The following is a 72,089-nucleotide window of genomic DNA, read 5'->3' as shown; positions in this document are numbered from 1 at the left end:
GGCATGCGGTAGCTAAGACATCCAGATACATTTCATAAGAAGACACAAACATCGAAATCCAAAGCAATTCCAGTCAAAACAGACGATTACAAGCACAGTACGCACATTCTGATCAACCCAGAACAGCAACAGTAAAATTGACATATCTCATTCTACACTACTCCAAATGACCTGAACTTTTACAGGCACCTCAAACACATCAATACCTACAACTTTAATGTTTTAAGAAAAGGCCAATTCGGCCTCTAACCATATGATCCAAAACCGGACAGAAAAGGGGGTTATGAAACCCTAACTTCCTCAAATTCCTTCCAAACCCAAAATTGGTTGCAATTTCCTATCATTTACATCCACTAGAGTCATAACCCCTCATTACCAACCATCATAAATAACCACAACATCATGATCACATTAAACCAGAAAATTCCTCAATAAAATAAAAACTTCACCAATTCATCTCAAACCAAGAAACAAACCACAAATTTCAACACTTTAGCCACCACTAGGCACAAATTAAACATCATTAAGTGTAGGAGGAAGTGTAAGCATCACTTACCAAGTAAACAAGAGAGAGGGAGTTGTAGAACACCTTAGCTTCCTTAAAAACTTCACCAAACAACTTACTAGCACCTAATGGAAAGATTTTATGGAGTAGAAACTAGTTTATGTGATTGTTTTTGGAAGATTGAGCTAAATGGAAGCTAAAATGGTGAAGAGTTTCTTCCTTCTTTGCTCAAGAGAGATCCGGCCACCAAGGAGTAAGAAATTGGTCAAAAGGTCAAAAAAAAGAATAGTAAGTCATAAGTCACCACCAATCTCATAGTGACACATGTCACCACTTTAAATGCAATCCTATCCTTCTTTCCCCCTCTCACATCAATCACTTCACATTCTCTACTTATCTCTTAACACCCGATAAATTTTACACAGTATCCGAAACTTAACCTTATTGGCCGAATTTTTCCGAACTTTTCGCACTAGTGGGGCCCACGTCCATAATCTATCCGTAATTTTTCAAAAACTACCCAATGCTAGAAAAAATCATCTAAAAACTATAATTACTCATAAAATCCACCAAGAAATTTTTCCTAAGCCAGAAAATGCAGAAAACATGCAATTAAAGGGGAAAAACCCTAGGAAAATTATTAGGGAAAGTACGGGTTCTCACATTTGTACAATTAGAATATCATTGGAACTTTGTTTAGTGAAAAGAGCGGTATCCACAATACCACTTTTAAAACCATTCTCAACCAAAAAACCACTTAAACGTTCATACCATGCTCTTGGAACTTGTTTTAATCCGTACAAAGCTTTTGAAAGTTTAAACACGTGATTTGGATATGTCTCATTTTCAAAACTGGGAGGTTGGTCAACATAAACCTCTTGATCAATAAAACCATTTAAGAAAGCACTTTTAACATCCATTTGAAACAATTTAAAATCCTTGAAACATGCAAATGCCAAAAACATCCTAATTGATTCTAGTCTAGCTACAGGAGCAAATGTTTCATCAAGTCAATTCCTTCTTCTTGAGCATACCCTTTGGCCACAAGTCTAGCCTTATTTCACACAACTTCACCTTTATCATTCATTTTATTTCTAAAAACCCATTTTGTGCCAATAATAGGATGATTTTGAGGCCTTTCAACTAGTGTCCAAACCTTGTTTCTTTCAAATTGATTTAGTTCCTCTTCCATGGCTAAAATCCAGTTTTCATCTCTCAAGGCATCAACTGTGACGACCCTACCTCCTCCTAAGGCCAACCAAAGGGTTCGGCGGACCGCCTGCCCAACTCTCGCCGGGACTCACTTCAATCTTCAAATGAAAGACGAATCAATTCCAATGATTTCATCTAAATATGTCAAAATAATAACACGACTATAATATTTCATTGCACAAGTACATCCGTGGATATAAATCTCAGTCAACTAAATCAAGTTCCAAATCTCACAATTTCCCCAAAGATCAGTTACAACATACCAAACTACACAAAAGACTAGCCTTCATTAGTCTCTTCCAATCATTTCCTTCATGTCACTTTCCTGTTAAGGAATAACAAATGGAATGGGATGAACTAATGCTCAGTGAGACCAAGAAAACATGCAAAACACATAGTTCAGGTAGTGATAGCATTTAAGCAAGAATTAAAGCTGTAACATTCAAGCAATTCACAATTTTCAATTAAACACATTCAATAAGGATACAGGAGCTCTCAAGAGCTAATTTCCAATTGCTTTGCCCAGTTCGATCCAATGCCTCCACGTGGTGACATTCCGTCAACCGGGTAGGTATTTAATTCTGTAGAACTTCACTTACTCTATTTATGGTTTTGAATCGACATGAAAGGTACCTCCCACTCGAATCGGTGTGGTACATGCTACCGCTTAGAGAAATGAGTGGTCAATGAGACATCGTTCCAATCGACTTATACTTTGATTATGGTTCTGAGTCAACATGAGAGGTACCTCCCACCCGAATTGGTGTGGTACATACTATCGCTCAGTGGTCGATGAGACATCGCTCCAATCGACTTGTACTTTGTTTATGGCTCTGAATCAACATGAGAGGTACCTCCCACCCAAATTGGTGTGGAACATGCTATCGCTCAGGGAAACGATTTTAGCACTGAGATGGTATGAGAGGCACCTCCCACTCAAATCGGTGTGGTACATGCATCCGCTCAGGGCTCACGAGTTAAATATATTCATATACAATTTCCAAACATATGTATTCATGTAACAAATATCACGTAATTAAAAGAGAGAGAGAGAGAGGACGAGGGCAATAAAGTACACCCTTGCCTCGACGAGTTTACGTATCATGTATCACACTTGTACAATTAACATTTCAATCACATAAGTATTTAACATGCACTTGACACTCACCAAATCAAAATAAGGGAGTAAGTGCAAAAGGCCTTTAGTAGTCGGCTCCGAGATTCACTTCAAGATTCTCTTAAGCGCCTGAGAAAATAACAATTAAAAATCACTCATAAATACCTACAAACTCCCTACCAAACAAGGAAGAATATACGTTCATTTTCAAACTAATACAACGTTTCGAAAAGCCTCAATATCTCAAAAATCGAGATTCAAAAGTGAGGGTTTAATAATACAAGAGAAATTGATTTCCTCCATGAAATCAAGTTTAAAATAGTCAATCAATATCAAAGGATAGGGAAGAGTTTCCAAAAACTCGTTTCCCAACAAGTTGGAAAAATTTAGTTTTGCATGTCAAAGTTAGAAAAATCAGAACTTGCACTCAGTAGATCCAAAATTGGAAACCTTTACACCATTGGAATCTTGGTTCAAAGTACTAAAAGTTCTTAGAAGACACTTTTCCAAAATTCTAAATGGAAGAAAATTCAATTTTTAGCCCAAAGTGGCTGACCTGAACAAGCGAGACAGTTTCAGTCATGTTTTTCGGCAAACTTTGGAAATTTGGCAAAAATTCACAGAAAATGAACTAGCCTCTGAAATTTGTAACACAATAAGAGTTCCTAACAAAGTTTCAAACAGGACAAATAGAACTAAATTCAGAGTTTTGAGCATCGAGATACATTAGTCCAAAGTCAGCTGGAATTTGAACACTAATCAAGAATTTTCCAGATTTGAAAAGCAAATTTTGGGACATCATTTGGGTATCAAAATGGTTTTAGAATAACACCAAATTTGGTATAATTCAACTTTCATATGAGAACTACTTCTCTATCAAATTTCACGGAAAAACTCGTACGGGAAGGTAGTTAACAAAACTACCAAAGTTTAGGAAATTCTTAAAGCAAATCTGTCTTCTTGCTTTCTTTTCCTTTTCAAACATTTTGCCAAATGAAATCAATCCCATTTTGGTTCATTTGTGAGACCAAGGTCCAAGAAAAATTTCATAAGCAATTGATAGTTGGTTGACATCAAAATTTCAAAATAAAACATCTCACAAATCAAACCTATCCATTCGGTTAGTAAGAAAAGGAAGATTTCCAGATTTCCAACTCTGTCACAGTTCGGGAATTGAACCATATCTCACTCAATACAACTTGAAATTGAGAATGGTCGATGGAATTGAAAACTAGATTCAAAAATCTACATTTCATCAGAACAAGTCATTTTCAAAATCAGTTTATAAGTAAGAAAAAATAGAGCCACAAATTGCAGTTTCTACCTTCTCTCGGATAGACCATCAGAACAGGACATCAAACTTTGCCGAATCAGTACTGCTCAGTCATTTCGAATTAGTGGGTGATTTTATACCGTTGGAAAGCTACAAATATCTAGTTTCAAATGCCATAAACGGAACTCAATTTTGACTTTTGTACAAAGAGATATGTCGATCAAAGGGGCACTGTTCAGACTTCCAGAACACATTTTCCAGTTTTCTTCAAATTTCGAGATTTCAAGTTTTGCTCAACCAATTCAAATGATTTTTGGTAGAAACTTTCTACACACAATACACAACATATATAAACCAATTTCACAGTCCAATAACCAATAAATTTTCAAAATTCAAGCAAGACAAGTACAGGACAGATTCTGCCAGTTTCATGCACCAACTTTCCTTCGATTTTCTCTTCATTTCTAACCATATTCTTTTCATCTAAACACATAACAATCAAAAGCAAGCAATTTACACCTCAAGCCAGCTACCAATAGGCCACCTCAAGACCTCTACCTAAAGATTAAAGCAAGAATTTAAACTCCTCAAGTCCGCTACCTAGATTCATGCATAGGGTTCAAACCCTTGCCATTAAAGCTCCAACTTTGAAGAAAAATGGAAAGATTCAAGGTGGATGAAGGCTACCTCTTAGCTCTTGAAGAAACTAGAAATTTTTCACCACTAAAGCTCCCAAGAAAATTGCAAGAAAGTGTCCTCCTCCAAGCTAAAGTTGCTCTCCAAGTGATATGTGAGTTGTATGAGAAATTTAAGGTGAAATGGTAGCAAAAATTTGGAGTAAAAATGGTGAGCTTTCTTCCTTCTTCCCTTGCTGTTTTTGGCTGGCCAAGATGAGAGAGAAAAGAGAGGTTTGTTGTGTGAATCTTCCTTTGGAAGATTGAGGGATTTGTGGCCAAAATTTGTGCAAAAGTCAACTCGCAATAGTGTCGCGCGCGGATATCGTACCACCATTTTCTCTCTCGTTTGTTATACTAGTGCACTAATCCTCCAATGTAGTTCCTTTAACACTATAATTATTCACTCTTAGTAGTCCAGTATAAGTTTTTTAAATCTCCACTTAACCGTTCTGGCTCGATTTACGTGAACTTCCGATTCGCGCGCGATAAAGCGAAACTTAAGGGTAATTCACGCCACTAAAATATAATTAACTAACCCTAGGGTAGATAACGTATAAAATGACTGAATTAAGAATGAAAACATGAGTCCTCAAATCTCTGAGATCATTGCACTCTCGGATCGAATATTGCTTCGAAAAACGTGTATTTGCTATTTCTCGCTAAACGAGCTGTAGAAAAATTAAATTCGCGAACGGAACGTTTTAAAAATATAAAAGAGACATTTTTGCATACAAATGGGTTTTAAAATGAATGAAATAAATTATTCGGAGTAAACGGGTGAATAAATAATTAATTAAGCCATTAAAATAATATAAAAGTAAGAAAATAAAAATCCGGGTCCTCACATCAACAACATTTTTAGGTTCAAAATGCGAGACTAAGGCAAAATTATCCATCAATTGTTTAGAGGAGGAACGAGTTCTTACCTTTTCGGATGGATCACCAATAATAAGCTCCTTGGGATGATTTTGAACAAACTTCCAAACTCTTGGAAGATCCCTAGGTGTACCAACATCCTTGTCATTTTCTTCTAATGCTTGATTCTCTTGAAGATCATCTTCCTTTGAATTTTCTTCTAATGGAGCATTGTCTTGATCATGAATTATGAGTTTCTTAAATCCTTCATGAACACCTACATCATCTTCCTCACAACAACTCTTAGAAACATCATCATTAGATTCATCAAATGTAACATGTATGGCTTCTTCTATAACAAGAGTCCTTCTATTATAGACTCTAAATCCTCTTTTGTTTTCACAATAACCCAAGAAAATACCTTCATCGAATTTCTTATCAAATTTTTCAAGATGTTTCTTGATATTTAAAATAAAACATTTGCAACCAAAAATTTTGAAATATCCAACAATTGACTTTTTACCAAAAATTAACTCATATGAGGTTTTGTTCAAAATTGGTCTCCAGAGAACTCTATTAATTGCATAACAAGCCGTATTTATGGCTTCGGGACAAAAATATTTTTGCAAGTTGCATTCACTTAACATAGTTCTTGCGGCTTCTTGATGAGTTATATTCTTTCTTTCAACAACACCATTTTGTTGAGAAATTCTTGCAATTGAAAATTCATGTGTAATTCCATTGTGATCACAAAATTTTGAAAAATCACAAAATTTAAATTCAGAACCATTATCACTTCTAATCTTAACAATTTTCAACCCAATCAGATTTTGTACTTTTGCAAATAGGGAAACAAAATTTTTGAAAGTATCATCCTTGTGAGCAAGAAACATTACCCAAGTGTATCTAGAATAATCATCAACAATGACTAAACAATATCTCTTACCACCCAAGCTAGCAATTTGTGTAGGACCAAACAAATCAAGATGTAAAAGCTCCAACGGTCTTGAAGTAGAAACACATTTTTTGGGTTTAAAAGAAACTTTGACTTGTTTTTCAAATTGACAAGCATCACAAATTTTGTCTTTTTCAAACTTAATTTTTGGCAAACCTCTAATAAGATCCTTTTTGAAAATTTCTTTTAACAAATCCATGTTGAAATGACAAAGACTTCTATGCCACAACCAAGGGTCTTCATTTGAAACTTTAAGGCATTTAAAGTTAGAGGAATCAACATTTTCAAGAATAACTACATAGATGTCATTTATTCTTTTTCCTTTGAAAATGATATTAAACTTTGAGTCAAGAATAAGGCACTCGTGCTTTTTGAACAAAACAAACAAATTTCTATCGCATAATTGACTAACACTTAGCAAGTTATAACTCAAATTATCAACTAAAAGAACATTGTGAACAAAAGTTTGGTCATTCTTACCAACATCTCTAACTCCAATTGTTTTGGCTTTGTTATCATCTCCAAATGTCTCTTCTTCACCGGTCATGTGCCTTGAACATCCACTATTTATGAACCATTTTGATTCCTTAATGATATTCACCAAGTTCACCTATACAAAAGTTCACAAGATAACATTTGGTACCCTTTACTTTTTAGGTCCTTGAGAATTAGCATTATGTCTAACTATCCACATACATTTCATGTCTTTTCTCATATTCTTCCTCACATAGCAATTACTTTCATATGACCTATTTGACAACAAAAACTACACATAGTCAAAGAGTTACTTGTATGGACAGGTTTAACAAATCTTACTTGTCTTCTCTTATAAATAGTAAACTCATTTGCACTAGAATTTAACTTCTTCTCATGAATGCCACGATGAGGTTTTGTTTCATTCCTTTGAAAACAGTTTTGTTTCTTGTGTTGGAGCAACTCATTTAGATTATCCATTCTTCTTTTCAAATCACCTTGTTTCTTTTTGAACATTTCACAAAGCTTTATCAGTCTCACCCTTTTTAAAGTAGTCATTTTCAGTTTTCAGCTTTTTGTTTTGTTGAAAAAGGTTTGCATTGTCTTGAAGTAGAAAGCTAATTTTCTATTTTAACTCCTTGTTTCTAACATAAGATTCTTTCAAACTATCATGCAGTCTTTCAATGAAGGATTCAATATCATTATCAGATTCATTATCACTATCAAGTTGAGAGTTGCAAGTAGTTACCTCATTATCACCAATGGCCATGAAAGCCATTTGAGCAGATTCCTCTTCCTCTTCAACATCACCATCTGAGTTGCATTCATTCCATGTGATTTGAAAATTGTTGAATTTTGGTTTTCGTTCAGCTTTTCCTTCTTTCTTCTTCTTCATTGGGCACTCACTCATGTAGTGCCCAAGTTGGCCGCATTCATAGCACTTGTCAGCTTATTTTTATTGGCCTCTTGCTTTCCTTTGTTTCTTGCATTGTTGAATTGATTTGGAAATGAATTGCTAGGTCCTCCTTTTCTAAATCTCCTTTTGTTGAAGATTCTCTTGAAACTTCTTGTGATGAGAGCAAGATCATTGTCATCAACTTCCACATCTTCTCCATCCAAGGAAGCCGAGTCATCTTCATCTTGAGATGCTTATAGAGCAATGCTCCTTCTTACCTTTGCATCTTCTTCCTCTTGTACCTTAGTCTTAAGCTTCAACTCATAAGACGTTAGAGAATTAATAAGAGATTCAATAGGCATAGCATTCAAATCTTTAGCCTCTTCAATAGCAGTCACCTTACTTTTCCAATCTTTAGATAAATCATTCAAGATTTTTCTGTTTTTCTCTCCTAAGGAGTATTCCTTTTCCAACACTTCTAAATCCTAATGAGATCATTGAATCTACAATACATTTTATCAATATTTTCATGAGGTTCCATCTTAAATGATTCTTATTTAGTAACTAAGATAGATTTCTTTTGTTCTCTCACATTCTCACTCCTTTCATGAATTTCTTTCAGTTTGTCCCAAATCTCTTTAGCAGACTTACAACCTTTGACGCTAATGGATTCATTTGAGTCTAAAGCACTATATAACACATTCATAGCTTTGGCATTTAAGGTAAGGTGAGCTCTATCTTCAGCAGTCAGTTCAGTTCTTATTTTTGGTCTTACTCTATGAGTAACTTCATCAATTGTAGAGGCATCATATGGACCTTCATTTACAATAAACCACACATCAATATCAATCGATTGTAAGAAGATAATTGTGACGACCCCACCGTACCCAGAGGCGTACCAAAGAGTTTAGCGGATCGTCTGCGTAGCTCGCGCCAGGACTCGATACTTAAAACGAGAAATAGACTTCACGCTAAAAGAAAGTTCTATATATACTATTACATCTTCAAAAGTTGTGTAAACTATTACATCAAGCCATACACACCACTAGTACCAGAAAGTAAACCCCAGAGAAGCTACTAACTCTAACCACCACAACAAATATATACATCTTACTAGTCAACTTATAACTAGTACTAAGATAAAATCAACTATTCTATAAACCAAAAGTCACCTATACTATACACCTTCCCGATCGATCCCCGCGTCGGCCCCTGCTAAGGAAAACAAATGGAATGGGGTAAGCTATATGCTTAGTGAATAATCGGGGGTAAAACGTAAAATCATATCCAAATAAATATATAAACCAAGATATTTCGCATCAATAAACAGAAATGTAACTTCACAATGGTAGGATACAAGTGGCTTCAAAACCAGTTCAATTCCCTGAGCTTGACCACCTGTTGACACTCCGTCAACCAGAATACTCATAGTCCGTAGACTCCACTTACTTTTTCCGTTCACCTTATCAACCCCCGCTGGCTAGTCAACAGCACACAGCCGCTTGAGCAAAAGCAAAATCACTTTGCTTTAACAAAGAACGAAATCCCAAGATTAGCATAGAACTGACTTCGACCAAACCCCGGTCGGCTCGAATAGTCCGTCTACCCTTGAAACCGGGTTAGAACCAAGCTCTGAGATATCCAATCTCACAATAAAGGATATCTCTCATCAAAATACTCAATTCATGAAATCACCCCAACAGCACACAGCACAAGGGGAATACTCAACACAAGGCATGTATTCTCACGTATTAAATCAAGAACAGAGAATGGGCTTAGGTCGAGTGAGATAAAGTACACCCTCGTCTAACTACCCATTTAACATATACAAAGCACTTTGACAATTTATCACATAAACAAACCCAATTACTCACCCAAAATAACTAGCACGCAAATCAAGGCAATTTATACGGGTCCACCGACTCAGTCCGGGTCGTCACTACCTGTGATAGAAGATTGTACTTAACTATTAGTCAAACAACCATTATATTGGAAATAAGGACTAAAACGGCCAAAACGGCAAAGAAATGCATGCGCGTGTGCGTGAAAATGAAAATGGTAAGAAAATGGGTTGCACGGTTTCGACCATAACTGGAGCTGTGGTTATCGGATCAAGGTATATTAGGTAGCGTTTCGAAACTAAGACAAAGGGTTACAACTTTCATGCAGAGAATTCAACCCAGTTCACAGTTGATCTAGGTCAAATTTGCAGATTACAGAACCAGAATTTCATTGTCAGTCTGGTTGTTAGCACTGGATTCAAATGGCAATAACTCAAGCTATAAAAGTCCAATTGTGGCATTTTAATATACGTGGGTAAGCTAAAACATAGAACTAAAATCTTCGTGTTTTGACCAAATGCTGATTTGATACGGATCAAAGTGAAAAACGAAGCCAAAGTTACAGGTTTGACATCTCTTAGTGTTTCGATCACCACTGAAATTACACTTATCGGATTAGGGTACACTTTATACCGTTTTGAAGCTAAAATAGAGAACTACATTTAATATGAATACATCAAGGTCAAAATGTGAAATCTCAAAGAAAACAGAAAACTGTCCGCGAAATAGTGCATTTGGCAGTCAGGGGTATTTTAGTCATTTCACATGTTACAGTACTCCGATTGAGTTGAAATTTTATAGGAAACTGTATAACTCCATTCCCTACAATTTTAATGTTTTGACCTAGGCCTTATTCGGCCTCTAACATGGACGAATTAAACAGGACAGATTTCTCTCTAAAGCTGGAAATTTAATGATTCAATGCTTACTGTGAAGCCCCGAAAGAAGAAGAAAAGGAATTTCTAGTGAACAGTGGGAATCCAGCCGGAAATCCGGCCAGTTCTTGGTCGGATTCTTGGCCGGATTGGCTTGGAGTTTTGAAAATTTTTTATTTCGCCACTGCCTTGAATCTGGCCAGCAATCCGGTCGGATTGTGACGTGTCACCTCCGGCAGCCAACTTTGACTGGTTGTTTTCCTTCATTCTTATCTTTTTTCTTAGCTGCTATTTCCCTCATTTCTTCACTTTCTTGGCCGGCACTTTGAGGAGCAAAAAAAGAGAGAAAGTTCTTCAATTTCTTGCTCAATCTTGAGATTTAGCCAACCACTTTGCAAAATACTCCATAAAAGTGTTATCTAAGTAGGTTTGGAGGATTTGGTGGAGTGATTTTTGGAGAAGAAGCTCTAAGCTATTATCTTTCTTGAGTTTATAAGGTACCTTACTTGAAAATTTTCCTTTTTGTTCTAATAACGGTAAATTAGTGACTTATGGTAGCTAAATATGTGGTTTTGTGGAAGATTTCATGATTTAAAGTAGAGTTTGATAAATTTCTGATTTATTAGTGAATTTTCTGATTTTATATGATAATGGTTGGTTGGCCATGGAATGATAGCTTGATATGGTGTCAAATGGAGCCTTTGTGTGTTAATTGTGGTTGTTTGCGAAAAATTTCAGATTTTTGCAGAAAATTTCAGTTTTAGGGTTTCAAATTTGGGGCTTTCTTACGGTTGGTTATTGAGCTCTTAATTGGTTAAGATTTAAGGGTGTTGCGGCCCGAATTAGGTGTGTTTTATAGGTTATGATTTGTATGTGAAAATGTGGTTGAATTGAGATGGTATTGGTGTTGTTTATAGGATGGAAAATAAGGAAATTAAGGGGAAATGTTGTCCAATCTTTGAGAGCATTTGATAGTTTTGTTATGTGAAATATTGAGGGTATATGTGCTAGTTTCACTTGCCTACGGAAATTCCAGCTTGTGTAGGTCAATATCAATGTTAGGGTTTCGAATTGGGGCTTAATTATGATTGGTTTTGGAGATATCAATTGGCTCATATTGAAGGGGCATTGTGGCCTAATTAGATATGTGGTATATCTTATGATTCGTATATGTACTTGTGGTTACATACAAAGGTTAGTTTAGAAGTGTAATTTCAGTTTTTACCTTGTTTCTGGACTCAACTTGGACTGCAAAATTCTCCATGTTTTAGACCGAACCAGCTTTTGGACAAAACATGAAAGTTGTAGATATATGAGTTAGCTATCTACCTGAAAAATTCAGATCGATTGGAATACTGTAGCTTGTGAATTGACCAAAATACCCTTGACTGCCCTTAAGCCCTGTTTCGCGGATAGTTTCCATTTTTCTCTAAGATTTCGACTTTTGACCATGAAAATGTATAATTTGGCTTTGGAGGTCTTCATAAGAAATGTTGGTATATGTCTTAGCTTCTTAACGCCATAATATTCGTTTCAATCGGATAAGTGTAGCTTTAATTGTGATTAAAATGCCAAAAGGTGATAGGAACTTGATGCTTTTAGAATTCCTTTTGTTTGACATGATAATTGTGATCTAGGGTTTGGACCTGAGCAAGGCAATGTCTGTAATGGATGGTTCCTGAGCTGTGGTTGGTGAGTGATCCCCAAATTATTTCCAAAGTTACTTATGAACTGTTTCTTGCACTGTTTACTCGATTGCATATCATGAGTGCTTGCATGTGTACCATGAAATGTTTTGGGCTCAAATGAGTACTTGGAATTCGTGTGCTTAGAACAAACATCTCTCCACTGTTTATTTGGAGCACCGATGGCTCCCTTGTACTGTTTGACTTACTGGATCTATTTGAGCGTTGGAGTTCTAAGTACGATGATTTCACTGGCTCACAAGAGCAACATACATACATTTGATCACTGAGTCGTGCCATCATCTAAATGCATTACTGTGAAATGTACTTGATTCTTGATTTTTACTGGTCACTCGCTGAGCTTCTAGCTCACCCCAAAAATATATTTTCCCCCTCCACAGGGCTCGAGGCGAAAGAAGTACTTGTAGTACTTATTCGTGTGACTGGATGAAATATCTCTTGTATAATTTGAATTCGAACTCGATTCACTTGTGTTATAGGAATTCATGGAACTTTGGAAGATGTAATATTTGAGCCTGATATTGTAATTGTAATTATTTGAGAACTGAGGACTTTTGTCTTATTCGGGGAATTGTACCACTATTTGAGATTTGTAATGTATGTAAGTATACAGTCTGAACTTGGGCAATGTATTTCGTTTATTATTGAGGATTGTACCCTATGTTATGGGATGTGACTGATGTAATTTAATTGAGAACTGTAGTGAGTGAGTGAGTCTCGGCGAGAGTTGGGCAGGCAGTCCACCGAACCCTTTGGTTCGCCTTAGGGGGAGGTGGGGCTATCACACTTACTAACCACATTCATGTCTTGAATCACTACCCAAGTCCCTATCCAAGCTCCTCCACATCATATACTATGTAAACAACAATATACACACTGAAAATCTCAAACACTAGCTCAACCATCTAACATATCATGCCAAACTAACAAATTAACCATCTCAAGCCAAGAATATAAGATTCTATCCATACTTAAACAAGATTAAGGAAGAGAAAGAGGATAGGCAGCCATAATACCTCACCAAGGATGCTTGCAAGAGAAAATCACAACCTTTCCTTCCAAAACTTTACCACACAAAGCTTCCTAAGTTCCCAAGTGAGAGTTTAATCGGTTTAGATTGGGTGATTTCTCTCAAATGAAGATGATTCAAGGTGAAAGTTGGAGTTTGCTCACTTGTTTTTTTTCTCTCCCTTAAGCTCAGCTGAAATGTGCAGAAATGAAGAAAAAAAGAAGTGAATTTGGTGATAAAAATGAAGAAAATTGGTTGGTCAAACAACCCTTGGATAGTTGCCACTTGTCACTCCAAGATTAAGTCTTCAATTTTTCTTCTTTTTCCTTTCTTTTTGGTCAATAATTTCGGCCCTCTCTCTAGGATAATTAAGGGCTGATATTTCTACAATAATGAGAAGGATCTTAAGGTAATAAAGTGGTGTTCAAGTGGTGCACTCAATCGGTAGTGAACGGTGGTACACATCAGTTCGATCCGTTTTTCCTTATTTCGCACGTACTAGGGTTTTCACTTCTAATTCACTCACTTATTATTATCACTTCTAATCACACACTTTTTCTTATATAAAACTCGCTCTTAACCACTAAATCTAGTACACACCCCTCACCAAGTGATCACACGGCCAAAATACATGAAAACCCTAATTTACCCGAACTATAAAACTAAGGGTAAAACTCTTAAATCTCTTATTCATTACATCTATTGAGGGAGTAAATAAGTAGTAAAGATATGATAAAGGAATAAATGCCAAATAAAAAGGGAATTTTAAGACAAATATAAGGGATTTTACAAGTCCTCACAATAATCATTCTTTCCTTCCAATTAACATAATTTGACCCATTGAACATTGGTGGTCTAGTGACAGATTGTCCTTCAAAAAATATGACATTGTTGGTTGTCATATTTACTCCTAAGCCGCTTGAGCTTAATCTCTAGAAGACCAAACTCTGATACCAATTGTAAGGATCGAAGACAACCTAAGAGGAGGTGAATTAGGTTATTTAAAAACTAATAAAGTTATGAGACACTTTTTTGTTCAATATGAAATTTACCCTCTTTTCTAGGTGACCACTCAATGAAACAATTAGTAAAAAAGCAAGATTCCTTGAGAGTAGAAGAGATAAGCAATTAAGATTCACAAGATAATAAATAATAAGGGAAGAATAGTAAACCAATTTGACTTCCAAGCTCCTCTAGAGCTTGAATATCACTTTATGGAACAAGTTTCTTCAAGTTGATGAAATACAACCAATCTTTGTGTATAAAGGAAGGATCACTTCCTCCTTACCCCAAGTTACACTCGGTCAAGTTAGGAAGTTTTACTATCACTCAGGATAACCCTTACAAAGCTACACTATTGAAGTATTTTTCTCACACAAAAAGAGCTTACACGAATTTTAGACAACTAAGAGTACAAATCTTCTTTGTAGAGTATTTTCTCACTAAAACTACTCTTGATCTTTCGTATTCTCAATGTGCAAAAGTTCTTTTGAAGTTGTTGACCATGCACTATTTATATGAGACCAAAAAATGCCCCATTAATGCTTCCAACAGATAGAAGGCAGCTGAAAAGTCAACTAGCCGTTGGGTGTATCGGACGTCCGGTACTTTTGATACTTGCGTCCGACAGCAGGCAGTGAGTTTGAAGAATCTCTTTCAATTATTTTGGACATCCGGTATCTCTGATGCTTGCGTCCAAAAGCAGATAGTGAATTTGAAAATCTTCTTCCGTCTGGTACCTCTAATGCTTTGCGTCCGAAGTGTTGCATTATTTATCGGACGTCCAGTGCTCTAATACTGTGCGTCCGAAAGCAGACAATGAGCTAGATGGAATGTCTGAATTCTTTCGGACATCCGATGTGGTCTTCTCAAGTGTCCGACAGCTTTCAACTTCCTTCATCTCTTTCAAATGCTCTTGATCTTTGAAACAGATTTGCTTCATAGCTGAAAGTATTCCTTGAAGAGATATTAGTATCATCCAATTGTTTTGTAAACATCAAAAGCTAGGGACCAAGATTAACAACTTTCTTACCCTAATTTCCTTGCTTTTATTTCAGCTAATCACCCCTAAAATATCCCCTAAAGCAGCCAAAAATATTGACCAAGGAAAAGGGAGAAAAGAAAAAATAAGAAATCATCTTGATGCGACAAGTGTCGACCATCCAAATGATGTTTGATCAAGCTAATTTCTTTCCTTCTTATCTTCCATTTTGGCTCATCTTCCTCATTTTTTCTTCATTTTGGCCGAGACTCGAGAGAGGGAAAAGAGAGAAGAAAGCTTGCAACTTCAACCTTGATTCTTTCTTGTTTGAGTTGAAATCACAAAAATCAAACCGATTAAACTTACACCTTGGTGCTTAGGAAGCTTGGAGTGGTGAAAATCTTGGGAGAAAGTTCTTGGTTCCTTACTTTCAAGAACGCTTTTGGAAGGTATAAGTTCATCCATTTCTTGTTTCCACCTTAATCTTGTTAAATATGCTATAGAAGCTTTGAATCTTGGAAAATATTGGATGATACTCTAGTTTGGTGGTGATTCATGAAATTTCAGCTAGGGTTTGATAATTTTTAGCCTTGATTATGTTGTTTAACTAGCAAATGTTGATATTGAGCTTGGATATGGAAATTGTGAAGTGATTAGGTGCATGATTGTGATTTTTAGCCTTAAAGGATGAAATTTCAGCTTTGCTATTGGTTGATTAATTGCTAGAAATGAGGTATATTTGGATGGTTTTTAGCTTAGATGAAGAGCTATATTGATATGCTTACTTGTGGTGGTTGAATTGGGTTTATTTGTGGAAAAAGTGAAGCCTTTCATGGCTGAAAAAAAGAGTAAAAACAAAGGGTATGCATTATTTGTGCTAGGTGATATTAAGTTTGATATTAGGTGATATTCATTATTTGTGCGGTAAAATTTGGAGTTTTAGGGTTAATTAGAAAACCCTGAGTTGGGGTTAGGATTGAAACCCTAGTTTTTGTACTAATCCTAAGTTCGAGTGGTGGTTAAAGTTAGTTATGCTAGTGTGTGTTTTCGTGCGGGTAAGTATAGGATTTGATCCATTTTATATAGGTTCAGTGAGTTTAGAAGTTAGGAAAACCCTAAACTAGAAAATATTTCTAGTGTTATGATTTGTCAGAATTCTAAGTTGGGTTTAAAACCCTAATTTTGCCTATGACAAAAATATTGTTGTTTAGTTGCTTTTATGTGAGTTAAGGTATGATTAAGTATAGGTGATTAAGAAAGGAAAGTGATTAGTGAAGCAATTAAGTGTGATTACATGTTTTGGACTAGATTAAGTTTATAACCTATGGAGTAAATTGAAAGAGTTCCAAATGTTTAAGGGCAAGAGTGGATCAAATGCAAAGTTGAAGGTGTAAGGGCTTGAGAGCAAATTGGGAGCTTTTATGTGATTGGTGGTAGTAGAAAATATCTTCCATAAGTTTTGACTATATTATACCATAGGATTTGTAAGATAATCATAAGGCAAAAAACAAAACAAACCAAAGGAAAAGAAAGAGAGAGAGAGCCGAGAGGGAGAGAAAGAAAAAGAGAGAGAAAAGCTTTTGTTTCTTGCATTTGTGTTCATCAACCTTGAGTTTGGATCTTGGAAGAACAACTTGGGGCTTGAGTTTTGGAGGATCAACCTAAGAAACTTGTAACTAGAAGGTAAGTCATCTCTCTTGGAAGTTAAAGTTTGGTGCTTAAGTCTTGAATCCATGAAAAGGGATGCTTTTGTTATTTTTATGATCTTATATGATATAGATGGTGATTATATAGAGTTTAATGGTTCATCTTGGTGATATTTTGCAACTGAAATTTCGGTCAAACCGAGAGAAATTAGGGCTTCTTGTTGGTTTTCTTAGTTGATTGGGTTGGTGATATAACTTGATAATGGGACTTTTGGTGTGATTATCTCATTTGAATGGTGAATTCTTAATAAAATCAGGTTTGGTTATGAAACCCTAATATAAATGGAAGTTAGTTTAGCTTGGTTAGGGTTTAGTTGGTTAGGGTTTTTGAAGTGAGTGAAAAACTAGTGAAATTGGATTCTAGATTGTGGTTGGTGTTTGGTAATTTTTGTGGTAATTTGGGGAAGAAATTTCGGACCATTGGTAGGTCTTTTAGAATCTGGTATAGGTAGTATTGTTTGGTATGTTTGGCTAGAAAGCTTGTATTAGAACCATAGAAACGGACTGTGCGGTTGCCACATTCAAAACCGGCAAAACTGGAAACAGGGCAGTCCACAAATCTGAACTTGGGTTCTGTTTTTCTTTATGTTGCGTGTGGATTTAGAGGTTTCTCTAAACATGAAAGTTGTAGCTTCTTAAGTCCTTAATGTGCCTGCAAAATTTCAGGTCAAACGGATCAGTGTAGCCCGAGTTATAGCCAAACACTTGCACCTGTTTTGAACACTGGATTGTGTTACGCTTTTGGATTTAGCCTCTGACCATGCTCGGTTCGCATGGATAACGTGCGAACTGGGTGTTGACCCCTTCATAAGAAATGTAGATCTTGGTTTTAGCTTCAAAACAGTATAAAGTGCGTCCAAATCCGAATTCTGTAGCTCCAGTTATAACTAAAACAAGATCGGTTGTCAGAACTGCCTTTGAATTTGGACAGTTCTGACAGGAACTTTGGAACCGTTTTTCACCCTGCTCTGTATTGATTCAGGTTTTGGCCAAAACATAAAAGTTTTAGCATTATGACATAGATTTCTAACGCCTTTGGAATTTCTTGATTCGGATTTGCGAGCTGTGAGTTATGGTCCGACAAACAGACCCTGTCCGTCACCCTAAAGTGCAAACTTCTGGTACTGTTTTCCATAATTTCGACCTACTTCCATTCAGATCTAGATTAAGGTGTCTTCATGAAAATTGTCACCCTTCCTCTTAGCTTCGTAACGGTACCTAATGCACTTTGATCCGACACTCATAGCTTCGATTGTGTTCAAAACAGTTTTTGACACCAAAACAGTTATGCTGCCATTTCCGTTTCCGTTTGCCGATTCCGCACATGCATGTGCCAATTTTGCCGTTTTGCTTGTTTTAGGCATGTTAGTAGCCATTTGTGATATAATGTGATGCAATCTTCTATTTCAGACGGTGGTGAGCTAGACGGAGCTGGTGGGGCCTACTACCTATCCTTCGCGACGCGATTTTCGTACTTTTGCTATCTTTGTTCTTTGTGTAAGTATTCGGGCCATTTTTGTATATGACTTGCTTATGTGTTTTGAGGTGAATGAAAGGGTACCTAGGCGAGGGTGTACTTCATCGCACTCGACCTAAACCCTAATTTACATGCATATTTATACATGACATGTCTAAATGAATTATTTTGGGTTTGAACCCCTTGAGCTTGTAGCTCGGGGTGACGTTTGTAAGTTGGGGTTGATCTTCCGACCTAGATGGACTATTCGAGCCAACCGGGGCTTGGTCGAAGCCAGTCCAACCTAGTCTGAGGTCACCAAGTTTGTGAATCCGGTTCACCGAGAATGTGTGTGAGAACCCGTAACTTTTCCATTTTCTAGGTTTTATTATCTTTCTAGGTTTTCTTATCTTCAATGGCTTGTTTTCTGCACTTTCTGTATCCGAAAAATTTTCTAGATAATTTTTATGAGTAAATATAGTTTTTAGATGATTTTTCTAGTATCGAATAGATTTTGAGAAATTAAGAGTGTATACCGGACGTGGGACCCACTGGTGCGAAAAGTTCGGAAAAATTCGGCCAACTAGGTTAAGTTTCGGATACTGGGTTTAATTTACCGGGTGTTAAGAGATAATTAGAGGAAGCTATTTGGATTGGTGTGAGAGGGAACAAAGTGATAGACTTGCATTAAATAAGTGACAAGTGTCACCATTTGATTGGAGGAACTTGTAAGACCACTATTCATTTTCTTACCATTGACCAAATAAATCAAAAATTCACCAAAAATTTCTCATTTTTATCTTCCTCTTGGCCGAACCTCTTCCTACAAGAAAAGAAAGAAAAGCTTCCAAGTTTCTTGCTCCAATCTTGCCCAATCTCACAAACTAACCGTTTCATCTTGAATTCCTTCCATAAAACCTCTTCAATTAGTGTTAGTGAGTTGATTTGTGGAGTTATTTGGAAAGCTAAGAGGACCTATTGCTCTCTCTCTCTTGTTTCTAAGGTGAGTTGTGAAGAACCACCCTCCTCCCTTAATTGATGCTTAAATCATGATTAGTGGTAGTATGAGATGCAATATTATGGATTATTTCTTGATTTGTGGTTGAAGTGATGAAGTTTTATTATTTTTGGGGATTGTTCTGTTTTAATATAAGCATGATTGTGTGGCTATCTATGATGATTGGAAATGGTATATAATGATTCTAGAAGGTGGAAAAAGTGATTAATTGCAACCAATTTCTGGTTTGGAAGAAATTTCAGAAAATTAGGGTTCTAGTGGGAGCATTTTGCCCGAATTTTTAGCTCCTAGTTAGAGGCCGAATTGGCCTTGTCTTAAAACATGAAAGTTGTAGGGAATGACATTTTAGAGGTACCTACAAAATTTCAGGTCAATCGGAGTAGTGTAGAATGAGAAAAGTCGAAATTACTATTACTGTTCTGGTTTTACCCGAATGTAAGAATTGCGCCTGTAATTGGTTGTTTTGGCTGGAATTGCTTCCGAATTGGTTGTTGAGGCCTTCTGATGAAATGTATCCCTGTTTCTTAGATTTTATCTGGTTTTGGAATTTCTGGATTTGGACTTGGAGAGCCTGAGTTATGATGTTTCCACTAGACTGCGTTCTGTGAATCTGTTTTACGGTTTTGGTGTAGTATCTTGCATTTTTGACCTAGTTGCACTCGAAACTGGGTTGAGTGACCTTCTGTAATGTTGTAGCCCTATTTCTTAGCTTCGAAACGGTGGGTCTTGTACCTTCATCCAATAATTGTAGTGCCTTTGGCATCATTATCGTAAAATGAGGACAAAAACTGTTTTTTTCAGGGCTAAAGCTAAATCATTTCCGGATTTTTCTGGTTTCCTCTATTGTTTGTGTATGCTTAGGGAACCCTGTTTTGGTAGTATGTAGAATTGGTTTATGACTTGTAATCGAGTCTTATTGTGTTTATTTGAATAGTTTAGGGCTTGACTTTCATATCCGGTCATTTCCTAACTAAATTTTGTACTTGAATGCCATTAAGCCTAGTGAACGGCTTTTGGGAATGAGATTATTTTTGTACGAGATGTTGGGACTGATTTGAGGAAATAATGAAGCCATGATGGCTGGAAATTAGGTAAACACAAGGGATATGTTGCCGAAATTTTACTTGAAGGCTAGTTGGATTTACTTGTGATTTGAGCGAAGGACTTTTGGGTTGTTTGAGCCTAGGTCTTCATTTTACCTTTTCGTTTCAAAAAATTCATGTTTTGCACCCTTGCTTTAATCATTATTTGGCGAGGCATACGACTGGTAGTCGAGCCTCACATGTGCATTCTGTATACTCGATTTTGAAAGTGGAACCTTCAATTGTTTTCTTTGGATTATCTTAGGGTTTCTTGGTGATTAAAGCTCTCTTTTGGGAGGTATCTGTACTGACCCCGGTGAGTGTTCCACTACCTGCTACCCGTTATGTGAAATATCTGAATACTTGATTTATGACTGTTGGAGCCAAATACTGTTTTGATAAAAGGGAGGCGAGGGTGTACTTTATCACACTCGTTCTCTGGTCTGTTCATATGCCAATTTTGAACACGTATCTGAATCTGCTATCTGTATCTGTATCTGTATCTGTTATCTGTATCTGGATCTGTATCTGTTCTAACGTCGTTTGGAAGCTTGTGTCCAACGACCTTTCTGTGACCTCTGAGCTCAACACCTGTGGCCAGTTACTCGAGTCGGGCCGGCAAGGGCCTGGTCGATTAGATAACGAACCACGGTAGTCTGTTTTGGGATCTTTGGGTGTTGAGACCCTTGATTCCGGGTATACTCGAGTATTACCATTTCTGATCTGATTGGATTTCGGGCCCGGTGGGGTATGTGAGGTGGAAGGAATCGAAGAAAGTGGAGTCTACGGTATTGGTTACTCCTTTAGCGTTGACGGAGTGTCAACTATTATTTCGATCAAGCTTCGATGATGCTAATGGGAATTTGGCTCCTGAGAGCCACCTGTATCCTTCTGATTTGAATCATTGGTTCCTTTACTTTACATCTGGCATGTGTACCTGATTTGTTAAATGTGAAATGCAATGATTTTACTGCTATATGTCTGGTACCTCATTGAGCGCAAGCTCACCCCTTTCTGTTTCTTTTGTTTTCCTTACAGGAAAATAAATACTTTTGGACTGCAATTGATAAATGGTTGCCGAATTGAGCTAGTTGGACATATTTTTGTATAGCTCATGTATTGAAACCCTAAATGTACTTTTGGGATCGTTTTCCTTTTGATTTGGCAAACCAGACATGTATCCACTTTTGAATACTTTTGTATGCCACTTTGGCTTGTAAATGCTAAGTTTCAAGATGTGAATGTTGCTTGATATTTGGTTGGGTTCTGACGGGTCGGTTACTATTCATAGCCGACTTCGGTTTCATTTTTTTTATTTTAACCTTTTGATTTGTTTACCCGCGTTGGTAAGTTCCGGAATGTATTAGCTCGTTCTATACCGAACCGTTAGTCCTGGCGAGAGCTGGGCAGGCAATTCGCTAACCCCTTTGGTTCGCCTTAGGGGAAGGTGGGGCTGTCACAATGTGAACCAAGTTTGTGAACCGAGCTTGTGAGCCAAGCTCAATTTCGTTCGCTCGAGCAATTTTGTGAGGTGACTGGCCAGTGAGGGTGATAAGGTGTTAAGTGGGTGTACAAGTGGAGTTCTACGGACCTTAAGTGTGGTCAACGGAGGGTCGGCAGGAGGTCGTACCTGGCAATGACGTGGCTTTGGAGCCAACCTGTATCCTTCATTTGTATTGTTACTTTTGCACTTGACTTGACATTTTTGTGAAATAGTTGTTTATCTTAATGTGAAATTTACGCTCCCCCCCCCGTTTACTTACTAAGCATTTAGCTTACCCCTTTTCCTTTGTTTTCCTTAACAGGGGACGACGCGGGGGAACCCTTTTGTACTATCACTAGTGTAGTTAGGTTTGGTTTGTAATGGTTGGACAATTAAGATATTTCTTTTACTTTGGTGATATGTATAAAGAACCCGTCTTCGGGTCTACTTTTGCTCTTGGTTCTGTAGTAGTCTTGATAACTCCTTTTGAGGATGTAATACCCTTTTGGGATTGAATATATTGTGAATAGTACTCTTTTGGTTTATATAGTTTTATTAGCTTTGTGTTTTGAGTCTTGGCGCGAGCCAGGCAGGCGTCCCGCCGATACCCTCGGGTTCGCCCTTGGGAGAAGTGGGGGCGTCACATTTAGACCAAGTCACGAACTTAAAAGTGTTAATCGCTTCTTTATCGAAACCAAATGAGCGAGCATGAATTTTTTAGAGTTTGATAAGTGAAATGAATACTACTTCAATGAGTGTCATTTATTTGCTTTTCTTTAAGTGAAACTCTTATATTTTGAACCCTAATTGTTTTCAAATTGTCCAATTATATTTTATCACAAATTTGGACTCCAACCAAGGAGTTGACCTTGGACGTGATTTTGAAAAGAAATAAATTGTTGGTGAGTGTTTCCAAGTGCATGATTGAACTTGATATTTGAAAGAAATACTCGACTTGTTTGGACGGGCAAGAGTGCACTTTATCACACTTGCCCTAATGTGATTTATTATTGTTTACTGGCTATTATTGACTTGATATACATGTGTACAACTTGAATACCACCTGAGATCTTGTACTTGACTTGTAAGTGCTGAGCGGCAGCATGTACCACATTCAATCCGAGTGGGAGGTGCCTCTCATCCCATCTCAGTACAGGGAAATTGTGACGACCCCACCTCCTTCTAGGGTGTACCCTAAAAGTTAGCGGGTCGTCTACCTGACTCTCACCACGACTCATTAATTTCACATTAACTATAGAGATAACATTTGATAAACTCTCATTAATCTTACATTAACTTCAGAGATAATATTGTGGAATACTAAAACCACACGTTCAAATTTTTTACAATGCCAAGTTTAATACAAAACTTCAGTCGTGGTATGATACTAGATAATTTACAATCACAAAAGACTTCATGTTAACTCCCAAAGCTCCTTGTTCGTTTCTCGACCACCCACTCCTGTAAGGAAAACAAAACTAAAGGGTTGAGCTAAAGCTCAGTGAGGTTTGCTGAGCAAGTAATATTTAATAAACATTTAAATCAGTACAATTAATCAAGTAGTGCACATTTCATTGTACAATCACTCTCAAAAGGATACAAACTCCTCCTGGGAGTCATTTCAATATCTTGTACATTCATTTCAGTGTCGTGAGACATTCATTTCAATATCATTTCACACTGCGCCAATTCACCTCCTTATGTCCTCCAAAACAATAAACAATTCCCTACATTCAATAATCAGTTCAATAATCTCCCAACTTCAGGCTAATACTCAAGTATACCGAAACATTTACCCAAAACTTTCGTCCTATCCGACCAAGCCCTTTTCTGGCTCGAATAGTCCGTTGAACAAAGGGTTTTGGGGCCCAGTTCAATCGATGCAGTAAAGTACACATACGCCTTACATTCATGCACACTTACAGTAACATTTTAGTCAATTATCAACCTTCAATCTCAACTAAGTCGAGCGCGATAAAGTACACTCCTGACTTAGAAGGCGAGGACAATTGAGATACACTTTACAATGAATCACTAGCAATATTCCATAACAAGCACATTTATCACATAATTTCACTTAAATAAACATAAACAGTTAAACACACAAATTCAGAAACACTCACCCTAATCAAAAGTTACACTTCGATCTCGGAATTGCTTTCTTGCACACCGCTATCTCCTAAGACAAGTTATAATTGCCATAATTCTTTAACTACTCATTTGGTGAAGTTCTAAAGTATAATCAACATACGTGTTATATTCTAGCCTCAAGTCACCATTCCACCCGAATTCTAAGTCATTGCTATGTTTAAATGAGGCAACTAGTGCATTTTCTCATACTCACTTGTCATTTCAACTTTTAAATTTTCAAAAGAAAGGAAGTTTAAGTAGCAATTCTAGTAATGTTACTTCAGTACTTTTGTACTGTTAGATTTATCGTACTAAAACTCAACATTAACTTTTAACAAGGTAAGTTTAGAAGTAGTTAACCTCAAAGTACTTTCTTGTCTCATAATTCCATCTTTTATTAACCAAGACCACATGCATAACTAGTTTATTACCTTAAGATGAGTATACAATTTATATAGAGTTTATTAAACCGAGTAATAGTTGAATATCTTCTTATATAGGTTACAAGGCTTCTTTGATTCCTATAGTTGGTATAACAACCTTTCCCTTCCATTTTAACTATTTAGATTTTATTTCCAGCCCCAATCACTCACCAAATTTGGAGTATAGATTACTAGAAACCAGGTTTCAAGATACAAAATTCCAGAAATGTCTCTCACATTCTCCTTAAAATTTATCGAGTTTATTGGCTCAAAACAATGAAGATATACACACACACACACACACCAAATTTAAAGTCCTGTGAGATATTTAAACTAAGATTAAATCATTTTCAACCCAAATTTAAAGATTAAGGCCAGTGAGCTTTTCATTTCTTTCCTTTTAAGCTAAACCAGATTCTAGTTTGCTTGTTGTTTAAATTTGCTCCAATTCACCAGCTTTTCAAGTGTTAAAATCAATAAGATGTACATGAAAACTAGGACAAGATGTTATAAGATGTTTTACTTAAGATTACAGCCAATTATCATGGAATTTTCGAAATTAACATGAGAGTTTCAACCTTTACTCTCTCGGCCCGCAAAACAGATTTTCCAGCAAAGTTACTTCAAAATTTTCAACAAAATTTCCAACTTTTACTCTCTTAAAACACCAAACACACAACATACATTCTATGCAACATGAAATAAAGCAAATAACATGTAACTTTAGCAAATTATTCCACCAAGAAGCCAACATAAATCTGTCATCAACTAAGATATAATCTTCCAGCAATTTGGCAGTTTAAACACAAAACTTTCTCCACAATTTTCTTCATTTTTCACTCCAACTCAATATGCAGAGGCTAGGTATCATGCTACGGTGTATCTTATGCAACAATATGAAATTTATAACCAAAGATTCAAAGGGAAAGTTGGATAAAGTTCCATTTCCCTCTCTCAGCCATGTTGGAAAAGTTTTAGTAGCAATCATCCTTAAGGACAAGGAATTTCTCCAATAATCTCTTCATTTCACACTTAAATCTAACATGCATGTTAAGACCAATGTATCATGCAATGTATTAGAGCTTAATATAAACTTTTGGAATCAAAATTCATAAAGGTAGCGGGAAATTTCTTCATTCCCTCCCCTCGGCTGAAGCTGGGAAGTTCCAGCAGCTTTTCTTCAACATTTCCAGCCCAAACTTCCAACTTTCACAAGTTTTCAGCCAAACATCTTATAACACTTGAGATAAACACATTACATGCATTCCTCACATCATTCTCCAAAGAAAAACTCTAGTAACAAGCTGCAATTCCAGCTTCATCCTCTCGGTTGTCACAGTTTTTTCTTTTCCGCTCTTAGTTTGTCACCAAACAGAATTTTCCTCAGCTAAAACTCATTTTTTCCAAGCTAAAATTTAACATGCAGCTTAAGTATTCAATTATACTAGATAATTAAAAGATTGTTGCAGCATTTTACCTCCCTTTTTCTAACAATCGAAGCTGGAAAAGAAGAAACCTGCAGGCAGACTCCTTCCTCCTTCATTTCCTCATAATGAAAGTTCCAAGTTCCCCTTTTCTCTACCTTACTCTCTTACTCACTCGGTTGACTGGAAGGAAAGAATGGAATCAGAGAGCTCCCTCACTCTCACTCTTTCTCTCGATTTTGGGTATGAAAAAGGAAGAAAGCTTAGTACTCTGTTATCTCTATTTTGTTTGCTCTCGATATTGGCTATCAAAAGAAATGGCTGAGTTTCTTTCCTCTGTTTCGGTCTTAGCTTAATAAACATTGTTAGATATTAGGTTGCATGGTAGTTTTAGCTAAGTCTTAGGGTCAAATAGTCATTTGATATTAGTTTATTTACTTACTAAGGCTATAGTTTTATTATTTCATGCATTGACTTCAAATTTCATTTGGTCTAATTTGTATATCTGTGACGACCTCACCTCCTTCTAGGGCGTACCCTAAAAGTTAGCGGATCGCCTGCTTGGCGCTTGCCAGGGCTCACTAATCTCACATTAACTTCAGAGATAACAGATAAATACTTCCATTAACCTTACATTAACTTCAGAGATAACATTTAGATACCAAAACCAGCCATACCACTCTTTTACAATAATTAGTACAATACAAAAGTTCTAACCTTAATAAGACACTAAAAGATTCACAACTCAAAATTCTCCAAGCTAACTTCCTAAGATCCTTCGTTTGATGCCTAACCACCAACTCCTGTAAGGAAAATAAAGCTAAAAGGTTGAGCTAAAGCTCAGTTAATAAACACTTAAATCATTGCAATTAAACAAACGGTGCACATTTCACTGGACAATCACATTCAAAAGGATACGCACTCCACCTGGGAGTCATTGAGCTGTCATTACAGAGTCACGAGACAATCATTTCAATATCATTGCATTCACTCCGCCAATTCACCCCTTTTTGTCCTCTGAAACAATAAACAATCCCCTACATTCAACAATCAATTCAATAATCTCCCAACTTCCAGGTAGTACTCGAGTATACCAAAACATTTAGCCAAAACTACCGTCCTATTCGACCAAGCCCCTTGCTGGCTCGAATAGTCCGTTGAACAGAGGGTTTTGGGTCCCTGTTCAGCCAAAGGCTTACATTCATGCACATTTACAGTATCATTCAATCAATAATCAACCTTCGAACTCAACTAAGCCGAGTGCGATAAAATACACTCCCGACTTAGAAGGCGAGGGACCATTGATATAGACATCACAATAAATCACTAGCAATATTCAAAACAAGCACATTTCTCACATAAATTCATTTAAAGAAACATAACCAGCTAAGCATATACATTCGACAACACTCACCAAATATTCAAATAACTACGCTCGAGCTTCGAGGTGGTTTCCTGGCTCACAGCTACTTCCTGAAGCAAGTTAATAATTTCAAAGTAAATACATAATTTGTAGATGTTCACCTGTTGTTCTTACCTTATCATTTGAACTATTAAAATCAAGTTTGACTTTAAAATAAAAAACGTAACATATTCAATATTCATTTATCATTTTATTTTGAAACTTATTGATTTTTATTGTTTTAATCAAGAAATATACATATTTTCTAAGATTATAATTTTATAACTTTTAAAATTAGGAGTAAACTACTTTTCACTTAAGAGTCTAAGATTTAAACTTAGGTACACTCCATTGGTTCCCGTTAACCTAGCTAGATTCTAAGTTGTTGGTAATTTGAATTTTGTTTCACTACACTAACCTCTCAAGTTTTATAGTTTTTCTTAAAATACTTGTGAGGACAAGATTAAGTAATTAGAAGCCATTTTATGTATATAGCTATAGCAAGTTACCTTAAAGTCTCTAAAAACATCATATAAAGTTTAACTCATTACCATTTCAGCTAACCAACGGAATTCCAGCAATATTACATCAAGCTTTCAGCAAAACTCTATTCTTTCACTCACTTAAAGCTCTAAATACTTAATGTACATTCGTTCCAGCATAAACCAAGGCAAATAGCACCTAGTTTCAGCAAATTATTCAACCAAAAGCCACGCACAAAATCTGTCATCAGCTATGGCATTGAACAACTAAAGCTTTCAGCAATGTAGCAGTTTAATATGCAACATTTTCTCCAAAATTCCTTCAGTTTTACTCCAGCTTATCATGCCAAATACAAGTATTAAACTACAGAGTGGCTTTAAATATCAGATGTGAAAGTTTACAGAGTGGAGTTTGAAAGAAAAACTGATCCTATGTTTATTTCTTCCTCTCGGCTTTCTTAACAGCTTTCTTCAGCTTTCTTCGCCAACTTCAACTAGGATTTTCGAAGTTTTTTATTAGTTTCAAGGGCAAATATCTGTTAAAACCAAAGATTAAATATATCCCATGCATTTGTTGGTAAGTCTCTCCAAAATATCAAGCAACAATTGCATAATCTGTCCTCATTCCCTTGACGCAACATTTTCCAGCAAGAAAGTAGTTACTAAACAGGTTCTCCTTTAGCAGTATTCACCATCAGCTAAAATTCATCATGCATGCAACCTTAATATTCTAGTGTACTGAATGACCAAGAGGTTATTACAGAAAATTTACTTTATTTATGGCTGCAACTCAACAACAACTCTCGGTTCCCTCCATTTCTGTCCAGTTCCAATTTTTCTCTCCTTTATCAGATTTCTCTTCGGTTAAAACTTATTGTTCCTTGCTAAAAACTAACATGCAGCTTGTATATTCTCATTTGTACTAATTTAGCAGAAAGTTATGGTAGATTCTTACCTCTTTTCCCTTCAAATTCGATAATGGCAGACTACTCTATCTCTCTCTGTTTCAGCTTCTTCAACTCTTGCACCAGCTCTACCCTTTTCCCTCACTGATGCAGCTGATACGTGAAATGCAGACTGGTTCCTCCTTCTATCACTCACTTAGCTCTCAGTTTACGATGGTTAAAGGTTGAAGAAATGGTGAAGCTAGCTGTCGGTTCTCATTTCTTTCTCTCAGTGATCACTCACAGCTTCCTCACTCGGTGGATGACAATTCCAAAGCTTCTCCACTCAGTTCTTGTTTCTAATGTTCTGATACTAGCTGGTCGCATGGTAGTTTAGCTAGGTTGAAGGGTTAGTTAGGTCATTTGATACCAACTTAATTGCTTACTAAGGAGCTGTGGTTTTATTAATTCACACATTAACTCCTAACTTTTGTTATATATATTTTTACACCATTCCAAAGTATTTATAAATTCTCGCTTTTGTTTTAAAATTTAAATTTAGGCATTTAATCAACCAATTATTATTTCTAATAGCAAAATGAAAATAATACATGCAAAACTTACACAAAAATTTTCTAGGATATTTCTAAATTCTCAATTTTATAGAAATTCAATTAGACATTTAATTTAACCAATTATTTGTTATATATAATGTTTCTAATAACGAAATAAATAAAATGAAATAAATTCAGGGCATACACATAATTTTCTCGGGTTCTCACAGAAATCGAGCGCGGGCATGAGACTGGTACAGGCTAGCGTAGTCTAGTTTTTGAATTTTGTGTTTGTACTCACGTTAGTGCTTGATTAGGATTGGAAGTTAGTTAGAACTTGAATTTCTTGTTATATTTGGATATGTATGAATGGTTGAGATAGAAATGAATGTACCTGTACGTTCCAAGTTTGGGAACTGTTATTTCCTTTACTTTCGAAGTTGTAACTTATTTTCTTGAAATTAGTGAGTGAGTCTTGGCGAGAGCTGGGCAGGCGGTCCTCTAAACCCTGGGGCACGCCCTAGAGAGAGGTGAGGTCGTCATAGATGGTATCAGAACTCTTTTGAACTCATGCCGGGAGAGGGTTCTCGAATTGTGGGAATTGATCTGTAAGTGTGGAATGAATCTCTGTTATTGAGGAAAATTAGATATGTATGTTGGGTAGGAATCTCAAAAGTGATTGATTTCCTCTTGGGACTGGCCAGCTCGAGTGGTGAATCATCATATTTTCGGATTCTTGTACCCGAGTACCAACGAGTGATACATTTAGGCTAAGTTGATATCCCGAGTAATATTGGGATAAGTCTGGATGGCGAAATCCAAGGCATGAGAAATGCGAATAGTCTGGACTTGAGAATATTAGTGAGATTTGGGACCCTTATTATTCAAGTGTACATACCTGGTTGTACTTTTTCGAGTTTTGATTAAGTGTAGTGCTTGAACAATACTTAGGGTTAATGTCCCATAGGGTATGTGGCTTGTTATGGTATGTATATAAGGAGAGTGTTTTATTTTAAATGTGTTCTATTGTTTTCATTTTATGGTTTGGAAATGCTTTTATCGAGCTTTAGAGCTACTTTATTTTGTTTATACCTATATCGTCTATTTTTCAAAAAGAGGCATGGAGGGTAAGCGAAGTCAGGAACGTGGGACTAGTCGAGGACGTGGTTCTAACCGTGAACGTGGAGCTAGACGAGTCCAAGAACAAGTACAAGAACCAAGAGAAGAGAGAGGTGCAACGGTTTAGCCACAACCTGGACCCCGAGCCGAAGGAGGGGATCAGGTGGCAACGGCAATACAGCAAATGACTAATATTCTTACTCGGTTGGTAGAGCAGCAGGGTCAAACCCTGTTAATCAGTCTAGGGACCCTGAAATATAGGAAGATAGGGCCCTAGAGCGATTTCACAAGTTTTCTCCTCCTAAGTTTCTTGGAGGACCAGATCCTGAAGGAGCAGAGAGATGGCTGGAAGCAATGATCAATATTTTTGCCGCCTTGAATTATACGGAGGAAAGGCAGGTGAATTTTGTGGTATTTCAATTTGAGGGACCAGCCAGAGCTTGGTGGAATGTAATTAGGGTTAAGTGGGCGAGAGAACGGACAGCATGGACCTGGCTGAACTTCGTGCGAGAGTTTAACGAGAAATATCTTCCACCAATAGTTCAGGAGAAAAAGGATGATGATTTCATTAAATTGCATCAAGGAACCCTAAGTGTATCTGAGTATGAGACTCAGTTCTCCAAGTTATCAAAATTTGCTCCTGAATTGATAGCTACGGAGCAAAGGAGGGTGAGGAGGTTTGTGCAAGGGTTGAACGTAGAGATACAAGAGGCTTTAGCGGCAGCACAAATTAATACTTTCACGAAGGTTCTTGAGAAAGCCCAGAGGATAGAAATTGTAAGGGCGCAAGTGAAGGCTTTTCATGCAAGAAAGAAAGGTGCGTCTAGTGGAGACCAAGGGCAAGAACAAGATGATTTAGGTATGCCACCCTCTAAGGTGGGTCGAGGAGCTGGTGGTGAGAGAATTTTGGGGACGTCTAAGAGAGTTACTCCGAGAGGAGCCCCAGGTGGAGGAGGACAACTGAAAGGTGTCTCACAAGGAGATCAAACATCAATCCCTCACTTATCTTGTGGATATTATGAAAAGACCAATCATACTGAGGATAATTGTTGGCAAAAGGCACGGAAATGTTTATGGTGTGGTAGTGTTGAGCACCAGATTGCAACCCGTCCCCTCAAGTCAAACTCTAAACAACCAAATCTAAGAGGGAATAGATCCAGAGTGCCTGCCAGAGTGTATACTTTAAACCACCAGCCAGTGCTTAACCCATCTAAAGTGGTAGAAGGTACGATTCATGTTTTTCATTGTCTGGCTAAAATTTTGGCTATGGTGAGACCTGGAAGCTAGAGACATACATGTAGGACAAAATACCATGAGTTATTTACAAATAAATGTATGAATTTCGAGGTCGAAATTCTTTTAAGGGGAAAAGAGTGTGACGACTTAAAAATTTGCTTATATTTTCTTATAATTCCCTCTTATTTTGAATAAATTATTTTTTAATTCCTTCACCACTCATTTTATTCCTTCAATAGTTGTAATATATAATAGAATCAAGAGTTTTATTTTTACTTTTATAGTTAGAGCAAATTAGGGTTTTGGTGCATTTTGGTAGCGTGATCACTTAGTGAGGTGTGTGTACTAAATTTGGTGGATAGGAGAAAGTATTAAGTAAGAGGAAGTGTGTGATTAGAAGTGCTAATAATAAGTCAGTGAATCAAAAGTTAAAACACAAGTACGAGAGAGTTAAGGAAAATAGGCTTAAACCGACGTACACCGTTTGCTACCCAATTGAATACACCACTTGACCACCACTTTCTTACTCTAATCTCCTTGCTTTTATTTCAGCTAATCACCCCTAAAATATCCCCTAAAGCAGTCGAAAATATTGACTAAGGAAAAGAGAGAAAAGAAAAAAATAAGAAGTCATCTTGATGCGACAAGTGTCGGCCATCCAAAGGATATTTGACCAAGCTAATTTCTTTCCTTCTTATCTTCCATTTTGGCTCATCTTCCTCATTTTTTCTTCATTTTGGCCGAGACTCGAGAGAGGGAAAAGAGAAAAGAAAGCTTGCAACTTCAACCTTGATTCTTCCTTGTTTGAGTTGAAATCACAAAAATCAAACCGATTAAACTTACACCTTGGTGCTTAGGAAGCTAAGAGTGGTGAAAATCTTGGGAGAAAGTTCTTGGTTCCTCACTTTCAAGAAGGCTTTTGGAAGGTATAAGTTCATCCACTTCTTGTTTCCACCTTAATCTTGTTAAATATGCTATAAAAGCTCTGAATCTTGAAAAATATTGGATGATACTCTAGTTTGGTGGTGATTCATGAAATTTCAGCTAGGGTTTGATAATTTTTAGCCTTGATTATGTTGTTTAACTATCAATGTTGGTATTGAGCTTGGATATGAAAATTGTGAAGTGAATAGGAGCATGATTGTGATTTTTAGCCTTAAAGGATGAAATTTCAGTTTTGGTGAAAAATTTTCAGTTTTGGCGAAAAAATTTCAGCTTTGCTATTGGTTGATTAATTGCTAGAAATGAGGTATATTTGGATGATTTTTAGCTTAGATGAAGAGCTATATTGATATGCTTACTTGTGGTGGTTGAATTGGATTGATTTGAGAAAAAAGTGAAGCCTTTCATGGCTGGAAAAATGAGTAAAAACAAAGGGTATGCTGCCCAAATTTTTCTTCCGTAGGTTAAGCGAGTGAAATTGGAACTTGAGCCGCGATTTGTGATTGAATTGAACTTGAATTGGTTAGAGTACTCAAGTTTCCTTTAGTAGAGGTATATAAGTTAAAATTTTACCAAAACTCGTACCCTTTAAAAGGCAAAAGTTGCGACCGTTATAAATACGTTTTTCTCGTCTTTTAGACCAAGTCGCGAACTTAAAAGTGTTAATCGTTTCTTTATCAAAACCAAATGAGCGAACATGAATTTTCTAGAGTTTGATAAGTGAAATGAATACTACTTCAACGAGTTTCATTTATTTGCTTTTCTTTAAGCGAAACTCTTATATTTTGAACCCTAATTGCTTTCAAACTGTCCAATGATATTTTATCGCAAATTTGGACTCCAACCAAAGAGTTGACATTGGACGTGGTTTTGAAAAGAAATAAATTGTTGGTGAGTGTTTCCAAGTGCATGATTAAACTTGATATTTGAAAGAAATACTCGACTTGTTTGGACGGGTAAGGATGTACTTTATCGCACTTGCCTTATTGTGATTTATTATTGTTTACTGGATATTATTGACTTAATATACATGTGTACAACTTGAATACCACATGAGATCTTGTACTTGACTTGTAAGTGCTGAGCGGTAGCATGTACCACACTCAATCCGAGTGGGAGGTGCCTCTCATCCCGTCTCACTACTTTTATCATCACCCTATTGGTTAGTCAGTCGAATCGAGCCAGCAAGGGCTTGGTCGAGGAGACCAGCAAACCATAGGTACAGTTTATTGTTTATTGTATAATCCTTTGGATATGGTCCACTGGATTCGATATACTCAAGTTTTACCATCACTCTTATTTTGAAGTTCGGGTCTGGTAGGGGGTTGATTGGTGGATGGAATTTGATGTAACGTGGAGATCTACGATCATGGTTTTGCTTCTTTAAACGTTGACGAAGTATCAACGGGTTCAGATCAAGTAATGCAACGGGAATTTGGCTCTTGAGAGCCATCTGTATCCTTATACTTGGAAATGATTGTTACTTGTAGTGTTATTGTTTTCTTTTATGACTTGTACACTAGCTCATTTTGATATTTCAAGTTTTACATAATGACCAATTTGTTACTTAGGTCTGCATGAAGTTTTGGAACCTCACTGAGTTTTGACTCACCCAATTAGTTTTGTTTTCCTTACAGGAAAATCGAGCGCGGGCATGAGACTGGTACAGGCTAGCGTAGTCTAGTTTTTAAATTTTGTCTTTGTACTCACGTTAGTGCTTGATTAGAGTTGAAAGTTAGCTAGAACTTGAATCTCTTATTATATTCGGATATGTATGAATGGTTGAGGTAGAAATGAATGCACCTGTACGTTCCAAGTTTGGAAATTGTCATTTCCTTTACTTTCAAAGTTGTAACTTATTTTCTTGAAATTAGTGAATGAGTCCCAGCAAAAGTTGGGCAGGCGATCCGCTAAACCCTGGGGTACGCTCTATGGAGAGGTGGAGTCATCACAGCTTTTGTATGAATTTGCTAATATTATAAATAAATATGGTATTATACTTTCAGAAAAGAAAATGACTTTTTGTCAACAAAAAATAAGTTTTTTAGGAATGAAAATTGAAAATGGAACTTGTACTTCTAAGCAACATATTGGTGAGACTATGAAGAGTTTTCCTGATACTGAACTTTCTCAAAAACAAATTCAACAATTCTTTGGAATTGTTAATTATGTTTGAGATTTCATACCTCAAGTATCAAAAATCATCCGTCCTCTCACAAAAATGCTCACCAAAAGTCCTCCATTATGGAGTGAATCTCAAACAAAATCCATTCAAATGCTCAAAAAGATTCTGATTGAGTTGTCTACCCTTCATATTCCTTGTTCCCAAAATATTGTCATTCAAACAGATGCAAGTGACAAATATTGGGGAGCTGTTCTTCTAGAAGAAACCCAAGAAGGGAGGAAGTGTTGTGGTTTTGCTAGTGGAAGGTTCACTACGATTCTTCTTTCAAGAAATTCACTACGATTCTTCTTTCAAAGAAATTCTTGCAATTAAGCATGGAATTGAAAATTTCAGCTTTTATGTTAGACCATGTCATTTCAAGATTGAAATGGATATGGTAAGTTTTCCAAAGATGCTTAACTTCAAACAGAAGGTGATTTCGAATTCTCAGTTACATAGATGGTCAAATTGGTTTTCCCAATTTTCTTTCACTGTAATTCATATCAAAGGAAAATCAAATATCATTGCTGATTTCTTTTCTCGAAACCATCCTTCAAATCCCTCTCTTATGATGTTCTCTTCTATTTGTGTCATATCAAAATCCCCCAGAGAATTTTTTATATTCCTCAGCCATGGGAAAGGGAAAATTTGGAAAGAAATACAATGATGCATAAAATTGAGGTTTTCAAGTGTTATAGTGGATCTATTCTCAATCCTTTTGGGATAAATCCAGAATATCCTTTTGCTTAGATATTCATTGCCCAAACTCAAAGTTTTCCAGAACCTTTATTATGGGTTATGTGGTATCCATGCCATCAATATCACATACTGATGGAATTTCAATGTCCATTCTTCTCTCAATTTTCAAATTTGGCTCAGAATCTTCAATTTGTTCTTACAATGGTTCAAACCAAAACCATGGTGGGAAACTTTGTTTTCCAACAACAATGGATATATGATAATCCATTTTCACAGATCAGTCCATGTGAGAAACAGAGAAATACAGGCACTACCCTCTAGTGTTGTTTATCTAATTTTGCCTTACTCTGTCCAAGAAGATGAAGGAAAATATTCTGAGGCTCAAAGATATATATTCCAAGCAAATGGGATAATTCCTCTAGAAATTTGGCCAGATTTTGCAGGATCTTGGAATTATTTACTTCTCATCCCCATTGGAGGGCAATCAGAAGAGCACAAAGAGAATATTTGAAGTTAATGGAAGACAGTATCATGCAAGATGCTCAATGACCTGCTGAAGGAGCCAGTACAAGTAGACAATATTCAAGAACAGAAAATCAAAGATCTCGCAATAAAGCAAAGAACAGGAGAGCCCATCAAGATTGGATAATTCAAATGAATATAACTGATCCAGGAAATACACCTTCAAACACACTAGATTCTTCCAAAGCTGATTAATGTGTTTAATGAAATTTGCCTCCTCTTAGAAGAAAAGCCAAGTTACTATGTTCGTTTTTGTTTATAATAAAACCCTCTTGAAAGGCCAATTGACCTTTCATGTTTGAAAAGATCAAGAGTCAAGATATTGTAATAAGAGTTGAGTTACTATTGACCTTTTATATTTGAAAAGGTCAAGAGTCAAGTTACTGTAAAAAGAATTAAGTTGCTATAACTCACCTTTGGTGATTTGAAAGGTTAAGTAAGTTTGCGTGTCTTTTCAAAGTTTTCAAAGGGTCAAGAGACTATTTCCATCGAAGATACCGGTTTCCGAAACTCAAAGAAATAAAATCAAGTTTGAATATTATTCAAAATGTTCTAAAAATTTTGCAAAGTCAAATTTCTATCCAATCCTTAAGATGTGCTAATCATAGGCTCAAAACCAAACTGGAGACTCTTTTTGTTAAGATTCTGCTGAAATCCTTCCTAAATTGTTGAAAAGCCCAAAAGTTAGCAGTGAAGAGGAAAGGCGAAAAGGAGGCTGATCAAAGCTACAGTATTGAATCAAAGCTTAATGGAAGGACCCCCAAGAAGAGGGTTTTATTACAAACAAACACAAATATAGTAACTTGGCTTTTCTTCCAAGAAAAGAGACAAATTTCATTAAACACAGTAATCGGTTCTAAAAGAATCTGGAGTGTCCGAAGGTGTACTTCCTGGATCAGTTATATTCATTTCAATTATCCAATCTTGATGGGCTCTCCTGTTCTTTGCTTTATTGCGAGATCTATGATTTTTTGTTCTTGAATATTGTCTGCTTGTACTGGCTCCTTCAATAGGTCGTTGAGCATCTTGCATGATACTGTCTTCCATTAACTTCAAATATTCTCTTTGTGCCCTTCTGATTGCCCTCCAATGGGGATGAGAAGTAAATAATTCCAAGATCCTGCAAAATCTGGCCAAATTTCTGGAGGAATTATCCCATTTGCTTGGAATATATAATCTCAATGACCGAGACTATAGTCAGGATTTTAGTCACGTACCTACAAGTAATAATAAAGGCAGCCAGCAGTTGTTCCCGCTAAATTTATGCTACTTAGCAATATTCGGTTCTAACGTTTTAGATAAATGAATAGGAGAAGAGACAATGAGAAAACTCCAGCCTTCAGTTTTATGCCGACAAACTTTGTCGGACAAAGCAATGACTTGCATCTTGATTACATACTAACATGAATACTAGTTTCTTAGCCTCACGCCCAGGAAGGCTACATTCATGGATTGTGTATTTGTATGTGAAGCATAAGGAACTTCAAAACGAAAAATAATCCAAATCAGCCAACCAAAACATAGAAAAGGAAATTATATTAACAGTCATAATAGTTGAAATACTCTTGGTATGCCTCCTTCCTTCTAAACATGGATTTCAACATTTCAAAGCTAGAGATACGGATAGCTCAAAATCCAAATTCATAATTGCCTAACGGTCAAAACATTTGGATGGAAATCTCAATCTTCTAGACAATATGATAGCCTTAACAAGATTAGATAACTGAAAATAGCCCTGATATGAGTTTTACAGGTATCCCAGCACTACTAAAGGAAGTTCAAAAGCTTCAAATAACATGGTCATATGTTATTCTAAGTACAATGCCATCCAGACCTGATGGCTAATATATTGTCCAATTTTGAAGACAACTATACACGTGTTCATGTGGTCTTAACATTTTAGGCTGGAGGAAGCATCGAAAGGACAACACATTAGCTATGACATCATGGATTACAGCTACTTAAACAGAAGGGAGCCAAGGTAAATTACAGAATATTAGTATCATGTACTCAATTTGGACAAGAAAAGCATGTGGAGGTTCATTTGTTTACCAGAAACAGAGAATTTTAATCAACAAGCATGCAGGAAAATTCATTGTGATAAACAAATAGTATAAAGGAAAGCAAACTTAGTAATACGAAATCACGATGTACATAGCTGCACAAAATATTATAAGCAAACCTTAACTGTTGTTACATTGAAGTTAATTCTAGAGATACATGTTAGTGAAGTTAACGGGAATTTACTTCCTGCCAAGAACTTGACCTATTCGAGCTTCCAATTGGACAGATTTGGGTAGCGCGATAGCCTTGTTTTTTAAACAACCTCAACAAAAGCCAATGCTTCAATGAAGAAGTATTTGCACAAACTCATCCAATGTTAAAATTTCGTCTATACATCAAAGAACTAAGATAAGCAATTTAATATTTATTTAAACAAAAAAAAAGTTCAAACTGTTGTAGGCCAGTAACATAAGAAATCAGAAACACCAAAAACCACTTAAGATATTCCCACGTATCCGTGGCATTAAAACAAATACAAATGTCAAGTTACTCTATAGAAGTAAAATTACATGCCTTAGAAACTAAATAAAGTTCTAAACTAACTCAGAGAACAGGGAAAAGCCTTAAGAGTAAGTCCAGAGTATAATCCTAATTGACACTAAATTCTTCTTATGAATCCTGCATACTTGCAAAGTTAATGTTCTAGTAAATGAAATCAAGTAAAAGCGGATTCACAAGGAAAGAGTATAAATGATTTACAACTAAATATCAAGTTCAAATCAGTAAATCAATAAAGTAACATGAAATAATATATCCAAGAAAAGGAAGTAACAATAAATGAGATGTTGCAATAGTTTACTTTTCACATAAACTTCTTGCGTGCTTGACTAACTCCAGTGTTGCTAGAAATATTTATCTCATTAAAGGACAAAGCAAAATCAAGTTAAAATGAACAGGAAGGCGATGCACAAAATTACCTCAAGCTAAAATATCAAAATTAGTGCAAAAGGACATTAATGGCTGAATCGAGTGAGAAAAACAGGATTCGTAAAGTCTATTAGGACAAAAAATTATTACTAATGATACTAAGAACATGAAAGCGACACAAAGATTTCGATTTAATCATCCTTACACCAATAGCATTCTTTACTGGACCTAATACACAATCAAATGAATATTACCAAAAGCCGATTTAACCGAGTAACTGAAGCTACTGAATACATAGAGAAAATACAATGACTGAAATAGATCAAAAACCTAAATGGTTTGCTATATTCCAGCATATTCAAGAGGGATGAGAGAGGAATGTAGATATTCACTGATATCTCAGAGAGGAGATTGCAGCAGAGGGTGGTAAACTTCTCAATTCCCAATAATAATCTTTTCTCTAGATATCTAAGTTGTCTTTTTCTTTTGCTGCAGGAAAGAGAGTTTAGAGTTGCATGTTTTCTTGGAAAGAAATACATCGGTAGTCTCCTCAAAGAAACAAGATAGAAGGCTGTAGAAGATGGAAAACAGAGGCACTAAAATAAGTAAGGAATTGCTATAAGCAGGAGAGCTTGATGCTCTGTTTTAAGTTTTAACGGACTTAACAAACAAAATCAATGTCCGACATTGAAAGGCAAGGATATTCAATAGCTCCTACCAACTCAAGACTAACTCCACTATCTCATTGAAATGGTAATAAAACAGCCCCAAAATGGCTCTCATTTACACTATAACTGGACTATGTTGACTCAATTTTAAAACAAAATAGAATTGCAGGTTGGGCCATAATAAAATGAGATCAAGAGCACAAAACTGCATATGGGACATGAAAAGCGTTCTTAGGAGTACCTAGATACCGTAATGCTGCATATCAATATGTTTCCATAACTCGTGGAGAAATGGCTTTTATCAACTGTCCATTCATCCTTGCCCAATCCAAAGTGGAATAGCTGGGTAATGCAGCTCTCCCATATTATAAATGAAGTATACATCAAAGCAAGTTGAACAATAAGCATGGAATGTATAGTTAAATTCCCTCAAATTGAACTCATATGAAAAGGGTTAAATTCCTGGATAATCCCGACCCCAAAATATTTTAGGTTGTAGCAAAGATCATTTCAAAGTTTCCATTTTGAACAAAATAAAGCATAAATACCAAAACATTACCTAAAAAACACAGTTCAAATTGAAATCAATGACCAAAACCAAAAGAGAGAAGATTCAATAGCATTAGCTTCACAAGGAGGAAGGCCATGGAGGTTCAGTGACACCAACATAATCAACTCGAGCCTGGGGCTGCCACATGGCACTTACAATCTACAAATTGGGTGGAATATTCAATAGAGCTTCGTCTTTCCAGCCTCTCCCTCAGTACCTCTCGTCAGTTACGTCTTTCCATTGTAAAGAGTTTATTGGTATTTGTATGTATTTAAATCATGCAGAAAGAGACCTTGTAGTCAACCACCTGATTTATTAAAGGATTGAATCCAAAAAATATTGTCACAAAAGGCAATTCACTGCAATAAATAACCACTTAACTTGGGATGTAAATAAATTATGAGAAAATCATGTCCATGAAAAGAATTAAGAAGCAAAGTGCCTGGTTTGTACTTGAAAGACCAAAAAAGAACTGAGTTTTAAGTATATGAGAGCAGGCGAGAAGAAGGGTAAGTCAAAGAAAGAAGAAGAGCTGTGAATGAGAGGAGAGAATTCTGGAACATAAGTAGAAAACCGAAAATAGACCTTCAAAGTGATGTTTAAAATTGCGCGTGGGATACAGGTGGAGGAAAGAAATCGATGCCTATTTAACTCAAGCCCACGTCAGTGCAATCTCTATTGACCAAAAGCCTAAGAAATCAAGATTAACTTTTATGCTCAAACTTCAAGAAAATATTCTTCACATACATCAACAATGATCAGGTACTAACAATCGTAAATTTTATAGTACATCAGAGTATATGTTTGAAAATTTTGAAAACTAAATATTTGCAGCCTTTGGGTGTAGAAGATATAAACATCCAGCAACGATTTAATCTTAAATTAAGAAATTTAATTGGACCATTAAACTCATGATGCAACATCCACTTCAACTTTAGACCCTAATAAAGCAAAGCAGCCACTGAAGCTTTATACAATACCTATACAATATACAACTGAAGCAACTTAGTGCCGTTTAACCCCAAAAAAAAAAATGAAGCTACTCATCAAGTATATTAATTGAGGCGAGTACAATGTTTGAAAGCAGTTAAATTGTTTGGCTTAAACTGCAGTTTGCCCTACCCACTTTTATGGTTTTATCAACAGCCCAATATATAACTACGTCATCAGATATCATTGTACTCATAACTGCAATATAAGAAACTAAATTCCTTTAACCTTTGACAATTGTAAGGCAAAGTGATTGATATAAACCTGTTCAGAGATACCAAAGTGAGTCCCTTCCTTCCATTTGCCTTTCTTCCGCAAGTTTCAATTTTTCAAGAATTTACTGTTGGCAAAAAAGAAAAAAGTACAAATTGATTTATGGAAACCTACTGAAATAAAATCCACAAGAAAAAAAAAACATAGACGATTTCATTGTAGTAAAAAGAGAGAGAGAGAGAGAGAGAGACAATTTTATGTAAGCAAAGAAAAGGAAGAGGAATGAGAGGGGATTAAGCTCCAAAAACCAAGTCCAACCGAATCTCACGAAACAAAAGCTGGTAACAAACATAGCAAGGGGCAGCAAGGGTGGTGGGCTGGAGTCTGGAGGAAGGAGGGATGGTGACTAGGAGAAGAGAGAGATTTACCTTGATTCCTGAGTTGTGCTGCAAGGTGTAAGCAAGCGAAGGGGAGAAATTGGTCCGGTAATTAGAAGAGCAGGAAAGAAAGTGGTAATTAGAAGAGAGCAAGGATTGAAATTAAGAGCAAGGAAGAGAGAGAGAAGGCAAAGGAAGGAGTGTGCACCCGATTCAATGAGGCTGTCTGCACCCACATGTCCCCAAGCCGCCCAAAAATCATGCAACCAACAAACACCCCCAGAGTTCGTGAAAATTACGGAGTAACCAGACCATTTCACTGTTCATCCGAGCTTACACACTTTTAGTGTAGCTATGATATGATATCTAGTCAGAATTTACCCTTTTTTTTGGGATGGGTGGGAAGAGGAGGTGGACTCTCACCCTGTTTGCGTGCAAGGTTCTTCATTTCTATGCTACTCTCCGAACAGATCATGACAAAGACATTGATAGCATAAATTATGCTGCACCTTCAGATGCCCTCCAAAACAGTATCAAAACCATGGACAACACCACGAAGAAATGGAAAGTACTAAAGACAAGCAACTATAAGAAACTTCCAGTAAAGTGAAACTTTAAGTCTGTTTATAACATATTATGGCAAAAAGCCACATCAATTTCTTTTTCTCAAGTTATATGTACAAACATAATCATACGACTGAGATCAACAGTGCGAGGAAACGTGCTTCATCCTCTTTAAGATTTCAGTCCATTTGATCCATAGCTCCAGAAACTAAAGAATATATGTGAAGTTTGTAAAAGATATTAGCACTGAAATGGAATAGAATATGAACCAGTGTTTGGATCTTTCACAGCTTTGAAATTGTCAGCGTTCATTCCAAATTGACCAGAATTGCAATTTCCAATTTCCCTCAGCTTACCTGATCAAAAGGTAAACAATTCAACTTCGTGAGAGATATCATCATATGCAATTGAACACACATATAAACTGGAAATAATTGATACCCTAAAATACTTTCACCATCAACCGTATCAAAGTAAAGCAGACAAAGTTAAGCAGATTTTGCTGCAATTATCCAGGGTTCAACAAAATGAACTCTCCTTGCTTGAGGTGCTAAATAGGGAAAAAGGAATAGGAGAAGCAGATATAACCCATAGAATGTAAGAATAAAGTCACAAACAATAATGTTGGCTGCCAATGAACTCAGAAAAAGTGACTCAACTGCACAAGGCGTGTTGAAAATATGCAGACAAACCAAGATCAGAAGTTCAATAAAAACATAAACAAAAGGATTGGAGTTGTTCTATCAGCATAGTATGGTTTCCAAAATCTACACCTTGGGTTCAGGAAAGTACAAGAATCTATTCTCATTTAATCATGATCTCCAAATGCAGCAAAGATAAACCATGAACAGCTTGAACAAATTCGCCCTCTACAACTTCAAGCACTGCCAGGCTATTAATAATTTGCAAATACTTCACTACAAAATGAGTCCATCACTTCAACACGCATCACAGGATATGATGACAGAAACAAATGTAGTTCATTCTTGAACTACCTCAGCTTAACTAAATGCAATTTGTTCAGGCACTAAATGTTATGAAGGAAAAGCAGACAAAAGCACGCTCAATTGCACAAGCACAGTAACACATACCATAAGAAATACCTTCACTCTAGTTCACATATATGGAAGTGCTTACATTTCCCTTAAACCATCCTTTTGCTAATCTCAGTAATCGTTTGTCCACTTCCACAAGCATCTATTCTTTAGCAGCACCTGAAGCAAAGCTTTATCTGCTCACATTAACCTTCCCCTTCCTCCAGAATCTTCCGAATGCACTAGCCACCTCAGCTCACACTAGCTCCTTTTACTTTTGCAAAAATTCCAGATCCTCTCCTCCTCCTCCACTCTTCTCCCCTAGAACACATTTTCTTTTGCAAAAATGAAGCATTCCTATATTTACACGTGAAGAGCAAAAAAGAATCATTTAACAGCAACTACCCAAAGAAGTTCATACCACCAATGGTCAACAATCATTTCTTCCTTCATCTTTTGACGTTTTTCATCTGCTAATGGCTTCAAGCGAACAATCTGTCTTCTAGCTTGATCATATGATGGGTCAACTTCCAAAACCTTTGTCATATCTGCATATTGTAATGAACACCAGCATAGGAAACAATAAATTGTGAAAAGCCATATGGACTATATGAGAAGATTAATGAATGCCATTGGCTTTGCGTGTGTGTGTGCTTTTGTGTGTGTGAGAAAGAGAGAGAGACAGAGAGAGAGAGAGAGAGAGAGAGAACAAGCAAGATTGCAGCCATTACACATATAATAAAGCCACCACAAATCATAGATTAGTCTTCTTATAAGCACAAGTTTGTGCTAGAAGTTGCCAGCAGCTGCTCAATGACAGTAAAATATTCAAATTCTTACACCGACATACCTGCTATAGTCTCTTCAAATTGTTACAACTTTTCATACACCTCTGCTCTTCTTAGCAAAACACTTTATGTAGTTAAGGTTTAGCTCCAATGCTTTTGTGCATTCTTTAATACCATCATCATATTTTTTTTCTGTAAAACAAACCACCAAAAAGAACTTCATCAAAATCCAGTCAAAAACTTACCAATGCATGACATATTATAACAATGCATATAAATAATGATATCACATTAGGAGTTATTTGCCAATCGGCCAACAGGTATTAGCAACAGATAATGGAGGCTGCTGTAACGGCAACCACCACCAAGATGCTTAGTGAGGAGGCTAAGTGTATGGGTCCTCTCCAACTCAGGGAAAAGAATGGGAAAAGAATACTTTAATGGACAACAAATTATAGCTTTAGGAAAAATTCTAAATACTAAGATAAGTACCTTCGCTTCTCCAAAGATAAAGGATAAGTACATCTTGTCTGCCCCTATGAGCTGAAGAGAATTGATATCCAAATTTGATAGTTCAAATCAAATTGAAAGGGATACAGCTCAGATTGATGAAAACAGATCTTCGAGGAACCTTATTTGGACATAGCTAACAGACTTTCTTCCATGTTCACCATTGACACATTAAGGAGATTACATACAGATTAAGGCATAGCACGTTGCCATGGCCAACTTTCCTACTCGTCAAGATTCAAATCTATCAGCTGTCCAATGTAATTGGAACAATAATAAAAGCGAGGTCTATTTAGATCTGGCAAGAAGAGGTGTAGACAAAATGAGTATTAGCCGTTTATCACTATCAGAGCCAATATATCTTCTTTATAATAACTCAAATTCAGCCTTCATGTGACCATATCTAGATAACAATGTCACCAGTCAAGAAACTTCAAGGAAACCTATAATCATGTAAAAAGACTAAATTAAACATTCACAATTTTCACAACAATGCAGTTGCAATAATATCCACTTGTCTCTTTAACAAAAAAAAAAAAAAAGTCTTTGTTTCAACATGAACTATGTACATTTTTATTACAATATTATTTTTAGAATTTGCCTCAAGTTCCATCAAATGCTCTCGCAGAGAGAGTTTTTTATAACACAATCTTTATGTTTTACTACTCAGCCAAATGATACCCAAGATCAACCCATACTAATCAATTACAACATTCAAAATGCATTCCAACTCATAGATATAGAGAAAGTTAAAGAGCAACTTTTCAAGAAATACATGCAAAAAGTACAATTTTGCCATGTATCAACTCAGCAAGATGAAAGCTTACCAGTTTATTTAACATGCAGCATGATTTGTATGGCATACTGACCGTAATTCAACAGATTTGGATATACTGGACACAGCTGGTAAAGCAATATCATACTTAGACAATGCCTCTTCATCTTGACCATCTTTAAACAATGTATTATCTTCAACTTTTGCATCGTTGGCTTCTGTTAATGCTTTCTGCTCCAAAGAGAGATAGCTTAAGAGATGACAAGAACTTCTAACAAAAATACAGCTACAAGAGTTTATAAAAAGAACCAGGGCAATAACAGGACAAGAGGATTCCCACGTGACTCCAGCTTGGATCTTCACCAAAAAATTCAGCTTCAACTTCTTTTTGACTTTCAGAATGTTTTCTGCAATGCTGACCACCCCCAAGATAAACAGCCCAATCAGATACATTCAAAGCTTTAACAGAAGTTTCAAAAATCATCCTTTTCTGGTGGCTAACTACACACATTTTCACAGTCCAAGACAGTCCACATGAAGAAGTTCAATAGCAAAAGAAAAGAGTCTTGATTCTTAACCGTGAATCACAATCAAGTAAACAACAGATATGCTAGTCTGGTAGATAATCTGCCAGATAAATAAAAGAACAAATTTCTGAACTATGCTTCTTCCTACCATGAACAGAATAGTTACTATCTAATCTAGCTAAAATAAAAAATCCAATCCTATTCAAGTGTACAACAGACGACATAAATTGTATACCACTTCACCTGAAAGTGACTGAGTTGTATCATACAATTTTCACAAGTATCAAGATTGATACTGGGACAAATGATCAATACTCATCTTAAATACACAAGATGTATTTAATGTAAAACCTATTTCGCCATTGTCAACACTTTGAAATATTTCAAACTCCAACCGAATATTTATTACTGAGAATAAAACAAAGGAACAATGTGGTAAGAATACTTCTCCCAACTGCAGCAGCTGGTCCCTGGTATATTGAATATGTTCCCTACCCCAAAGAGAGTGTCTCCAGTATACAATAGAAAATTAAGAACAGATTGGAAAAATCAGCTAGAGCAAAAATAGCCCAATGGAACAGGTAAGAATATGGACCTAACAAACAAGGGTGACGATTGAGTATTGAGTATTACATGATTATGCAATTAACAAAATGGTTGCTAAGTCCATTACAACCTAAAAACTAGGGCATTAAGTTGGTTTAACATTTCGACCGGAAAAAAATAAACATCACATATCATTATATATTCAACCAATGGTGCAGAAGTTCCATGCAACTGCCCCATTTTAAAATAGAAAATAATTCAAATGCATGCAGAGTCCTTTGCAAACTATCCTTGGATGCAAAAGTAAAAAAGTGAGATCACAGCTGTTCACCACCAAGTCGTAACGAAATCAAGTGCATACAGAGTGGCAGGTGGCGATTAGATAGACAGCACGGCGATCTCAATATTCATCATTATAAGGAAAACGAAAACCACAATTTTGAGGAGGCCAGGCCTCAAAAGGAGCATCATTTTTTACTCCTTAAAACAATCTACTGGAGCTTTCATGTATGTAGGGCAATTTATGGGCTACAAGATACTCGTTAAACACCCACCTGAAGCCTACTCATGTTATCTCCATATTTACAGCAGATACACATCTTAAATGCACTACCAAGAATTAGGAACATTTTAATCAGTTCCCTCACAGGCTCGGCAAGGGTAACTACATACAATGATATATCAATAGCAATACACGCTGTTGAGAAACAAAAGCTGTGTGGTTTTATCCAGCAAAGAAAGCAGAGGAATTACAGAGGGGCATACCATAATTAGCACCCCAAGAATGTTTTCAGAAAAGAATCGAGTACCCAAACCAAATTGTCTGAGGAGAAAACACTGATTTTGAGGAATGAAAAAAATAAGTTGAGAACTCAACAATTAAATTTTGGCCCGTAAAACTCCAGCTAAGCACATTAATATCAGCTTCATCAAGGAATCAATATCATCTTTCTCAAATCAAGACTATTCTCAAGCAAGAAGAGAAGCCAATAAGCTACATAAATGGCTTGCATCCCAGTGCTGCTGCAAAAATCAAGAATTTTTAATCACCTTAGAACTGTCATTTACGTATAAACACATCTTCAACTGTGCTAAAAGAAAGGTTCCATACACATAAATGAACAAGATTTCCATGATCCAACCACATTAACTGTTTTACTTGATACAGAGGCGAAAACACATGCTTCTTGGAAAACAAATTCCTTGCCGAACATAATGCACAAAACAACATCCTTGGAAAAAAATACCTTGCCTAACATAATGCAGAAAATGAAAAATGACATTCTTAAAAACAAATATCCTGCCAAACATTAAGCAGAAAACAAATTTCCACAAATACATTGTGCACATATCTATGTGATTATACATTTTTTCACACGTACAACTGGCCATGTTAATTTCCAATAACACAACTGCTACCATGTTTCCTGCACTAGTAAGTCCACCAAACCTCAAAATTCAAAAATTTAACAATCAAAACCAGCAAGAACAAGACTCAAACTTCCATAATCAGCTGCAAAACTTTTTCTTAAAAATGCAAAACCAAAAAATTAGCACTAAACCCAAAACTAAACTAAAATCTACAAAACGAAATACAGAATCAGCACCAAACAGCTTCACTTACACACCAAACCATAAAAATCCCAAAGTTTTCTAATCTGTTCACCAAATTATCTAAGAACTAGGCATAAATTCATCAAAAATTTAACATACTAACTAAAACTCGATAAGCCCAGAAAAAACAAACGAAAAAACCAGTACTTTTACATACCAAAAATCCAATCTTGAAGCAATGAACAGCTAGATAATTGAGGTAAACATGGACAGAAACCACAAAACCCAAGACCTGATGTGTAATTTTTAAACAGATGACAATTAGACATGAACGAGGAGAGTGGAGCGGGCGCTGCCATGAGGCTGGAAAAAAGGAGATTAGAAGAACTGGCATCGTTGTTATTGATTGAAGAGGGTTCAAAATGAGGACCAATCAGTCTGCTGCCACCTCAGCTTCCACCTCCAGGTCTATAGCTTATCACTGTCTGATCAGCCTGAACATCTCAATCAAAAGCAATCTTCGCCGTCCAAATTTTTTGAATCAAAAAGATTCAAAATTTTAGAAGTAGATGCTGAAGGGAGTTTGCAATTGCAAGGTTTAGATTTTCAGCCGCTTATTTGTGTTGCAAGTAGCCAAAGAACTAACTGAAATTACCTATAACCGTTTTACTTTCCTGCCAAGATTCAAGAATTCAGTGTTTCTCTGCACTTGGACAACAAAAGACATACTTTGCAAACACAGACAATTACCATTTCTAAGGTTAAATGTCTGTGTTGCTAATCAAAGCAAGACATATCAAATGTGGCTTTTCCATAAACAAGAAATTGCATTACAGGGAATACTTTATTCAGTCATATGACACAATGATCTTTCAAGATTTGCCTGGCAAGATCAATTGCTCCACTTTTCTTGTAGATCAGATGCAAGTTGTAAGCTGCTTCCCGACGAAGATCACAGTAGCCTGACTTTGGAGAAGCCAGACCATCTGGTTTCTCATTTGGAAGGTTTGGCATGGGGCAATCACTTTCATGCATTGTAAGAACCTTTTCATAGTTTAAAGCAGCAAGAGAAACAAGACCGACATGATGATATGCTCGAGCTATATTATACAGTGCTTCCTGACTATATCTGCAAAGCTGTAAATTATTGTAAAGAAATGCCAATCCTTGGGCCACAGACTGATGTTTGTTTTGAAGTCTGTGACCTAGGGCCAAGTTTATCAATGCAGTTCCAGCACAAAGATTGACCAAGGGAATATCTGGCATCAGCTTGTAAGCTTCCAAATATTCCCGAACAGCTGCTTGATGCTGGCTGATCATGGTAAACTGGTGCCCGAAAATGAGAGTGAGTGGTACACAACTTTTGTGCTTGGTTCGCATGGTGTGCAAAAACTTGTTATGCTTTGAATATCGACTGTCCAGTTTTGACATTACTTTGTAATAGCAGTTCCATGCAGAAAAGCTATAAGGACGTTGATCAACAATATAGCGTGCATATTCAAAGCCGTGAGCAGGATCAGCAATAGTGTATGCTATTTGGGCTCCCAGAGTTCTAAGCTCTTCGTTCCTTTCAACAGACAAAACATTGGAGGCCAATTTCAGAGTTAAATTGATGATTTTCAATGCTTCCCAATACTTTTTCAAGGATGCTAGTGATTTGCATAATTCTATAATGAGATGATGATGTTCTGCATCTCTTATAAGGTTTGGAAGAGGAAGCTCTCTTGGCGCTTGTTGGGGAGATTCATCCTCTGAATCATCACTTATCCACTCAATTCCAGCAGCCAGAGCAGCAGCTCTTTTTGCTTCCTTCTTTTTTAGTAACTTTTTTGCTCTGGACGCTCTAGACAGATCTGATGCTGAAGCTACAGGTCTAAATCCATGAAACACAGTATCAGTCCTAACATGATCAAGTATTTTTATCCGTTCAGAAAGAACACTTTTTGATAGCTTCTTCCTTGGCCTGACCTTTTGTTGTATAGTCTCAAGAAACAATGTCTCGCGAACCACAGGAAAAAAAACATCTACAAATGCCTCTAACAATCCTTTAGCTTTATAGATTTGAGAAAGCTTCAACTTTATCTTCCCATTAAGCCACCATGGTTTTGCTGCATTTAGGTTCAAGTTAAATAGTGATTCTGATTCTTTAGGAGGACATAGAACAGAAATGGCTTCATCATCTTTATTTTCTTCAAGAAGAAGTGATGACAAAGCCAGCCGAGCATCAACACTATTCTCAAGTTTGTCTAAAGCTCTGTAGAAGTAACCAATTGATTGCAATCGTTTCCCCAGACAACAGCAACACTCAGCAATTTTCAGATACAGGCAACCATTGTTCTTAACATCATCTCCTACCAACATCATATAGTATTCTACTGCAGATTCATAATGCCCGTGATTCATTAGTGAATCTCCAATCTGAATAATCAACTGGCGATGATCATGTAAATTCTCATGTCTCAAAACATTGAAAAGAGCTTCTGCTTTTACCAAGTTTCCAAGGTGAATATGACATATTCCAGCTTTTGTGCGTAGACATAATGGCATCTCTTTCCCAGAGCAGTAAACCTGCTGTGCATGCTCAATATGCTCGAGGGCTTTATGATGTGCATTGCCTTCCATGTGTAGTGAAGCCAATATATCAACCACATTTAAATCAGGTTCCTTGCAATAATTTCTGAGATAGCTTTCCAGTACAGTGACTGCACGCTCAGATTGGCCACATTTTTTATACAGCTGGGCCGCAGTCTGTAGTACCTTTACATTGTCGGGACAGAGCTGTGAAATTTGCTCATATGAATCAGCAGCTTTCAAATAATCACCCAACTCAACATAAAGAGATGCACGGTGAAACCGCAAATTGATATCTTCAGGATCTGCTGTTATTGCTTTAGAAAGGCAGTACCTGGCTTGTCCTGTATCACCTTGTTCTACGGACCATGTCACAAGAAGCTTCCACAGAGATGCATCCTTTGGGGTTAAATGGGCAGCAATCATGTAGAAATCCAAGGCTCTCTTCTTATCACCCATCTCATTATAGATGAGCCCAAGCCTATGATATGGATCAGGAAGATTGGGAGAAAGACGAATCACTTCATAAAACATCCCTATGGCCTAGAAGCTCAGAAAATCTACAATGAACAAGAAAATTGATAACCAAAAACAACCATTATAGACATTGCCCTTCTAAAGATTCCAAGCACACAACCAGAAAATGCCCAAGTCAAAATGAGATTCCGACCAGTTCTAATTAACATAAAGTGCTATGTGAAGACAAAAAGTGACCATCGTATTGAATTTCTCAAAAAGTGCGAGTAAAACTTCATAAGAAATAACTCGGCTTTTACTGAGCTTGTACAGTTACTTCACTGTGCCTAAAAGAAAACTAAATATGCTATTTTTTATAACCATTATAACTAGATCCTCAATACAAAAGGTCTGACTTAGCACAAGACTTAATTCTCATATATCCAGAACAAAGTCAATGCATTCAAACTGCAAGAAACTTATTCACTCAAAGGAGAGGACCAACACTTTGCAAAGCAGGCTAACAAAGTGAATAGATCTGTAATTTTGCATTCCTTATGAAGAAATAGTTCTTCAGCCAACATCATTGTAGATGCCCATGAATAACAAAATGCAAGATATCCAGTCAAAGCAAATGGTAAACAAACTGAAATTTACCCAAAAAGAGAGACAATTAAGGAATGGTCACCACCATGCCTTCCATAGCAGTAATTTGCATGGATATAGTTAAAACCAAATGGTAAATCAAGTAAAGATTGCCCTACAGAATGACAAATAAGGCAAGCTAAGGCCATACCTCTCCATAGCGGCCATGGGCATAATGAAGAGTAGCATCACCAAGTTTTCGAGTCACTTCAGGACTGACTTTATTCCTTGATCCCTTTCGTCGACCTCTTCTCTTGGACTGCACAAGGTAAAAAACAAGCAGTTTGCAAAATGTCCCAAAACCAAAAAAAAATAGGGTAGCATAAAACTTCAGAAGATAATGCAACAAAAAAAACCTTAAAAAACTTAAATATGAATCCAACCAATTTTATTTGTCCGCAAAGCCAAAAAAAAATGTCATGAACAGAGAAAAAAAAGATCAGGAATGTGAATGTGGCTCTCAAATTTCTTTTCCTCAGTCTTTGCCTCAAGCTGGGTATCTCGCTAAGGTGTTGGGCTGCTTGGCAGGAAAAACAAGAGAAAGATAGCTTCTTAGAAAGGTCTCCTACAGATTAAAATGGTTTTTGCAACCATCTCCATCTTGAAACACTGTCAAATTACTCAAATAAAGATGGATAAAAAAGTTACTTACACTAGTCTGAGTTGTGACTTTCAATTTGGTAGAGACAAGGTCCAGTGATATTTTTGTTTTAGGTGTTGATAATGAATTAGAGTGAGTCCCAAAAGACTTGGTACTAGCTAGTGTGCTCTTACCCAGGTTTTCATGGATTAATTCCTATATATGCATTATGAAAAGACTTACATATGTCCACTCAAGACATGAGTTAAAATAAATAAATGAAGCATATGAAGACCAATGGTTTGAGGTGGCACCAGAAACAGAATATGCTCCCCTGAAACACCCAGAATATAAACGTTAAGGTACTAACTATTCTAAGAAATCTTTATTAAGAGAAGTTTCCTTTCACGATGGCAGCAATGCTTATAACTAAAATACTTGACGGAGAACATGAGAGCCAAGCTGCTGGCCTTGTTCCTGCTGCTTTTGATATAATGGTGACAGATATCAGACTGCATATGTAGGGAAGCTGCTTGGCCGCATTCTTGCTGGTTTCTCAAAATCTTAAGCATTACCAAAATCGGACTAGATTATGTTTGGGCCACGGGTGAGCAAAATGAGCAAAAAATTAAAAAAACAAGTCCACAGGTCCACGGCAAAAGTCACTCAACAGTTAAAGGAATATCTATGGCTCAGATTCCATTCGTTATTATACATAATAATGTTATTATACATAACTCAACAGTTAACGGTTGGGCTTAAGTAAATAGCCATTAGACTATTTAATCATGGGTTATTATCACTTTACCCCCTCAAACTATATAACTAATGTCAATTTATTTCTTAACGTTATCTTTTAGCCACTTCATCCCCATAAATAATTCATCTCAACATGTTAAGAATTTTTGGACAGAAATACCCCTTTATTCTATAGCATTATCACATTGTTATTATCACTTTTTCTCTTGAAATTATAGTGATACAATCGCTTTAATTCCTAACATTATTTTCTAAATATTTTATCTCATCGATAATTTAACTAGTTTGGTAAAAAAATTTTAAATATATTTTTCTTTTTTATATGTAATTAAAAATAAAAAGTTGGAATGATTATTCTTCCTTATTTTTCACTTTAAGAGATCTTTTTCTCAAAAATTATTTTCACACTTATTAATACTAGAAAAAGAAAAGGAGATAGGAAAGAAGGAGACAGAAAATTAGATTTTGGAAGGAAAGAAAACAAAATAGAGTCTAACATTATCGTATTATTTTAAGATTGTTGGGATTATGATTGGAATTTGATGGTAAATAGAAAAGTGAAATAATTTTAAAATAATAAAAGTATTTAATTCTTTCTTATTTTTATTTTTTAAAAAAAAGAATTGAGTTCTTCTCTCTCTCTCTCTCTCTCTCGCTCTCTATCTCTCTCTCTCCCCTCACCCTCCCTCTCCCCATCTTTCTATTTTTTTAATATTAATAAGATTGTCAAGAAAAAAGAGATTAACACTTTGACTTTTTTCTTGATAATAAAAGGAGAAGAGTCACTCTAAATTTTTTTATCGTTTTTCTAAAGTTCTTTAACTCGCTAAGTTGGTTTAATGGCGAGGTAAATTGCCTAATACATAACTCCAGGGGGTAAATTGATAACGAGGCTATAGTTTATGAGAGTAAAGAGATAGTAATTTTAAGAACTAAATATGTCTTTCACTTCAATTAACAAATTTCGTTAAGTTTGATCGTTAATTTTGGAGTAAAACGACTAAAAGATAATAATGTTAAGAGAGAAATTGATAGTGGTACCAAACATTAAAGAGAAATAAAATGATAATAGCCTTTAATCAATCCTAGCTCCAGTTGCGGGAAAATATACATGATTAAAGGTCTTTAACTCGTTAAATTGATTTAATGGTACGGTAAAGTAAAGTGATAATAGCTTTTAATCAATTCCGGCTCGAATATACAGGAGTAAGGTCCGTTTAATTGGACGGAAAACATTTTTTCCAAACATTCCACTGTTTGGACGCAATTTAATTTGGGAAAATGATTTCTGATGAAAAATAAGTTACACCGATTCCTTTAGTAAAATCAGACTTCTTTCACAGCCTTCAACGGAAAACCATCGATAAAAGACGATCCCTTCTGCGGCAGCGATAAAAGACGATCTCCAGCGACATCTCATAGGCAAACCAATCCCTTCTTCGGCAAACCAATCCAGCGACATCTCATCCCCGTTCCTGCAACAGCATCTCCAACAAGGGTGAAGACTCCTTAAGTATTTCCAGAGGTATGATAGTCTCTTATTAGTTTTTTTCCCTCCCTTTTCCTTTGAAAAATTGTCTAGAGTTACTGGTGTAGATTCTTGAAGTTGGATTTGAATGAATTTTTGTGGGTTGCTTTTGTTTTAGTTTGTTCTTACCTGATTAGGGTTACATTTGATTTGATTGATGCCAATGAATTAATTTGGCTGCTGAGTTTTGGGGGTTTTATGATTCTTGGAATCTGATTACTAATTTCTGTGGCTTTTGCCTATTGGGAACTTGAACCAATGTTTTAAAAACCGGACCGTTAATCGAACCGGTGAAGTGAAAGGGTCGAGGTTCAACCGGTCGGACCGGTTCAACCTCGGTTCAATGAATTTTTTAAAAAATAATTTATATAAATATATATGTGCACAAAATAAGACATGTAATGGATAATTTAATACTTTATATGATGAAAAGTTTACTATTTTTGAATAACTTGGATTTTTAAAAATAAATTTTTTAAATTATAAGTTAAAACAAATAAATTTCATCTCAATTTCAATTATATCTACCAAAAAAATCTTAAATATAATCCAAAAATATCACAATATTTGAAATTATACAAAATTCACGTCTATGAGAATTTAGACATTGTGAACTTAAATTTTAATTTACATTTTGGAATTTAAATTTACAATTTAAAAAAGGAAGTTTGGAGTTCGAAGAAAATCAAGAGAATTGAAAATAGAAATGCAAATTTGATAAGAAACAAAAAATGAGATAAAAGTGAGTGGTTGTGGTATTAAATAAATTGGGTTAAAGAAAAATAATTCTTTTTTAACTTTTTTAAATTTAATGGACAAAAACAAAATTAAAATATGGAAGAAAACATCAATAAATTAAAAATAAAGAGGTTTGATTAAAAAATGAGTGGCAAAAGAAAAGATGATAGAGAGAGAGAGTGTGTGTTGAAGATTAAAAAGAAAGAGTCATGAAAGGATGATATTTTGTAAAAAAAATGGAACAAAAGAAATATGAGTGTTTGTTTTATATAAATAAGTTATCAAAAAAAACTAATAAGATGTGATAGTGCAACGGTTACTACATTGGTCTTCTATTACAAAGGTCTTGAGTTCGAATCTTGATAACTACATTTTGCAAAAAAAAAAAAAAGGAAAACTCAAAAACCGGAAATAACCGGTTCACATCCGGTTCAGCGGTTTCGCGGTCCGACCGGTTTTTGACCGGTTTCTTGACAAAGTCAAACCTGGCATTGAACCGGACCGGAGCCATGGCCGGTTCGCGGTTCAACCGGTCGAACCGGCCGGTCCGGTCCGGTTTTCAAAACACTGACTTGAACTTGCAATTCTGACTGTCTTTCTGATTGTTTGATTGCTTCTCTCAATACTTTACTGACCCAAATCATGTGTCATCAACACGTTTCTTAATTGGTATGATATCAGGATTTCAGTCCCGTAGCCATACATGCGAGTAGCTTTTACTTGTAAAATTTGCATTATGTTGATCTAATGTCTAATTGCAGAGAGAGTATTTAGCCTGTTGACTTTGATTTTATAACTAGACATACACTAAAAATTGTTCGCCTTCAACTCCCCATTTATTTGCGGGACCAAATGAAAATGTTGAGGCAAAAGGTCATTTGTCCAAAGACCCTTATAAGGTTTGCCAATTTCACCAAGTTGAAACCTCTTCAATTTGACGGGAACATAGACAAAGATAACAAGAAACCCTTCATTCAAAGGAATCCAGGCTCTAAATTCTTCAACTTATTCATGTCTTCTTTGAAACCTGAAACAGCATGTTCTTGCAAACACACAGAAAGTTTACAACCATCCTTTTCCCCTTCATTTGCTGAAGAATAGGGCAAAAAGAAACGGGGCTCAACGCTTCCAAGTAGGTTTCTTGACAGAGGAAAAACTGTAACAGGACCTCCCCAACCAAAGTCCACTGTGGATGGCCTAAGTGTCTCCAATCAGTAATTCCACTCACCTTTGCTCCTACTGTGGTCCCTTCATGATAATTTAGCTCCTGAAAATCGATAAATGATCGAACATATTCATCAGATACATTGTATTTGCTCTTGTTGATCAATTCTGCTGTTTTATATATCGGTTGATCGACATGGTCTTCAGCCTTGGTCAGAATTCCCCAGTATCCTGCTGGTAGTGGTGGCTTGACTAGCTTTCTTATGTTGATTGCATATGCAAACTTCACTTTCTCATCAGAAGGGATCCCAGAAGCCTTAACTCTGTTTCACGAATTAAAGATCAAGTCAAGGGTAGGGACGGAATCAATTTTTGTGAAAATACATTTGTATGGTCATGTAATCATGAAAATCATCCTAACAAAAATTTGTAGCTTTTTGATATAACCTCCAACATCACGTGTGTTTCCAAAATCATCCTAACATTTGGATGGAAATCTCAATCTTCTAGACAATATGATAGCCTTAACAAGATTAGATAACTGAAAACAGCCTGATATGAGTTTTACAGGTATCCCAGCACTACTAAAGGAAGTTCAAAAGCTTCAAATAACATCGTCATATGTTATTCTAAGTACAATGCCATCCAGACCTGATGGCCAATATATTGTCCAATTTTGAAGACAACTATACACGTGTTCATGAGGTCTTAACGTTTTAGGCTGGAGGAAGCATTGAAAGGACAACACATTAGCTATGACATCATGGATTACAGCTACTTAAACAGAAGGGAGCCAAGGTAAATTACAGAATATTAGTATCATGTACTCAATTTGGACAAGAAAAGCATGTGGAGGTTCATTTGTTTACCAGAAACAGAGAATTTTAATCAACAAGCATGCAGGAAAATTCATTGCGATAAACAAATAGTATAAAGGAAAGCAAACTTAGTAATACGAAATCACGATGTACATAGCTGCACAAAATATCATAAGCAAACCTTAACTGTTGTTACATTGAAGTTAATTCTAGAGATACACTTTAGTGAAGTTAACGGGAATTTACTTCCTGCCAAGAACTTGACCGATTCGAGCTTCCAATTGGACAGATTTGGGTAGTGCGATAGCCTTGTTTTTTAAACAACCTCAACAAAAGCCAATGCTTCAATGAAGAAGTATTTGCACAAACTCATCCAATGTTAAAATTTCGTCTATACATCAAAGAACTAAGATAAGCAATTTAATATTTATTTAAACAAAAAAAAAAGTTCAAACTGTTGCAGGCCAGTAACATAAGAAATCAGAAACACCAAAAACCACTTAAGATATTCCCACGTATCCGTGGCATTAAAACAAATACAAATGTCAAGTTACTCTATAGAAGTAAAATTACATGCCTTAGAAACTAAATAAAGTTCTAAACTAACTCAGAGAACACGGAAAAGCCTTAAGAGTAAGTCCAGAGTATAATCCTAATTGACGCTAAATTCTTCTTATGAATCCTGCATACTTGCAAAGTTAATGTTCCTAGTAAATGAAATCAAGTAAAAGCGGATTCACAAGGAAAGACTATAAATGATTTACAACTAAATATCAAGTTCAAATCAGTAAACCAATAGAGTAACATGAAATAATATATCCAAGAAAAGGAAGTAACAATAAATGAGATGTTGCAATAGTTTACTTTTCACATAAACTTCTTGCGTGCTTGACTAACTCCAGTGTTGCTAGAAATATTTATCTCATTAAAGGACTAAGCAAAATCAAGTTAAAATGAACAGGAAGGCGATGCACAAAATTACCTCAAGCTAAAATATCAAAATTAGTGCAAAAGGACATTAATGGCTGAATCGAGTGAGAAAAACAGGATTCGTAAAGTCTATTAGGACAAAAAATTATTACTAATGATACTAAGAACATGAAAGCGACACAAAGATTTCGATTTAATCATCCTTACACCAATAGCATTCTTTACTGGACCTAATACACAATCAAATGAATATTACCAAAAGCCGATTTAACTGAGTAACTGAAGCTACTGAATACATAGAGAAAATACAATGACTGAAATAGATCAAAAACCTAAATGGTTTGCTATATTCCAGCATATTCAAGAGGGATGAGAGAGGAATGTAGATATTCACCGATATCTCAGAGAGGAGATTGCAGCAGAGGGTGGTAAACTTCTCAATTCCCAATAATAATCTTTTCTCTAGATATCTAAGTTGTCTTTTTCTTTTGCTGCAGGAAAGAGAGTTTAGAGTTGCATGTTTTCTTGGAAAGAAATACATCGGTAGTCTCCTCAAAGAAACAAGATAGAAGGCTGTAGAAGATGGAAAACAGAGGCACTAAAATAAGTAAGGAATTGCTATAAGCAGGAGAGCTTGATGCTCTGTTTTAAGTTTTAACGGACTTAACAAACAAAATCAATGTCCAACATTGAAAGGCAAGGATATCCAATAGCTCCTACCAACTCAAGACTAACTCCACTATCTCATTGAAATGGTAATAAAACAGCCCCAAAATGGCTCTCATTTACACTATAACTGGACTATGTTGACTCAATTTTAAAACAAAATAGAATTGCAGGTTGGGCCATAATAAAATGAGATCAAGAGCACAAAACTGCATATGGGACATGAAAAGCGTTCTTAGGAGTACCTAGATACCGTAATGCTGCATATCAATATGTTTCCATAACTCGTGGAGAAATGGCTTTTATCAACTGTCCATTCATCCTTGCCCAATCCAAAGTGGAATAGCTGGGTAATGCAGCTCTCCCATATTATAAATGAAGTATACATCAAAGCAGGTTGAACAATAAGCATGGAATGTATAGTTAAATTCCCTCAAATTGAACTCATATGAAAAGGGTTAAATTCCTGGATAATCCCGACCCCAAAATATTTTAGGTTGTAGCAAAGATCATTTCAAAGTTTCCATTTTGAACAAAATAAAGCATAAATACCAAAACATTACCTAAAAAACACAGTTCAAATTGAAATCAATGACCAAAACCAAAAGAGAGAAGATTCAATAGCATTAGCTTCACAAGGAGGAAGGCCATGGAGGTTCAGTGACACCAACATAATCAACTCGAGCCTGGGGCTGCCACATGGCACTTACAATCTACAAATTGGGTGGAATATTCAATAGAGCTTCCTCTTTCCAACCTCTCCCTCAGTACCTCTCGTCAGTTACGTCTTTCCATTGTCAAGAGTTTATTGGTATTTGTATGTATTTTAATCATGCAGAAAGAGACCTTGTAGTCAACCACCTGATTTATTAAAGGATTGAATCCAAAAAATATTGTCACAAAAGGCAATTCACTGCAATAAATAACCACTTAACTTGGGATGTAAATAAATTATGAGAAAATCATCTGTCCATGAAAAGAATTAAGAAGCAAAGTGCCTGGTTTGTACTTGAAAGACCAAAAAAGAACTGTGAGTTTTAAGTATATGAGAGCAGGCGAGAAGAAGGGTAAGTCAAAGAAAGAAGAAGAGCTGCGAATGAGAGGACAGAATTCTGGAACATAAGTAGAAAACCGAAAATAGACCTTCAAAGTGATGTTTATAATTGCACGTGGGATACAGGTGGAGGAAAGAAATCGATGCCTATTTAACTCAAGCCCACGTCAGTGCAATCTCTATTGACCAAAAGCCCAAGAAATCAAGATTAACTTTTATGCTCAAACTTCAAGAAAATATTCTTCACATACATCAACAATGATCAGGTACTAACAATCGTAAATTTTATAGTACATCAGAGTATATGTTTGAAAATTCTGAAAACTAAATATTTGCAGCCTTTGGGTGTAGAAGATATAAACATCCAGCAACGATTTAATCTTAAATTAAGAAATTTAATTGGACCATTAAACTCATGATGCAACATCCACTTCAACTTTAGACCCTAATAAAGCAAAGCAGCCACTGAAGCTTTATACAATACCTATACAATATACAAATGAAGCAACTTAGAGCCGTTTGACCCCAAAAAAAAAAAATTTGAAGCTACTCATCAAGTATATTAATTGAGGCGAGTACAATGTTTGAAAGCAGTTAAATTGTTTGGCTTAAACTGCAGTTTGCCCTACCCACTTTTATGGTTTTATCAACAGCCCCATATATAACTACGTCATCATATATCATTGTACTCGTAACTGCAATATAAGAAACTAAATTCCTTTAACCTTGGACAATTGTAAGGCAAAGTGATTGATATAAACCTGTTCAGAGATACCAAAGTGAGTCCCTTCCTTCCATTTGCCTTTCTTCCGCAAGTTTCAATTTTTCAAGAATTAACTGTTGGCAAAAAAGAAAAAAGTACAAATTGATTTATGGAAACCTACTGAAATAAAATCCACAAGAAAAAAAAGCATAAACGATTTCATTGTAGTAGAGAGAGAGAGAGAATTTTATGTAAGCAAAGAAGAGGAAGAGGAATGAGAGGGGATTAAGCTCCAAAAACCAAGTCCAACCGAATCTCACGAAACAAAAGCTGGTAACAAACATAGCAAGGGGCGGCAAGGGTGGTGGGCTGGAGTCTGGAGGAAGGAGGAAGGAGGGATGGTGACTAGGAGAAGAGAGAGATTTACCTTGATTCCTGAGTTGTGCTGCAAGGTGTAAGCAAGCGAAGGGGAGAAATTGGTCCGGTAATTAGAAGAGCAGGAAAGAAAGTGGTAATTAGAAGAGAGCAAGGATTGAAATTAAGAGCAAGGAAGAGAGAGAGAAGGCAAAGGAAGGAGTGTGCACCCGATTCAATGAGGCTGTCTGCGCCCACATGTCCCCAAGCCGCCCAAAAATCATGCAACCAACAAACACCCCCAGAGTTCATGAAAATTACGGAGTAACCAGACCATTTCAGTGTTCATCCGAGCTTACACACTTTTAGTGTGGCTATGATATGATATCTAGTCAGAATTTACCCTTTTTTGGGATGGGTGGGAAGAGGAGGTGGACTCTCTCCCTGTTTGCGTGCAAGGTTCTACATTTCTATGCTACTCTCCGAACAGATCATGACAAAGACGTTGATAGCATAAATTATGCTGCACCTTCAGATGCCCTCCAAAACAGTATCAAAACCATGGACAACACCACGAAGAAATGGAAAGTACTAAAGCAACTATAAGAAACTTCCAGTAAAGTGAAACTTTAAGTCTGTTTATAACATATTATGGCAAAAAACCACATCAATTTCTTTTTCTCAAGTTATATGTAAAAACATAATCATACGACTGAGATCAACACTGTGAGGAAACGTGCTTCATCCTCTTTAAGATTTCAGTCCATTTGATCCATAGCTCCAGAAACTAAAGAATATATGTGAAGTTTGTAAAAGATATTAGCACTGAAATGGAATAGAATATGAACCAGTGTTTGGATCTTTCACAGCTTTGAAATTGTCAGCGCTCATTCCAAATTGACCAGAATTGCAATTTCCAATTTCCCTCAGCTTACCTGATCAAAAGGTAAACAATTCAACTTCGTGAGAGACATCATCATATGCAATTGAACACACATATAAACTGGAAATAATTGATACCCTAAAATACTTTCACCATCAACCGTATCCAAGTAAAGCAGACAAAGTTAAGCAGATTTTGCTGCAATTGTCCAGGGTTCAACAAAATGAACTCTCCTTGCTTGAGGTGCCAAATAGGGAAAGAGGAATAGGAGAAGCAGATATAACCCATAGAATGTAAGAATAAAGTCACAAACAATAATGTTGGCTGCCAATGAACTCAGAAAAAGTGACTCAACTGCACAAGGCGTGTTGAAAATATGCAGACAAACCAAGATCAGAAGTTCAATAAAAACATAAACAAAAGGATTGGAGTTGTTCTATCAGCATAGTATGGTTTCCAAAATCTACACCTTGGCTTCAGGAAAGTACAAGAATCTATTCTCATTTAATCATGATCTCCAAATGCAGCAAAGATAAACCATGAACAGCTTGAACAAATTCGCCCTCTACAACTTCAAGCACTGCCAGGCTATTAATAATTTGCAAATACTTCACTACAAAACGAGTCCATCACTTCAACACGCATCACAGGATATGATGACAGAAACAAATGTAGTTCATTCTTGAACTACTTCAGCTTAACTAAATGCAATTTGTTCAGGCACTAAATGTTATGAAGGAAAAGCAGACAAAAGCACGCTCAATTGCACAAGCACAGTAACACATACCATAAGAAATACCTTCACTCTAGTTCACATATATGGAAGTGCTTACATTTCCCTTAAACCATCCTTTTGCTAATCTCAGTAATCGTTTGTCCACTTCCACAAGCATCTATTCTTTAGCAGCACCTGAAGCAAAGCTTTATCTGCTCACATTAACCTTCCCCTTCCTCCAGAATCTTCCGAATGCACTAGCCACCTCAGCTCACACTAGCTCCTTTTACTTTTGCAAAAATTCCAGATCCTCTCCTCCTCCTCCACTCTTCTCCCCTAGAACACATTTTCTTTTGCAAAAATGAAGCATTCCTATATTTACACGTGAAGAGCAAAAAAGAATCATTTAACAGCAACTACCCAAAGAAGTTCATACCACCAATGGTCAACAATCATTTCTTCCTTCATCTTTTGACGTTTTTCATCTGCTAATGGCTTCAAGCGAACAATCTGTCTTCTAGCTTGATCATATGATGGGTCAACTTCCAAAACCTTTGTCATATCTGCATATTGTAATGAACACCAGCATAGGAAACAATAAATTGTGAAAAGCCATATGGACTATATGAGAAGATTAATGAATGCCATTGGCTTTGCGTGTGTGTGTGCTTTTGTGTGTGTGAGAAAGAGAGAGAGACAGAGAGAGAGAGAGAGAGAGAGAGAGAGAACAAGCAAGATTGCAGCCATTACACATATAATAAAGCCACCACAAATCATAGATTAGTCTTCTTATAAGCACAAGTTTGTGCTAGAAGTTGCCAGCAGCTGCTCAATGACAGTAAAATATTCAAATTCTTACACCGGCATACCTGCTATAGTCTCTTCAAATTGTTACAACTTTTCATACACCTCTGCTCTTCTTAGCAAAACACTTATGTAGTTAAGGTTTAGCTCCAATGCTTTTGTGCATTCTTTAATACCATCATCATATTTTTTTTTTCTGTAAAACAAACCACCAAAAAGAACTTCATCAAAATCCAGTCAAAAACTTACCAATGCATGACATATGTATAACAATGCATATAAATAATGATATCACATTAGGAGTTATTTGCCAATCAGCCAACAGGTATTAGCAACAGATAATGGAGGCTGCTGTAACGGCAACCACCACCAAGATGCTTAGTGAGGAGGCTAAGTGTATGGGTCCTCTCCAACACAGGGAAAAGAATGGGAAAAGAATACTTTAATGGACAACAAATTATAGCTTTAGGAAAAATTCTAAATACTAAGATAAGTACCTTCTCTTCTCCAAAGATAAAGGATAAGTACATCTTGTTAATGGACAACAAATTATAGTTTTAGGAAAAATTCTAAATACTAAGATAAGTACCTTCGCTTCTCCAAAGATTAAGGATAAGCACATCTTGTCTGCCCCTATGAGCTGAAGAGAATTGATATCCAAATTTGATAGTTCAAATCAAATTGAAAGGGATACAGCTCAGATTGATGAAAACAGATCTTCGAGGAACCTTATTTGGACATAGCTAACAGACTTTCTTCCATGTTCACCATTGACACATTAAGGAGATTACATACAGATTAAGGCATAGCACGTTGCCATGGCCAACTTTCCTACTCGTCAAGATTCAAATCTATCAGCTGTCCAATGTAATTGGAACAATAATAAAAGCGAGGTCTATTTAGATCTGGCAAGAAGAGGTGTAGACAAAATGAGTATTAGCTGTTTATCACTATCAGAGCCAATATATCTTCTTTATAATAACTCAAATTCAGCCTTCATGTGACCATATCTAGATAACAATGTCACCAGTCAAGAAACTTCAAGGAAACCTATAATCATGTAAAAAGACTAAATTAAACATTCACAATTTTCACAACAATGCAGTTGCAATAATATCCACTTGTCTCTTTAACAAAAAAAAAAAAAAAGTCTTTGTTTCAGACATGAACTATGTACATGTTTTATTACAATATTATTTTTAGAATTTGCCTCAAGTTCCATCAAATGCTCTCGCAGAGAGAGTTTTTTATAACACAATCTTTATGTTTTACTACTCAGCCAAATGATACCCAAGATCAACCCATACTAATCAATTACAACATTCAAAACTGCATTCCAACTCATAGATATAGAGAAAGTTAAAGAGCAACTTTTCAAGAAATACATGCAAAAAGTACAATTTTGCCATGTATCAACTCAGCAAGATGAAAGCTTACCAGTTTATTTAACATGCAGCATGATTTGTATGGCATACTGACCGTAATTCAACAGATTTGGATATACTGGACACAGCTGGTAAAGCAATATCATACTTAGACAATGCCTCTTCATCTTGACCATCTTTAAACAATGTATTATCTTCAACTTTTGCATCGTTGGCTTCTGTTAATGCTTTCTGCTCCAAAGAGAGATAGCTTAAGAGATGACAAGAACTTCTAACAAAAATACAGCTACAAGAGTTTATAAAAAGAACCAGGGCAATAACAGGACAAGAGGATTCCCACGTGACTCCAGCTTGGATCTTCACCAAAAAATTCAGCTTCAACTTCTCTTTTGACTTTCAGAATGTTTTCTGCAATGCTGACCACCCCCAAGATAAACAGCCCAATCAGATACATTCAAAGCTTTAACAGAAGTTTCAAAAATCATCCTTTTCTGGTGGCTAACTACACACATTTTCACAGTCCGAGACAGTTCACATGAAGAAGTTCAATAGCAAAAGAAAAGAGTCTTGATTCTTAACCGTGAATCACAATCAAGTAAACAACAGATATGCTAGTCTGGTAGATAATCTGCCAGATAAATAAAAGAACAAATTTCTGAACTATGCTTCTTCCTACCATGAACAGAATAGTTACTATCTAATCTAGCTAAAATAAAAAATCCAATCCTATTCAAGTGTACAACAGACGACATAAATTGTATACCACTTCACCTGAAAGTGACTGAGTTGTATCATACAATTTTCACAAGTATCAAGATTGATACTGGGACAAATGATCAATACTCATCTTAAATACACAAGATGTATTTAATGTAAAACCTATTTCGCCATTGTCAACACTTTGAAATATTTCAAACTCCAACCGAATATTTATTACTGAGAATAAAACAAAGGAACAATGTGGTAAGAATTTGATAGGATGTATTTTATCGGGTATTTTGAGCATTATTGCGCAATTAATTGATTAAATATTTTCCTTAATTGGGTGGATTCTACTGATATTTTGTTCTGGGTGCTTAATTGCAGGAATGGTTGCTGAAAAGTGCTTAAATTCAATTTTTAGAAGATTCATCGAACGTGGGGCCCGCTTGAGGAGCAGAAGAGACCTAACTGTAATAGATTTTATTTTAATATATTTTTAGGAAGTCTGGCTGCAATTTAAAAAAAAGACAAGTAACAATTTTTCGGCTAATGGGGGGATTATATTTATCTCTCACGCGGCTTAGGTTAGAGGGGAGTTTTTACTTATTTTTGGGAAGGCTGGCCGCAGCTTTGAGGGGAAAAGCAAGAGACAAAAAAAAAAAAGCCTCCATTATTGACTTTTGCGTTATTACTTTTTTTCCATCTTCTGTTGACTTGAGCAATCGGCTATTCTCCATTGACTCAATTAAATTGAATGAAGAAAACAAACAAGGCAATCCTTCGTACGTTTTGTGAGGGAAGAAAGGAATAAAAAAGCAGCCGCTATTGTGCACCTTGTGGGCCTGACTCTTTACTCAATTCCGATTGGAATTGGAAAGAAACGTGAGATTAGTGTATTCATACGCTTTGGGGGAAACTGGTAGCAATAAAGCTTCCTTGTGCTTTCCCCTGGCATTGACCGAAACAAGGGAAAATTGACCTGCAAATCTTTCCCAATTCTCCACGCGCGGCCTATTCTCCACTAATGGGAAACTAAGCCCCTAATTCTAGCCGAGGGATCAACTGACGAATTAGTTCTACGATTACTGTGAGATCTAAACCGTTTTTAATTATTTTCTTCATTTATTAGTATTTATATGTTTCCTGATTTTAATTGTTATAGCCTTATGTATGATTGATTAGTGCGCAATAATTAATTATTAATCTAGGCTATTTTGCTAAATAGAGGTAATTGAATCCGTAATTGTTCGTTAACTCTATCTTAGTAGCAACTGGCGTAATTGGGTTTATGTCAGGGGAGCATGTGATCTAGTTTAAACAAACCCTCGTAGCGTGTTTGTTAATTAGGATTGGGCCTTTCTAATTATTAATGCAATCTAGAACTTAAATCCTATGGTCGTACCTAAGGTTGTTTTTGGATTAGAGAAATAGCTAACGGTCGTACCTTAACTATCGATAAATTAAGGAAAGGTTGGTTGTTTAGCACGTGCTAGACAACTATAACCAATCTATTAATAAAAGTTGGAATTATCTGTGAATCGATGATCAGTTGCATGAACCATTTCTGAAGTATACCCTTGGCTAGAGTTTCTCTTAATTATTTCTTTAAATTAATTATTTTCTGCAGTTACTTTATTTTCAGCATTTAATCGTGAAAACCCCCATTTGTCTTGATTCAGAAAGAAATAAATTTCTCTCCAGTCCCTGAGGAGACGACTCTGCTTACCACTATCTACTAGTTAGTGAATTCAGTTAAATAATTAATTCAGGTATATCGGATTAAGCAAACTCTTCAGGAACAGGGTGAATCAAGTAACCCATTGCACACCTAGAGTCCCTGCTCCAGTACTCGAATTGATTATTGACTGCTTTGGGTTGTAGTTAGGTTTTATTTATTATTATTGCACAGGTTCGGCACCTGTCAGAATACTTCTCCCAACTGCAGCAGCTGGTCCCTGGTATATTGAATATGTTCCCTACCCCAAAGAGAGTGTCTCCAGTATACAATAGAAAATTAAGAACAGATTGGAAAAATCAGCTAGAGCAAAAATAGCCCAATGGAACAAGTAAGAATATGGACCTAACAAACAAGGGTGACGATTGAGTATTGAGTATTACATGATTATGCAATTAACAAAATGGTTGCTAAGTCCATTACAACCTAAAAACTAGGGCATTAAGTTGGTTTAACATTTCGACCGGAAAAAAATAAACATCACATATCATTATATATTCAACCAATGGTGCAGAAGTTCCATGCAACTGCCCCATTTTAAAATAGAAAATAATTCAAATGCATGCAGAGTCCTTTGCAAACTATCCTTGGATGCAAAAGTAAAAAAGTGAGATCACAGCTGTTCACCACCAAGTCGTAACGAAATCAAGTGCATACAGAGTGGCAGGTGGCGATTAGATAGACAGCACGGCGATCTCAATATTCATCATTATAAGGAAAACGAAAACCACAATTTTGAGGAGGCCAGGCCTCAAAAGGAGCATCATTTTTTACTCCTTAAAACAATCTACTGGAGCTTTCATGTATGTAGGGCAATTTATGGGCTACAAGATACTCGTTAAACACCCACCTGAAGCCTACTCATGTTATCTCCATATTTACAGCAGATACACATCTTAAATGCACTACCAAGAATTAGGAACATTTTAATCAGTTCCCTCACAGGCTCGGCAAGGGTAACTACATACAATGATATATCAATAGCAATACACGCTGTTGAGAAACAAAAGCTGTGTGGTTTTATCCAGCAAAGAAAGCAGAGGAATTACAGAGGGGCATACCATAATTAGCACCCCAAGAATGTTTTCAGAAAAGAATCGAGTACCCAAACCAAATTGTCTGAGGAGAAAACACTGATTTTGAGGAATGAAAAAAATAAGTTGAGAACTCAACAATTAAATTTTGGCCCGTAAAACTCCAGCTAAGCACATTAATATCAGCTTCATCAAGGAATCAATATCATCTTTCTCAAATCAAGACTATTCTCAAGCAAGAAGAGAAGCCAATAAGCTACATAAATGGCTTGCATCCCAGTGCTGCTGCAAAAATCAAGAATTTTTAATCACCTTAGAACTGTCATTTACGTATAAACACATCTTCAACTGTGCTAAAAGAAAGGTTCCATACACATAAATGAACAAGATTTCCATGATCCAACCACATTATCTGTTTTACTTGATACAGAGGCGAAAACACATGCTTCTTGGAAAACAAATTCCTTGCCGAACATAATGCACAAAACAACATCCTTGGAAAAAAATACCTTGCCTAACATAATGCAGAAAATGAAAAATGACATTCTTAAAAACAAATATCCTGCCAAACATTAACAGCATGTTTACAACCATCCTTTTCCCCTTCATTTGCTGAAGAATAGGGCAAAAAGAAACGGGGCTCAACGCTTCCAAGCAGGTTTCTTGACAGAGGAAAAACTGTAACAGGACCTCCCCAACCAAAGTCCACTGTGGATGGCCTAAGTGTCTCCAATCAGTAATTCCACTCGCCTTTGCTCCTACTGTGGTCCCTTCATGATAATTTAGCTCCTGAAAATCGATAAATGATCGAACATATTCATCAGATACATTGTATTTGCTCTTGTTGATCAATTCTGCTGTTTTATATATCGGTTGATCGACATGGTCTTCAGCCTTGGTCAGAATTCCCCAGTATCCTGCTGGTAGTGGTGGCTTGACTAGCTTTCTTATGTTGATTGCATATGCAAACTTCACTTTCTCATCAGAAGGGATCCCAGAAGCCTTAACTCTGTTTCACGAATTAAAGATCAAGTCAAGGGTAGGGACGGAATCAATTTTTGTGAAAATACATTTATATGGTCATGTAATCATGAAAATCATCCTAACAAAAATTTGTAGCTTTTTGATATAACCTCCAACATCACGTGTGCTTCCAAAATATATTCATTTGTCATTCCTTTCATTATAATTCAAAGTGGAGTGATTCTCTTACTGGTAGTATTCAATTATTTTTCTCTGTCTTTTTTTTTTTAATCTGTGCTAACTTCAAGCTATGTGCCGAATTGCTTGACAAGTCTTGACCCAGTGATTTTGATGCTATTATTGTTGATCTTCTTAGCATGCAGGTAAACGGGGTTGAAGGTGCAATTGGAGGTTAATATTGCAACTGTAAGGAATGAAACTCCTGTTATAAGCATGTATTTATGAACTCATAATAGTCTATGACAATTGTCATATAGCTTACTATATTAAATCCTTTTCCTGCTGTGATTAATAAATGAATTACTCGTTGATGTAGTCTCAGTGATAATACATATAATTGCTTTATTTTGTTAGGAAAACTCTTGTGTGTTTGTTACACTTCATTGCGCGAGTAGTAATTCTGTTGGTCAACTTATAGCTAGGTTCTACAGGTTGTATGAAGTTGCCCATACTTTCAGGTTGACAAATCTGATTTGAATTTGGATCCATTGCTCTCTGGACACGTGTCTGTTGCTCCATTAATGTCTTCTTTTTTTGGAAAAAGTGTCAAGAGTACTTGATCAGGTCTCAAGCAGAAGACAAATGATACAATTTCTCTACCATGTGATGGCAGCAAGCATCGTTTATTGCCATGAATTTATTTGAGAGAGCAAGTTTAGAGATGATGACTACATTAGAGGGATGTTGAGGGGGTGTGAAGGAACTAGGGAGAAGAAGGGAGAGCTATGATGTGAGATAGATTGTAGATGCTTATCTGATTTCTGTTATGTGCTATTGTGTTGTTAAAATCTTGAGTGTTGTCTCTTTTGTTTTACTTTTTGACTTATTTCATCCCTTTGCAGTGCTGCAAGGTGTCTTTTTGTTGATACTTAGCCTATGCACTGATCTGTTGGTGGTTTATGTCATTTTTCTTTAATATTCTGATATACGTTTCTTTTGGATAATATGACCTGCAGTTTCCATTTGGTTGAAATATCTTTGGGTCCGTTTGGATTCCTTTTTTTTGCACCTGTTTTTGAAAAACTGTTTTTCACATTCCAAATGCTACAGTAAATGTGTATTTCAAAAACAATTCCAAAAACACTCATATCCAAACATTATATCAAAAACAACTCCAAATATACAAATTTAATATGTATATTTCAAATTGTATATTTCAATTATCTATATTATACATATATTATATTAATATAAATTGAAATATACAAATTGAAAATTATATATTTATATGTTATATATTTATATATTATATATTATATAAATATTTATATACATTAATATTATACATAGTATAATATACATAATATGTAATATTGTATACATAATATCAAAAACAACTCCAAATATACAAATTTAATATGTATATTTCAAATTGTATATTTCAATTATCTATATTATATATATATTATATTAATATAAATTGAAATATACAAATTGAAAATTATATATTTATATATTATATATTATATAAATATTTATATACATTAATATTATATATAATATAATATAATATACATAATATAATATACATAATATGTAATATTGTATACATAAATGTATAAATATTTATACATAATATATTATGTACATTGTCTTATAATATATACATTATTAATGTACTTTCATTATTATGTACATTATTGTGTATAATAATGTATAATAATGTTATGTATAATATATAATATGTATAATAATGTTATGTATAATATATAATATACATAATATGTAATAATGTATAAATGTATATTATGTATATTATATTATATTATATATATACAATATTATGTATATTATACAAATTGAAAATTTTATATTATATATTTATATATTATATATTGTATAAATATTTATATAATGAAATATACAATAAATATTACAAATTGAAATATTATATAAACACCATATTTATTAATATTCAAATATTTATAATTAATATTAATGTATATTATATATATTAAATATTTATAAATAATATATTTATATATTTATTTATTCATATTATATATAATTTATTTATTTAATATATATTTTTATATATTTATATAAAATATATATATTATAAAATTATATATAATATAATATATATTATATTATATATATTATACATTTATATAAATGTACATTTATACATAATATATATATTTATGTATATTTATAATATACATTTATATTATGTATTATATATAATATAATACCTTTATAATACATTTATACATTTATATAATATTCATTTATAATTTATATATTTATAATAATATACACTTATACATTTCTAAATATATTTATATTATGTATTATATATAATATAATACATTTATATATTTTTATATAAATATATAAATATATAAATATATTTATTTATATATTTATATAAATGTATTATAAATGCATAAATATGTATTTATATAAAAATATATAATTTTTACATTTATATAATATTCATTTATAAGTTATACATTTATAATAATATACATTTATACATTTATAAATATATTTATATTATGTATTATGTATAATATAATACATTTATAATAT

At 35.6% G+C, this 72,089-nt stretch overlaps 1 protein-coding gene, 3 long non-coding RNA genes and 2 other non-coding genes across 7 annotated transcripts in view; all 6 read right to left on the bottom strand.

Annotated features, from left to right (window-relative positions):
• Positions 1 to 47,076: 47,076 nt before the first annotated feature.
• On the bottom strand, positions 47,077 to 47,179 carry LOC113767235. The gene has a single exon (XR_003467953.1). It is a non-coding gene; the product is annotated as a small nucleolar RNA snoR103 (small nucleolar RNA).
• A 1,129-nt stretch (positions 47,180 to 48,308) lies between these two features.
• On the bottom strand, positions 48,309 to 52,951 carry LOC113766355 (general transcription factor 3C polypeptide 3-like). Its single transcript, XM_027310556.1, has 4 exons — positions 52,818 to 52,951; positions 52,623 to 52,713; positions 51,951 to 52,058; positions 48,309 to 51,241 (listed from the first exon to the last, which is right to left on the bottom strand). Exons 1-4 carry the CDS (start codon positions 52,949 to 52,951, stop codon positions 48,980 to 48,982), a joined length of 2,595 nt encoding a protein of 864 aa, XP_027166357.1. The 3' UTR covers positions 48,309 to 48,979.
• A 3,409-nt stretch (positions 52,952 to 56,360) lies between these two features.
• LOC113767034 lies at positions 56,361 to 61,315 on the bottom strand. 2 transcript variants are annotated; one of them, XR_003467841.1, is made up of 4 exons: positions 61,167 to 61,315; positions 60,798 to 60,873; positions 59,228 to 59,328; positions 56,361 to 56,891 (listed from the first exon to the last, which is right to left on the bottom strand). It is a non-coding gene; the product is annotated as an uncharacterized LOC113767034 (long non-coding RNA). The 2 variants fall into 2 exon arrangements; XR_003467840.1 differs by lacking the exon at positions 59,228 to 59,328.
• Positions 61,316 to 61,329: 14 nt separating this feature from the next.
• On the bottom strand, positions 61,330 to 63,757 carry LOC113767037. Its single transcript, XR_003467843.1, has 3 exons — positions 63,561 to 63,757; positions 62,810 to 63,254; positions 61,330 to 62,028 (listed from the first exon to the last, which is right to left on the bottom strand). It is a non-coding gene; the product is annotated as an uncharacterized LOC113767037 (long non-coding RNA).
• Positions 63,758 to 68,116: 4,359 nt separating this feature from the next.
• On the bottom strand, positions 68,117 to 68,219 carry LOC113767234. The gene has a single exon (XR_003467952.1). It is a non-coding gene; the product is annotated as a small nucleolar RNA snoR103 (small nucleolar RNA).
• Positions 68,220 to 68,939: 720 nt separating this feature from the next.
• LOC113767036 overlaps positions 68,940 to 72,089 on the bottom strand; it is a 5,094-nt gene continuing 1,944 nt past the window's right edge. The window contains exon 3 of the long non-coding RNA XR_003467842.1: positions 68,940 to 69,360. This is a non-coding gene — a long non-coding RNA (uncharacterized LOC113767036). The remainder of the gene's footprint in view (positions 69,361 to 72,089) is intronic.

This window comes from Coffea eugenioides, chromosome 3 (genome assembly GCF_003713205.1).
Source record: "Coffea eugenioides isolate CCC68of chromosome 3, Ceug_1.0, whole genome shotgun sequence".
NCBI classification, from domain to species: domain Eukaryota; kingdom Viridiplantae; phylum Streptophyta; class Magnoliopsida; order Gentianales; family Rubiaceae; genus Coffea; species Coffea eugenioides.
This window is presented reverse-complemented; position numbering and strand designations above follow the sequence as displayed.

What these genes read in the sequence shown, in the direction of transcription:
- LOC113766355 (XM_027310556.1), bottom strand. Translation starts at nt 52,951, where the DNA reads ATGCTTAAGATTTTGAGAAACCAGCAAGAATGCGGCCAAGCAGCTTCC. An exon ending in GCTCTCATGTTCTCCGTCAA is followed by an intron (nt 52,714 to 52,817) that starts GTATTTTAGTTA and finishes TGGGTGTTTCAG; the next exon opens with GGGAGCATATTCTGTTTCTG. An exon ending in CATGTCTTGAGTGGACATAT is followed by an intron (nt 52,059 to 52,622) that starts GTAAGTCTTTTC and finishes TACCTTGTGCAG; the next exon opens with TCCAAGAGAAGAGGTCGACG.